Consider the following 72,089-nt stretch of genomic DNA (forward strand, 5'->3'; position numbering starts at 1 on the left):
AGCCGAAGTAAGACAATATATGTGCTTGAATGAGAGGGGTGGTGGGGGAAGAGTGATGCTACAGGGAGAAGAGATAGCAACGGTGGAGGACTTTAAATACTTGGGGTTGTCATATGTGTGTGTTCCGGGTTTTGTCTTCCCCCCCTGTTTCACACACACCTGCTCATGTGAGCATCTTCATCACCTGTGCCTCGTTCACCCTAATTACCCCTTGTATATAACCTCGTGTCTCATTTCTTCTCGTTGCCAGTTCGTTGTACCTTGTCGTCGCGTTCCAGCATTCCTTGTTTCCACGTCATAGATTCACAGTAAGACTTGACCCTGTTCCGATTATTGACCTTGTCTCTTTGCCTCATGTTTTTGGATACTGTTGCCTCTCTTGGATTGCCTGCCTGTGTACCGACCTATGCCCGTCTATTAAACCTCTCTTTTTGGAAACTGTCAATTTGTTTTGGAGTCGTGCATTTTTGGGTCCTATCCTCTGTTCCGTTCATGACAGAACGAACTGGCCAGAACATGGACCCAGCAGACTCAGACCCGGTGCGCAAAGCCCTTCAAGCGCAGGGTCAACGCCTCGCGAAGCAGGATGAGCAGATTGCCGCCCTCCACCTTCATCTAGAGGGACTGTCAAGGAATCAGGACAATATGATGAGGCAGGTGGCCTCGCAGTTTGAACTTCTTTTGAAATTATTTTTCAAGAGAAGGAACCAGTGGGCACCACACCCAGTACTGCCACGGAATTTCCGTGTGAAGTAGTCACCATGCAGCCACCTGCCACCTCCGCTGCTGCTGTCTGCCCACAGCTCTCTCGACCGGAGAGGTTCTCTGGAGAATCTGGGAACATTAAGCCGTTCATCACGCAGTGTGAACTCCACTTTGAACTGCAGGCAGCCGCCTTCCCCACCGAGCGGGCAAAGATCGCATTCGTCATTTCCCACCTGACTGGTCGTGCGGAGGCGTGGGCTACTGCTGAATGGAGCCGCAATTCCGCCGCGTGTCATTCATGGGCTTTTTTCGTCAAGACTATGGAGCAAATTTTTCAATTTTCCACTCCTGATCGTGAGCCAGCTCGCTCCCTTGTCACCTTACAACAAGGCAAGCGCAGGGTGTCAGATTACGCGATTGAGTTTCGCATTCTAGCAGCTCAGACTCATTGGAATAATCGGGCGCTACTCGATGCCTTTTTTCAAGGACTATCCCCCGCCGTCAAGGATCATTTAGTCCCGCTAGACCTGCCAACCGACTTGGACACTCTCATCGCTCTCGCCCTCAAGATCGACAGAAGGCTTTTGGATCGCGAGCTGGATGGAGATCGGCGGAGGGATGCATCACCGCGCACTTGGAGGACGAGCCTTGGTGACAAGCCAAACCAAGGCAGATTCCCTGCTGCCAGTCTCAATCCACTGGCTAGCGTCACCACGGATGAGCCCATGCAACTGGGCAGGTTCCGTCTCTCCCCTGAGGAACGTCAACGCCGGCTGAGGGAAGGGCGGTGCTTCTACTGCGGTCAGTTGGGTCATTCCGTGAGCAACTGTCACGTCAAAGTTGCCGGTGCCGGTAGCCAGGGCACGGGAGAGGTGAGTCTGAATTTCATTAAGGAAGACCCTACACGGGTTCTTCCTAAAGTGACACTATGCTCTCCTGATCAAGAAATTCATACACCTGTTTTAATTGACTCTGGTTCTGATGCAAACTTACGCAACTCCATCCTTGTTAGACGTATGCACCTTAGAACCTTTGGAATAAAACGCCACCGCAACACCTATGCTGCAGACGGCAGTTTTATGGGCAAGATCACTCACCGCACCCAAACACTCACATTGACATTCCCTGATTCTCACTCGGAACGTATTAGTTTTCATGTTTTTGACGCCATAAATCATGACGTTATCTTAGGGAACCCATGGTTGAAATTACATAACCCCCACATTGACTGGTCCTCTGGGCAGGTTATGTCATGGGGCAGCAATTGCGCCCGGAACTGTTTCAAGCCGCCACGTGATGTTCAGGGTCATGTTTCTAAGGACACTACACAGACCCCATCTGCGGATCCTGATTTATCTCAAGTGCCCACCTGTTATCAGGATATTAAAGATGTTTTTTCCAAGTCCAAGGCCAAATCCCTTCCACCCCACAGACCTTATGACTGTGCTATTGACTTGCTGCCTGGAACCTCACCCCCACGAGGGAGGTTGTTCTCTCTTTCAGGGCCGGAACACAAGGCCATGAAGGAATACGTAGAAGAATCACTGGCAGCCGGGATCATTCGCCCATCTTCATCCCCTGCGGGAGCAGGATTTTTCTTCGTGGACAAGAAAGACAAGACCCTGTGACCCTGTATCGATTACCGGGGTCTCAATGAGATCACGGTAAAAAACAGGTACCCTCTTCCTCTCATCTCCACCGCCTTTGAGTTCCTGGAGGGAGCCAAGATTTTCACAAAACTGGACTTAAGAAATGCATATCATCTAGTCAGGATAAGGGAGGGGGATGAATGGAAAACAGCATTCAACACACCAACGGGACATTATGAATATTTGGTAATGCCTTTTGGGCTTACTAACGCTCCAGATGTTTTCCAGAACCTTGTCAATGATGTCCTGCGCGACATGTTGAATGTTTATGTTTTTGTTTATTTAGATGATATTCTGATATTCTCCCCGGATGAGGAGACTCACATTATTCATGTCCGCTCTGTTTTGCAGCAGTTACTGCAGAATCAACTCTATGTCAAGGCTGAGAAATGTGAGTTCCACCAGGCGTCCGTTTCTTTTCTGGGTTTCGTCCTGGCTCAAGGTGAAGTCAAGATGGACCCTTGCAAAGTCAATGCCGTTATTAATTGGCCTACTCCCACGTCACGCAAAGATGTACAAAGGTTCTTAGGGTTCGCAAACTTCTACAGGAAATTCATCAGGAATTTCAGTTCTATAGCCTCTCCTTTGCATGATCTTACCTCGCCACACAAACCTTTTGTATGGAACCCGCTTTGTCATGCAGCTTTTCAAAAACTTAAGTCGAGCTTTACCTCCGCTCCTATCCTTACTTTGCCAGATCTTAAACAGCAGTTTGTGGTAGAAGTTGATGCGTCTGATGCCGGAATAGGAGCAGTGCTCTCCCAGAAGTCTCTCAAGGATGAGAAGTTACATCCTTGTGCGTTTCTCTCCAAAAAATTGACCCCAGCTGAAAAAAATTATGACATTGGCGACCGTGAACTGTTGGCAGTCAAGGTGGCTTTGATGGAGTGGAGGCACTGGGGGCACATACTACGTTTTTAGTATGGACAGATCACAAGAACCTTGAATATATTAAAACTGCCAAAAGATTAAATGCGAGGCAGGCTAGATGGGCTCTTTTCTTCTCTAGATTTAATTTTACGTTATCATACCGACCGGGTTCTAAAAATGGTAAGCCAGATGCTTTGTCACGCATTTTCTCCGAGGAGAGTTCTTTGTCAGACCCTAAGACTATTTTGCCTAAGTCATGCTTCATTTCCGCTTTTGTTTGGGACATTGAGACTGCGGTTGAAGGGGCTCTGAAAGACACTCCTAGCCCTGAAGATTGCCCCGAGAACAGGCTTTATGTGGTTCCGACCTTAAGGGGAAAAGTCATCCACTGGGCTCACACGAACCGAACGGTATGTCACCCAGGCATTGCCAAGACGCTATCGGTGGTCGAACAGCGCTTTTGGTGGCCTAATGTTAGGAGGGATGTTAGCGATTACGTCAATGCTTGCCAGGTATGTGCTGCTAACAAGGCCTCTCATCAACGTCCTTCTGGGGAGTTGCGACCCCTGCCAATACCACAACGTCCTTGGTCAGACATTTCCGTAGACTTTGTTACAGGATTACCGGCCTCTAAAGGCAATACCACCATTCTTACAGTTGTTGACAGGTTCTCTAAGATGGCGCACTTCATTGCACTTCCAAAACTCCCCTCAGCTAAAGACACTGCCGAGCTAATGATTAATCACGTTTTTAAGTTCCATGGTTTCCCCAAGAATGTGGTGTCTGATAGGGGTCCCCAATTCATTTCGCAATTTTGGAAGGAGTTTTGTAAACTCATAGGTGCTACCGTCAGTCTGTCATCCGGGTTTCATCCTGAAACCAACGGCCAAACAGAGAGGCTGAACCAGGACCTGGAGACGGGGCTCCGATGTCTCGCTTCACAGGAGCCGCGATCCTGGTCTCAGAAACTGGTTTGGGTCGAATTCTCCCACAATTCCCTCCCCTCTGCATCCACTGGTCTATCGCCTTTTCACGTTGTGCATGGTTACCAACCATCTCTGTTTCCTGCCATAGCCCCAGAATCCACAGTTCCAGCGGCATTAACCTTGGTGAGACGCTGCAGGAGGACCTGGGAGCGAGCCCACCAGATGCTGCTGCGCCAGGGACGGTCCTACAAAGCCGCTGCTGACCGTCGGAGGACACCGGCCCCGAACTACAAAGTGGGTCAGCGAGTTTGGCTTTCGACCAAACATATTCCACTCCGGGTGGAGTCCAAGAAGCTCGCTCCCAGGTTCGTTGGGCCCTTCCCCATCACAAAAATAATCAACCCTGTCACCGTGAAGCTGAGGCTCCCAAGGTCTATGCGGGTCCACCCTACTTTTCACGTCAGCCTACTCAAGCCAGCCCGGGAGTCCCCTCTGGTCCCGCCTTCCAGGCCCCCTCCTCCCCCCCGGTTTGTGGATGGGGGCCCTGTCTTCTCTGTGAAGCGGCTGTTGTCATCTCGTCGGAGGGGCAGGGGGTTTCAATATCTGGTGGACTGGGAGGGCTATGGGCCTGAGGAGCGTTCCTGGGTACCGTCTGCGTTTATCGTGGATGATTCGCTCATTCGGGACTTCCACGTTGCGCATCCAGGGGCCCCAGGGCCGTCTGGGGCCGGCCGTTAAGGGGGGGGTACTGTCATGTGTGTGTGTGTGTGTTCCGGGTTTTGTCTTCCCCCCTGTTTCACACACACCTGCTCCTGTGAGCATCTTCATCACCTGTGCCTCGTTCACCCTAATTACCCCTTGTATATAACCTCGTGTCTCATTTCCTCTCGTTGCCAGTTCGTTGTACCTTGTCGTCGCGTTCCAGCATTCCTTGTTTCCACGTCATAGATTCACAGTAAGACCCTGTTCCGATTATCGACCTTGTCTCTTTGCCTCATGTTTTTGGATACTGTTGCCTCTCTTGGATTGCCTGCCTGTGTACCGACCTATGCCCGTCTATTAAACCTCTCTTTTTGGAAACTGTCAATTTGTTTTGGAGTCGTGCATTTTTGGGTCCTATCCTCTGTTCCGTTCATGACATTTAAGTGAGCTAAACTCACTTAAGAAATGCTTGAGAAATGCTCACTAACACAGATTTAGACAGATTTGTGAACAATATTTGAGGGAAATTGCCTTTTGTGTATATAGAAGTTTTAGATCTTGGAGTCCAGCTCACAAAAAATGGGAGCAAAAACAAAAGTGTTCCGTTTATATTTTAGTTCCGTATACTTACAATATTCACTTGATTTATCCTCCTCACCCACAGTTTATTTTTGTTTTATTTTGTTTTTTTAAGGAAACTGAAAAATAGCACAATTTGGGGTACTGTATATGTGGCAGTGCAACCTCAAACACAACAAGTTCTTAACGTTTTCGGTTCTTGTCACCAGTAGTCAATCCCTTTCTGCCTTATAAAAAGGTATTTTACTGTACACTGTCCTGTATACAATGACTACCTTTTTACCTGTATTAGGCTAGACATGTCTACATAATCAATGGAAACGAAGCATATGATGCGTCCTCTCAACTGGACTGACTGTCTCCAGACTAGATGCCTGTATTTGTGTTGACATGCTCATATTTTTCAGCAGGAACCACTAAGTTGCTTGCTGTGTGTTTTTTGTTTTTTTTTTTGTTTGTTTTACTCCAAAGCATTCAGTGTTTAATTATTAAAACAATTCTATAATCAGATAAGGTAAGATAACCTTTATTCGTCCCCCAATGGGGAAAGTTGCATCCTTTCAGCAGCAGTAGTGGATACGGGAAACAAAAAATAGCACGCGAGGAGGAAAGAGTCCAGTGTTAGTGCTGTTGGCATATCAAAGAAACACTTTCCTTAGTATTTTCTGTCATGAAGTTTCAAGATATTTTTAAATGACATTTGAGTAATTAATTGATCCCAAATTTGTACGTCCCTCAAGGCCATGATGTCATGGTTTGTACCAAACGATATTGGACTGGACCCAAAAGCAGACTGAGACTAAGGAAGCAGTTGGATGCCGTTTATTTGGGAAAAGCGCGAGGTCAGGAATCCAAAGACGCGATGGTGGTCCATCGGAGTAGGGAGCGTGCGGGAGACTGGAGCGTGAGCAGGTGAGGGAACTTGGCAATGCGGCTGGAGCGAGCGTGGTGGCAGGAGACATGTGAAGGCACTGGAGGAGGAGGATCAACAGGGAGTATGTATGAGCACAGGTATCAGAGAATCTTTTCTTACTATCATGAGCAATGCGTAGGCCGGTGTACTGCGTAAACGCGAGAATACTCTGGCGCTGCAACACTGGAACTGGCAGGCTTACGTGCAAGCAGTGATGAGTGCTGATTGGAACCAGGTGAGCAGGCAAGGAGGTAAATAGTGGTGGAGAGAGATGGAAAAAGAGGCAAAAAGCGCCACCCGTTCCCGGCAGAGGAACTGCAGGGCACAGATCATGACACATGAAGGTAAGTCAGGATTTCAGAAAACTTGACCTTTGGCATTGAGAATAGTAAACCAAAGCTTGAGATTTGCATTGACCTTTACAAAGACACTTATTCAACATACATGAAACAGAGCATGTACACTTACCGCCATACTTCATGTATTTCATTTGATTGTTTTATATTGATGGCCTAGAGCTGGTTTTCACATGTACAAACATTTACTGTGTTAGCATAGGCGCTGACTCATTCTTATGCCTGAGTTCCTACAAATTTGTGTTACATTGCCACCATAGGAACGGAACTCATCGTAAACCGTTAACCCCTTATGTAAAATACCCGCTGTCCTCACTTCAGTTGCTAGATAAGCATTATACAAATCTTCTATCACAGTAATTGCAATTCCAAAGTGGTATCACTACAATTTTAAACTATTTGTGTAAGTATTTGCTATATATTGCGTGGGTCTGCACAAATCTTAAATTGAGTCTCTACAATCTGTTATCACTGTGCAATCAGGAGTCAAACATTTGTTCTGTATAAGTTTAAAGGACACACAGTAACATCACGAATCAGAACTCTATTTACTTTATACAAAATGTTTGATCACCTGTAGGATTTGTAATTTTAGTCATGTGTCTGCAAATGTATGCATTATCTTTATTCCCACATAAAATCAGACTGCTCTAAATCAGTAAGAACACTGCAGTCTGCAAGAGAAAAAAGGATGTGCAATCATGGGTTGATTATTAATTTTTAAATACGCTCTTTCAATGTTGTGTTGTATGTTATCCATTAATTCCCTTTATTCTTGTCCAATTTTCCTTAGCTCTTAAAGAAACAAATTTCACATCATTATGTTAACACACGCTTTGATTATTCCCAAGAGTATCAACAGTGACCATCTTGAATCCTTAAAACAATAAATATCGCTGGCTTGTGCCACTCACCAAGTTGCAGGTAAGAGTCAGATGTATTATTTTTTTATGACAATGTGCTATTATGTAAAGTAGCATATTTGGAATGTTTGGTACATCGGGCAATGTTTTACTAGAAATCCCAGAATCAGACAGTGTGAAATTTTGATGGTACTTGGTCAGCTTCGCTATTGGTTTATTAATCCTTATTGTGTGGTACAAATTAAAAGTTTTACTTTGAATAGTAGCACTATTTGTGAAATGTATTATTTATTTCATAAACAATAAATGTTATATTGTCAGAAACATACCAAGTATTTTAAAATTGTGACTTTGAGCAAAGATAAAGGTACAATTAACTGTTTTATTGTTAAAAGTCAGAAATTAAATATAAATTATTATTTCCATTTTTTTTAAACTTGATTTCCGTTTAAAATTCAATTTTCTCAGCTGCATGCATGGGTCACTATTGCTCTAATCCCAAATTTGTTCACTGGAGTTTATCAGTGCCGGCATGCAGTTCAGCTCCTTTTTACAAACCAGGTGTTACAGAAACAAATACACCTGCATCATTGTTTGCAACACTTTTCCAACTTACTCTGGCAGGTGATTTTGCAAGCACCTCTGCTCCAGCAACATTAGTAAAGGTCAATGAACGATAACAAACATTGACATTGTGTGCAGTGTCATATCTCAAGGCCCACAGCTGTGTTAAGAATCTGTTAATACTCTGACAAAGATGTGTGATTCATTGCTTTCTTTTTATCTGCATGTGTACTGTAACACCATATTCACCCATTCTGAAATATGTTATAGGCCACATTTTATATGGAACAATTGTTATTTGTTTTTAAACTACAAGATACCACAAAATCTCCATACATCTCTCAACATTAACAGGTCCATCACTGAAGAGCAAGTTGCCTAATGCAGTACATAATGATAAAGTTGTGGACATTTGCTGGTAATAATTAGACTTTACCACGATCTGATTTGATTTGTCGCCGTCGTATACAGTATATTTTAATCCAAAAGCTACTTTATTTTTAGCCTTGTGACTTGTCTTTTGATGTCATTTACGATCACTGGGCTTTGTCAAAACAAACGTGACCGGATACAATCGACCACGACAACAACAATGGATCGCGCGTGTATTGTGTTGGTCAAAAAACAACTAAATGGGGAAAAACGTGTGGTGGTGGTGGTCACCGGTGATCGGGAGAAGACGTTTGTTCAAGGATTGCTTGAGGTACGTTCATGTATTTTTAATATGATACAGCTCACAAGGAGGCAACAAAACGTTATGTAGCCTAGCAAGCTAGTGCTAACACTAACGGTTGTATGTAAAGATGCCGGCGTTCTGTTGAATCATGCTCTAAGGTTTTGGTGTGTGTGAAGTAATTTAATAAATTACAGTAAACCAAACCATTACCGGACAAGGCTTGCTTTTGGAGCAACACGACCATGGTCTAACCCTGCTGGTTGGGAAGGTACGTGATTTCTCACAAGCTCTCATGACTCTTCAAGATCAGTTTGCCTCGCTCCAAATCCGCAAACAGCCACCTGTCACGGCACTCGCCCCTCCTGTCACCCACCCCACCCAGGTTGTGCGGGAGCCGTTCGTGGCAGCCCCGACCCCTGATGTTGGTGATCTAGGGGCTTGTCACGCTTTTTTGATTCAGTGCTCACTCATTTTTGAGCAGCAACCTCATTCTTACTCCACTGACCATGCAAAGATAGCCTACCTCATAGGCTGCCGCCGGGGTACAGCACTTTCATGGGGGTCAGCAGAATGGAGGAGGTAGTCGGCCATTTGTGCGTCATACTCTTCTTTCACGGCGGAGATGAGAAAGATCTTTGACCACCCGGTCCGTGGGAGGGAGGCCGCTAGACGGCTGATGTCACTCCGACAGGGCACTCGCAGTGTGGCCGAATTCCCAATCACTTTCAGAACTCTCACTGCAGAAAGCAACTTCAATGACGAGGCACTCCAGGAAATTTTTCGGGGAGATCTTAATGACTCGATTAAGGACGACTTAGCTTCCAGAGATGACCCCAATGACCTCGATCAACTAATTAACCTTTCCATAAGATTAGATTTTCGTCTCCGTGAGCAACTCGAGACTCTCGACACCGCCAACCTCCCCGTCTTCACCATTGTACGCTTCTAAGCCGAGTTTCGAGCCACAGCCTTTGTCCTCAGCACCGCCCCTGGATGGCAGCGAGGCTATGCAGCTGGGACGAGCAAAACTCTCAGATGTGGAGAAGACATGCAGGAGGTCGGCCAATCTGTGTTTTTTGTGGAGATGCTAGCCATTACATTGCCAAATGTCCCACACGTCATCAAACTGGGGGTCTCACCAATGAGGAAGGAGGCATTGGTGTTTCACTCAAGTTCGTCCTCCGCCTGCTCTTGGGTCCCGTCTGAATCAACACGTGACACCCAGAATCCCGACATCGACCGGACAGTGCCAAAGATAACTTCCTGGAGCAATTTTTGTCATGAGAACTGCTTGTTGACAGCTGTGGGGCCTCTTAGTGGTCAGAGTCCAAGTGATGAGCCTAATTTTGTCTTGTGTTCCTGTAATTTACCACAATTTAGCTCAAGTATTCAGTAAACACCAGACCATACGATTGTGCTATAGAACTCCAACCCGGTGGACCACTTCCCAGCAGCCGGCTCATTAACATCTCATATATCAGTGAGTCGCTGGGGGCAGGTATAATTCAGCCTTTCTCATCCCAGTGGGAGCGGGTTTTTTCTTTGTGGACAAAAAGGACAAGACCCTCTGTCCATGTGTTGATTATCGTGGTCTTAACAAAATCACCATAAAGAACAGGTACCCCTTGCCCCTGATTGATTCTGCCTTTTCCCTCCTTCACGGTGCAACAATCTTTTCCAAACTCGACCTGCGCCAGGCATCCCATCTTGTCCGCATTCGGGAGGGGTATGAGTGGAAGATGGCATTCAACACTCATAGAGGGCACTACGATTACCTCGTCTTGCCATTCGGCTTGACCAACGCTCCTGCTGTCTTCCAAGCCTTGGTCAATGATGTCCTGCGTGACATGATTGGCAAATTTGTGTTTGTGTACATGGATGACATCCTGATCTTCTCCAGTTTCAGCGCAGATCACGAACAACATGTTCTCCAGAGGCTTCTCGAGAACAAGCTCTTTGTGAAGGTGGAAAAATGGGAGTTCCACGTTCCAATGACCACCTTCCTGGGCTAAGTTATCGCCAAGGGGCAGCTCCAGATGGACCAGCCAAGGTTGTCGCGGTCACTGAATGGCCAAAACCTTCGACACGAAAGGAGCTGCAACACTTCCTTGGCTTTGCCAATTTTTACAGACGGTTCATTCGAAACTACAGTCAAGTTGCAGCCCCCCTCACTGCTCTCACATCTACCTTGACACCTTTCCGTTGGTCGGACGGGGCTGACCTGGCTTTTTGTCAACTAAAGAGACTGTTTTCCTCTGCTCCTGTCCTGGTCCAATTTATTGTTGAGGTTGATGCATCGGAGGGAGGAGTTGGCGCGGTGCTGTCCCAGCGATCCCCGGAGGATGGTAAGGTACAACCCTGTGCCTTCTTTTCTCGCAGACTGTCTGAGGCGGAGAAGACAGGGAACTCTTAGCAGTGAAGATGGTATTGGAAGAACGGCTGCATTTTCTTGAAGGAGCAGAACACCCATTCATTGTGTGGACCGATCACAAGAATCACTGTTTTTTTATTGTTTCACTTTCATCTTGTCCTATCGCCTAGGTGCTCAAAATGCTAAGCCTGACGCCCTGTCCCGGCAGTTTGTTTCGGAGGGCTCCAAAACCGATCTTGGTCCCATCTTGCCTTCAAGTTGTTTGATTGCCTCGCTTACATTTGAGATTGAAACACTTGTAAAGGAGACCCAAGTTGAGCAATCTGATCCTGATGGGGATCGCCGGAACTCTTTGTCTCTGATTCTGTCCGCTCTCAGGTGCTGCAGTGGGCCCACTCCTCACATCTTACCTGTCACCCTGGAATCCGCAGAACGTTGGCCTTCATCCGTCAACAATTCTGGTGGCCTACCATGGAGGACGACACTCAGTCTTTTGTGTCGGCATGCACGGCATGCGCCCAGAATAAAACATCCTCTAAACCAAGCTCTGGTCTGTGTCGTCCACTCCCTATTCCCAAGTGTCCTTGGTCACACATCGCCCTAGACTTCAGTCGTTCTCACTGTGGTGGATAGGTTCTCAAGGGCTTTATCACTTTATCGCACTTCCCAAGCTCAAAGAGACCGCCAACCTATTGGTCCAGCACGTTTTTCGCTTGCACGGCATCCCTTCTGACATAATTTCCGACAGAGGCCCCCAGTGTGTGTCTATGTGTGTGTGTGTGTGTGTGTGTGTGTGAGTGTGTATGTGATTTCTTGCAGGTGTGGTGCATTGCAGTTACTCAGCAGTTTTTTTCCATCCCCAATTAGCTGCCCTATTTTGAAGACCTGCCCTGGACTCCACCACACTGCCATATTATCAACTACCTACCGTATTTTCCGGACTATAAGCCGCAACTTTTTTCTGCGCTCTGAACCCTGCGGCCCATGCAACGATGCACCTAAAATATAGGTATATAAATTCTTGACCGTTTCCCATAATGCACTAGGGTTTAGGCATGCGCAGAATGCCTCCAGTGTGAAGAAGAAGACAACGCTAGTTTTTGGCGCACACAATGCGAAACGCAACACGACACGCACAAACGCAAAATTTTGGTTTTTTTCATACCCTCATCATGGAAAGTACAAGAAGAAAAGCATATGATGCAGCTTTTATGTTGAAAGCCATCGATCTGTCTATCGTGTTTTTAAAGCGGCACTCCGAGGTGACTGAGAGGCTTGGATGATCAGCGGTGAGAAAGGTTTCACAAAAACTGTCCGCATGCGAAGATCATCCTTTTCTGAGGTCTACCAGTTGATCTTAAAAGCGTGGAGCAGTGTGAAAGAATCTACGATCACCAACGGATTTCGAAAGGCTGGACTGCTACGTGAGGAGAACAGCATAACTTCAGCGGTAACTCTGTCTCGAGATGAAAATGACATTGAGAGCGTCACCGACAGAGGGACTGAAATGGTGTGTGACGGAGATGTTTTGAGTCTCTTCAACTCCGACACTGAAGAAGACGACTTCTTCAGTTTCCCTTTCGACTTCAGTAAACAGGTGGAGGATGAATAAAAACAATGACTTTTCTGTTATGTTTGAGCTGTTTAACTGCCGTGTTACAGGCAGTGTTTGGAAACAATTAAGGTATGTAAATAAACATTTACAAAATCTTTCTGTGTAAATATCTAATTTCACAACGTATATATCCGCGGCGTATAGTCTGGTGCGGCTAATATATGTAAAAAAAAAATAATTTCTCCAAATGTAGTGGGCGTGTCTTATATTCCGATGCGCTCTATAGTCCATAAAATACGGTACTTCGAGTTTGTAATCTAGCAATCCTGAACCGCGAGACTTTAAAAAATTGTTCTAATCCGTTCTTGCTCTTGTCCCGGCTCTTGTTCGTGTATTCTGTGCTTTTTGCAGGTCTGGGTGAACAAGAATTGTTTTGATCTTGTTGTCTATACAGTATATGAAAAATGCTGAGAATTATTTTTCTTGAACTCAGTTGTGTTTTTCAAGTACTGTATCAAGACAATTTAGAGCTGAAATTTTTATTTTACTCACAGGTGTGGCATATCAAGATGCTGATTACACAGCATGATTATTGCACAGGTGTGCCTTATGCTGGCCACAATAAAAGGAAATGTGCAGTTTGCTTTATTGTGGGGATCAGAAAACCAGTCAGTATCTGGTGTGACCACCATTTGCCTCACGCAGTGCAACACATCTCCTTTGCATAGAGTTGATCAGATTGTCGATTGTGGCCTGTGGAATATTGGTCAACTCCTCTTCAATGGCTGTGGGAAGTTGCTGGATCCATATACGCCGATCCAGAGCATCCCAAACATGCTCAATGGGTGACATGTCTGTGGAATATGTTGGCCATGCAAAAACTGGAATATTTTCAGCTTCCAGGAATTGTGTACAGATCCTTGCAACATGGGGCCGTGCATTATCATGCTGCAACATGAGGTGATGTCTGTGGATGAATGGCACAACAATGGGCCTCAGGATCTTGTCACGGTATCTCTGTGCATTCAAAATGCCATCAATAAAATGCACCTGTGTTCGTTGCCCATAACATACGCCTGCCCGTACCATAACCCCACCGCCACCATGGGCCACTCGATCTACAATGTTGAAATAGGCAAACCGCTCACCAACACGACGCCACACACGCTGTCTGCCATCTGCCCTGAATAGTGAAAACTGTGGTTCATCCATGAAGAGAACACCTCTCCAAGGTGCCAGACGCCATCGAATGTGAGCATTTGCCCACTCAAGTCGGTTACGATGACGAATTGGAGTCTGGTCGAGACCCCGATGAGCATGACGAGCATGCAGATGAGCTTCCCTGAGACGGTTTCTGACAGTTTGTGCAGAAATTCTTTCTTTCTATCATGCAAACCGATTGTTGCAGCAGCTGTCTGGGTGGCTGGTCTCAGACGATCTTGGAGGTAAACATGCTGGATGTGGAGGTCCTGGGCTGTGTTGTTGATATTTAAAATGGTTTCTGGAATGTTTTAAAGCCAGAGGTGAAGTAGGGCTAGGCAATGAAATGATCGTGATACATTTCAGGTCGATCATGGTGATCTGCTAAGGGCATATTTACTCAATCAATCATGGCTGTAATGTGCATGACAACAGACAATCAGAGTCAACCTTTTCCTGCTCCACTTTTGTTTTCAAGTTGAAAAATTAAACTTAATGACGACCGTAGAGCTAAATGCGTTGCAGAGGGTAACAAAATAGATGTCAGCCGTGACTTGGAGTTATCTTATAATTCCATTACAACAAGCTGCACCCCACCTGCTCCCAACAAGGTTTACTGTTTTAAATATTGTTTTAAATATTGACCATGTGGAAAGTTGTTGTTCGCAAAAGGTATTTTTTCAGAGTATTCAGTCCTGCTAATTTTCATATTGTTACATTTTGTGTATCGTGTCAAATTTTAACTTGAAACTACGTAATCTGTATTGTTATTAAAGATGCACTTTTGCAAATAATAAAGTTAGCACTACACCATATGTAGTGTCATAACTTGAAAATTAGAGTGTTCACTTTATATTTTAAGGCATCTTCATCATCCATGAGGAGGGCAAATTGTTTATTTTGTGTGTTGCATCCCTGTAAAAACATTCAATCAAGACTGTAAGCTAGTTCACTGTGTTACTTTATATTTTCCTACATTTTGTACTGTTTTTTTTTTTCAAATTCACTTCAAATGTTAATAAAATTTTTACCCACACTTTTTTTTTTTTTGCCTTATCACCCAGCCCCACCCTGAAGTAGTGGTTCTAAAAAAAAAATTCAGGTTGTTCAGTAGCTCGTTCCCTTTGTCGTTCCAGCAATCAATTATCCATCCTGATGGTCAGGGCAATTAACTACGGGACTCCGAAATTGAGGTGTCGTCCCACCCAAACAACTCGTCTTTAACCCTTGAGCAAAGGCCCCAATAAAAAAATTCTGCACAAGGCTACTTTGTCGAAACCAATCTCTGCAGCTAAGATGTGGAAAGTAATAGTCTGCGACAAATAGAAAAATCGAGCTGTCTGCTTGCAGCTTCCTTGCCCTAAATAGGATGAAAAGTATTCAAAGTTCCAATTGGAATGTCAAAAAAGATGAATATGAATATGAAGATGAATAAGGGGGAGACCGGCTTAAGCAGAGACACGTGGAATGTTGGATGGCTCGTGAGGGACTGGGTGAGTTTTAATTGAACTGAGGTGGCATTGATGAGTTTGGTGATAGGAAATGGACCAATGTAGCGAGGGGCGAGCTTACGGGACTCCGTTTGGAGTGGGAGGTCACGGGAGGAGAGCCAAACCATCTGACTCACCTTGTATTCCGGAATGGGAGATTGATGAAGATCCTCCAGGCGCTTATTCTTCTCCGTAGACCGAGTCAGAGCAGCCTTGACATCCATCCATACAGATAGGATTCGCCGAAGGTGCTCCCTCACAGTGGGAACCGCCACTGCTGGTCTTTAAACAAAGGAGGTTGGAAACCGGAACATGCCATAAAGGGAGTCATACCTGTGGCGGACCTGGTGAGGGAGTTGTGGGTATATTCCACCCATGGGAGGAAGGTGCACTAGGAGGCAGGATGGCAAGCAGCGAAGAGCGGATTCCAGGCTTTGATTTGCACGCTCGATCTGTCCATTGGTTTGGGGGTGGTAGCCGGAAGACAAACTGGCTGCTGCGCCCATCGCCTTGCAGAACTCTTTCCAGACCCAGGATGAGAACTGAGGACCCCGGTCCGATACAATGTCAACAGGGATACCATGAAGTCTGAACACATGGAGGACAAGAAGGTTAGTATTTCTCAAAACCAGAGGGCAATTTGGGAAGAGGTACATAGTGAACACACTTGGAGAACCGGTCAATAATGGTGAGGATGACGGTGTTACCTTCAGTCGGTTAGGAGGTCCGGTCTTGGATCCGGGTGAGTCTTCTGAGCCTCTTTGATCACCCGTTCAATCGTCCAAGTGGCTGCTCCCACGGAGCATGAGGAAGGGAGGATGGATTCTGGTTCCGCTGGACTGGAGGGGGGTGCAAACATAGCGGAGAGGGCATCAGGCTGGCCATTGCGCGAACCAGGGCGGAAGGAGAGGCAGAAATTGAACCCGCTGAGAAATAAAGCCCAGCGAGCTTGCCGGGGATTAAGCCGCTTGGCAGAACGGAGATAAACTAGGTTCTTGTGGTCATTCCATATAATAAAGGGTGTAAGGGTCCCCTCCAACCAGTGCCTCCACTCCTCCAGGGCCCAAACGATGGCTAGCAGCTCACATTTTCCGTTGTCATAGTTCCGCTCGGATGTAGACAAAAGGCGAACGGAGGAGAGGTGGTATTCGCATTTTTCAGGTTTCACAAAGAGGCGGTTCTCAAGAAGGCGTTGGACGACTTGACGGACATGCTGGCGGTGTTCTTTGGGGGAGCGGGAGAAGATGAGTATGTTCCTTGCTGAACATGGGGGATAGATTGTGATAATCTTCAGTGAACCGGGAGAGATCGGTAGGTGTAACTGGTGGCTGAGGTGTGCTGGAGGACGGGATGGCTGAAAGGAGACATTGGGAATGACAGAAGTGACTCCAAGCAGTGATTGACAGGTGGGTACAATATATGACAGGGTTGTGTTGTTTGAGCCAAGGGACAAGTGGCGTCAAGTGGAGATGACAAATAATTTGAGTGTTTCGCGATGATTCCCAGAAATTAGCAGTTTGAATGGTACCGTTTGGTTGGTGACAGGGGAGATGAGTCGCCCGTGCTGGGCCGTAACCTTCTTACGGGACAGGAGGGGCTCGAGGGGAAACTAGAGCTGACACGCCAAGCCCTCAGGGATAAAATTGTCATCTTCGCCGGAGTCAATGAGGGCAGAGACTGGTGTATTGCGAACGGGACCAAGAATGCATGCGGGAACAGTTATATGGGAGGGAGAGCTTTGAGAGGTGTTGGTTTGTCTCACCACGACACTCTCAGGTCGTGGTGAGCCTGGTCTTGTGGCTTGAGAGTGCAGGTGACCAATAAAGTGACCAGGCTGTCCACAATAGATGCATAACCTCTGAGAGAAGCGGCGCTGCCGTTCCTGGGGGAGGTTGTCTTGTATTATGGCTAAAGAAATTACATTTTTGTGGGAGGTGGGTTTGTCCCTGGTCGCGAGTTCGTCTTTCAGTTGTACGGATAACCCCTTAAGAAAAATTCCCTTTGTGCTGCGTCGTCCCACCCGCATTCAATTGTGAGTATCCAGAAACCAATTGAGTAGGATGCTACGGAACTCGAACCTTGGGTGATAGCTAGGAGGCGCCGAGTGGCTTCCCTACCCTTAACGGGGTGATTGAAAACTTTCGTGAGTTTGGACATAACGTGAGCAGGTGGTGTGGCATGGCGGCGTGGCTGGAGCAAGCAGCGAGGCGGGGAAGGCACGGGAAGGAACACTTGAGACGGGAGCGAACAAAATCGGGTAAGTACAGATGCGGGTCATCAGATAATTACTTGCATACCACAGAAACCTGGAAGTACGAGTGTTGGCCAGTGAGTTACAGTGTCAATACTCAGGCGACGGCTTCCCGGAACTGATGGGCTGACATGCAGGCAGTGATGAGTGCTGATTGACGACAGGTGCACGGTCGACGTGATGCTGATTGCTGGGGAAGGAGAGAGGGAGAGAGAGAGGCAAGGCGCAAAGTGCCACCCAAGCTCCAAAGGAGGAACTGCAGGGCACAGATCATGACAGCTCTATTGGTAAACTGAAATTCTTATTAACTACTCCAAGTAGGCTTTAAATACTGCATCTTGTTTTTGATGTCCACAGACAGCTATTATTTGTAGTTTTCATTGTATTTCATATTTTCATAAAAAGTTTTTTTTCAATTTCTTGATCAAGTTTACACATGACAATGACCCATTGGTCCCTGCGCAATATGAAATGAAATGACATAATATTATAATGCATGTCTCAATGAATGAGTTGGGGCCAAGCATGGCAGTTTTGAATATTTGCAAAACGGTTGTCATCTCCTCACACGTGCCACTGAAGTCTATGTCCAGTGTACAGTGAAGTGATAAATTGTGACCGAGCAAAATAAAATGCAACTGAACACATCACTATGGGTGGAATTGGGTGTCGGCATTGAGGGTGGCCACATTTTGCATGCGAGAACCACAGGCTGTCCCCAGGTCGTCCACTCTCACGAGTGGTCGCAAACCATCTGATTCACTGCTACACGCTTCCTTTCGTGCGGTAGGACCGCTTCAGGTTTTGTTCTTCTGACTTTCGCCATCCGCGCTCAGGAGGACCATAGCCCTTGTCGCCCTCTGATAGCTCGCCACGGTCACGTTGCCATGGAATCCAAAATCCGAGCTATGTATCTCCCGTGATTTGGATTCGTGATAGGGGTGTGGGCCCGACTTGTTCTGTGGAGTCCAAACCGTGTCATTTTCTGGTCACGATTTTGCTACAGCAAAAAAAGCATATCAGCAGGGAGCTGCAGGGAGAGAGATAATGGAATGTGTTTGGGGGTGGGGGTGTGGGGGGAGTACCGGGGCCCTCCTTTGGTGGACCTGGCTGTCACACACAATATTTAGCATGAAAGCAACCCCCAGCCTCTCTCCCCACCCCTACATTGTGCGTGGGGATCAAACTGCCCTCTTCCTGCAGTCTACATGACAGCAGAGGGGAGACAAACTGCGAGCGAGCAAAGCGACGTTGTTCCTGCCTCCCCCGCTTTGCTTTTGTGACTTTTTGAGAAAACCGAGGAACTTTTCGTCCATGTCACCGTCACACCTGAAGCCAGGACACTCAGCGGGCCGCAGCAAAGATCTTTGCCTTCTCTACGGATTAATTTAACCACACCGGGATTGGATGTAAGTGCTCGCAACTGCACTTCTCCCCTTCCCTCTCCGTAACCCTTTTTCAAATCGGATCAAAACGGTTTTTTATTCCAAGCCGGCCGACATAAGAACGAGGACCGTCACGGAGCCCGAATGACACCCTTTACTGCACACATAATCTCAGTCGAATGTCGGGAGCCACGAAAAGAACATTCACACTAAAAGACAAATGGCTATTTTTAGCATGCAATTTGTCTAGATGCGACGCACATTGCCAAACTTGCAACGGACTATTATTATTATTTTACTTATTATTTATTTATTTGATTTTCTGACGCCTGAAAATGAAACTGCTCGCAATTTACAGCGCAAATGAACGATATTCATCGCTAACAAATATAGGATACTGACTTCGCAGAGGCAGACGAGCATGTGAAAAATATTTCGAGGTCCAAAATTGATAGGCGGCAGGTGGTTGAAGACCCCCCCCCCCCACCCCACCCCTGCACACACACACACACACACACAGCCGCGCGACTAATAAACAAGTAGAAGTTCACTGGCAATTTCCAAGAACTGTTCCGTTAGTGTCAATATATATATTTTTTAAATACTTCATTACTTTATCTTTATTTGGAGAAGTAGATTCGATTGAAAAATACACTAAAATTATATATATTTTATATATATATATATATATATCGGAATTAATCTTTGTGGTTGTAAATAAAAATCCGCGCGTTCCATTGAATACGTGGGGGGGGGGGGGGGGGGGGGGGGGCACGATCATTATAGCATTATTACGCGCATTCGGGAGGCCCCGAACCTCATTTGGAACGTTCAATTCGACGATCGCGATCGCTGCAAAGAAATAAAAAAAATCCACGCGCGCATTCCCCCCCCCCCCCCCCACAAGCAAATTAAAAAGGCAAATATCCGAAAGTATGAACGAATTTAACGTTCCTTTGCCTGCTGTTTTTGCCGTGCGAGGCCGCGGCCCGCTGAAGTGAGAACAATGCATATACAACAAAAAACATCGCAATCATTTACTGTACGTATTTTATTTTTATTTATTTTTTTGGGCGGGGGGTATCAGTAATCGTTATTTGACTCCCATATTTAAACGTTTGCGTTCAAATGCGTGCTTAATTTTTTTCCGTTGCACACGATTCAAAATGTGGTCAACGAATTTAATTGTTTTCCGAAAAATAAAACTCGATATGTTACTTCAACGCATTTTAATGTTCGACAGAAGTCCATTTTTTTCTTCTTTTTTTTTCCTCCCAGTTCATCAACGCAAATAAATGCGGCACATGAATATAACTTTCCAATTTACAAACCGGAGGTATGTATAGAAATATAGAAACATAGAGAAATAACAGACCTTCATATGTGTGACTAATAAAGTACGGTAGCGTAATGGCGCGCAGGTCTCGGCCTCCTCCCTCAACTCAATCGTATGCAAATGATCGCATGATACGAGGCCACAAATTAACATCTGCAAACATTGGAGCCAAATTCCATCTGCCGGCCTCCTCGAGGAGGCCCTTAATAAGTCCTCAGGCAGCAAAGTGACACACATCTTAATCAAGTCTTAATCCCCCCGAATTAATTCCCCGCGCGTTTATGAATAATTCCCCCCGGCTGCCCGTGCAAAATGCGGACAGTCTGCACAACGGACGCGCCAAGTCACATCCTTGATTATCTTTTGGGATTATGATTATTATCATCATATATATATATATATATATATATATATATATATATATATATATATATTAATGAGTTGATACTGCTTATGCCAACCGATGCAAATGGAATATTCAACCAGAAGACACCACGCAGACGTAAAAAAAAATAATCCACTCACATCCTTGTAATGTCATTTGCTTGAAATGAAGTGGATGCTCACCTCCAAAGAGAAGTGCACATTTGAGTTGACTGTGCGATCGCCCATCTTGTTAGCTTGTGTGGCAGCTTGTCGGTCATTAGCAGGGAGCGGGGGTGTGGATGGATCATGATTTCGGAAACATTGTCAAGTTGTACCCCCCCCCCCCCTGGTGTGTGCGGGGCGGGAAGGGCAGGAATCGGGAGGGGGGCGTCAGGGTGCTGACACCTTGTTCTAGGAGAAATGCATCACCCAAAGGACCTTACTGCCAAGCCACTGGGCCTCTCGGCACCACATTGACACCACTCCGTCTGGCCATCCATCACTCTCAGATATATATCACCCCTCTGGATTGTCTTACGATCATATTTCAGACAGGGAAAAACTAGACCTGGCTTGGATCGAGCGGGGTCACAAAGAGGGGGCTGCGTTTGTGTCTTGCAAATAGCTGACTGAATTCTACCCAAAGGGACTGAAGCTTTTGGTTTGAACACCGAGGACCGACTCAACCCAAGGTATCACAGTTGAGGACTCGATTTGAACTACATTCAAATTATTTTTTTGTGTGTGGGGGGGGGTTTGCATTCTACACAGCTCTGCGCCTTTCATTTCAGTTTATCTGCCTTTATATTGTAGAGTAATGCTTTGCAAACTGTTTACACCAAGTACTGCAGTTTGGACATTAACACTGCGCTTAAATATATATACTAAAAAGAAATGTACTTAAATAATATTGAAATACTTTAATTAAGTATTATGTATTGCGCATAAAAGTGAAATAAAAAAATTGTACCTCTATAAATGATGACCTGCAAATGTTTTGTATTTAATACAGTTCAATACAACCAACCTGTACTTAACAACTATCCTGGATTTAATAAACCAAACAAAACATTGCAGCCACTGTAACAGGCACAGTTTGAACATTTAATTCAGTAATACTTTCACGTAGCGCTAGAGGAAGCCCGCGTGCCACTAGTGGTATTCGTACCACACTTTGAGAATCACTGTTATAGAGCACTGCAGTGCAAATAAAAAGGAAATACGTTACGTTGAAAGGACAAGAGCAATGTCATTTTCCGTCATTGCGTTATGCCAACACACTATTTCCATGCATGTAAACGAGGAAAAGTGGATCTTTTTGAGCCCCAAATCAACTTCAACCCACAATTGTGTATCAGCGGCCCATTCATCCAAAACAACCACACTGAGGCAGTGTGATTAAAAAGATAATCTCTTTACTGGGAGTTTATGACCTTAAACAGATTCAAGTGGTCTTACCCAAGAAAGGACTTCTCGCCCCCCCCCCCCCCCCCCCCCCCCACCCCCCAGCTTTGAAAACCAAATTTTGGGTCGTCTAATCTTTTGTGAAAGGCGCTGATAATTCTCCCCACTCAACGGAAAATTCTCGCTTGTATCAAAATCTCCTCGAAATGTTTGTGGTGTTGCAGCTCCCATCTCAGATGCAGCATACTCTACAGTATTCTGTTTTAATTATTTGCTAAAGTGTTCATCAGCATATGCAGATGAGCTAAAAGTATACGTATTATGGTTGCTCCGAAATGGCAACGATATTGTTCACTTTGGAATTCAAGCGTTTTGGCCAATCCCTGTTATCATTTGCGTCTTCGGTGGCACTCCGACATTGGTTACATCAAAATGATTTAGCGGCAGGTGTTATAAAAGTCAATATCTGTAAACTTATTTTCACTTTGCTCGACAAATTGAAGCGGAATTGTAATACCTCATTAAATTTGGTTTACAGATTTAGTGTGGGATGATGTGAGCCTATATCCCAAATTCTATTATCTGTAGCACTTATCCTGTGCGGGATCCTAGAAGTCTGGAGCCTAGCCCAGCTGAGGTTGGATCACGCTGTAAGCTCGCCTTCAGGCCGTTAACACTCTGTCTCATCAAGACCAGCACATATAGTCAGCCACTATATGGACACATTGGGTAACTCTTCTTAGGCACCACTCACCAGAAGTTCAATTTGCCTGAAACTTCCAGTTGTGGTGTGGTGGTACACTCGCTTGACTTTGGCGTGGGCAGTGTGGGTTCAGTTCCCACTCGGTGACGGTGCGAATGCGAGTGCGAATGGTCGTCTGTTTCTATATGTGCGACCAGTTCAGGGTGTAGTCTGCCTTTTGCCCTAAGTCAGCTGGGATAGGCTCCAGTGCCCTGTGACCCTAAACAGGATAAGCGGTGTTGGAAATGGATGGACTTCCAATTGTGGGAACAGCTTTCTGTTCCGATGTGACGGTGCCGTAGTACACGAAAGATGAGTTTTGCGTGGAAAAACCTGACATCAACACAAGCAAACACCTGGCGCTCTGTTTTCGTGGACTGCGCATCTGCAACGGGGAGCAAATCCTGGTGGATCCTGGTTTTCGTACAAGCACAGTGTGGCACAGTGTGGGTGTGTACTTAGAAATGCACCTGGCAAAGTGACAATTAGGTGGCATAAAGTCGATTAAATAAATAAAAAGGTAAATCGCTGGTCCAACGTGATTTTAATTAATTTGATTGGGGCACAGGCAGACAGATACTGAGCTCTGCGGACATATTTTAGTTGGGAGCGGTTGTCACCAGCTTCTTCTATATTTAATAAGGGTACCCTCCGGAATTGACAATGCTCTACACATGCATGAATCGCCGCGATTACGCATCGTCCTCTTTTGCACAGAGATGTCTTTGTCTTTATCAGTTAATTAGGCCACATTTAAAGGGAATGAGAGGAGCCGCTTTGACTGGCAGTGAATGAATTGACTGGCCTGCCCTCGTCTATGAAATTATGGGCTCATATTTATTCCCTTTTTCAGTAACTGTCGGACAGTTCTGGCCAAAAGCTCACACGGAGATTTAAATGCTCTACGAAAGCCTGGAAATGCAACAGCGATAAGTCGGTATTCAAAATAGAGTCACTTTTCATGACGTCAGCACATTAAGGGAGGAGAATATTGAAGTGGAAAAGTAAACCACACAAATATATCATGTTTATTTGCAAACAACAATGCAATAATAGTCCGCCTTTCGCCCGAAGTCAGCGGTGTTGACAATGGATGGATGGATGGATGATGATGATGATGAAGGGTTGTTTGTCTACACCTGTGTGTGACCGTCGAGCGACTGGTGAGGTGTACCCTGCCTATTTCACCCAAAGAAAGTTATAAAAAAAACATTGTGTAGATAGTATGGATACAGATAGTGATCTCACCTGCTAAAGCATTTGTTAAACGTTTGCATTTAATGTGTATTCTGTGTGTCCGTGTGCAGAGCCTGGTTATGGATTTTAACCTCCTGACGGACAGTGACGCCCGCAGCCCGGCGCTGTCACTCTCCGACTCTGGAACCCCGCAGCACGACCAGGGATGCAAGGGCCAGGAGAGCAGCGGTGAGTGAGGCGAAACTCAATCAGTTTCCGCCCAAGGATGTCGCTAGTTATATTCCACAACAACAATAACAATTTTGTATTTATTTTTTTCTCCGCATCAATAATGATAATGAAAGTATGCATGTAATTGCATACATGATTATGTACCGTAAGTCAGACTGAATTGACATAATTGCAATTTTCGAGGTAAAGCGGTGAAAATGAAAATGAAAAGCGTGGAAAATGACGTCGGTTTGCCACATTTTAATCACGTGCAGCCGAAAGTAATAAAGTGTAATTAGGTACTTTTCCCTCGTGTGTTGTGGGTGAAAATTGGAAATTGAAATCCTTAAAACTTCTAATCACAAGTTATTTCAGATGCTGTGGTTGAGTGCGGTAATATCATATCATATTTGCTCAGATCATAGGCTCCACTTATCCGCGACTAGAATGAGACCAGGCGGTGTCCGAAACTGGACGGGTGGTATCCGTAATAGTAAAACAGCACAATAATAGCACTATTGTTCCTCACAATGAATTAAGAAATAATCCAATGGAAGTGTATGAAATAATACAGCATAGCCTACCTCTCTTCATGGATTGGCTGGGAGAAATCCCAATTCTAACACTAATGCCTGTATGGTCCATTGTCCTTTAAAATGCGAGATGCGAAAGTTTAAAGACTGATTTTCCTTATTCCCCGCAGTCGATTCAGGTCATTGTCGTAGACCATTGTCTGTCTTCACACTACCCCTTCGAATTAATTGCATAGCATTGAATTATTCAGGTGATGCTCGAATTCCGTGGGCCAGTTCAGACACTGATGGGGTACACCCTCAATTCCATTATTATGATTAACGATTATTATTCCACTGATGATTCCGATGCATCGCTGCGTATGGAGCGTAACGAAAGCCTATGGAGATAAATATGTGCCGTGTTGGCCTTGTAAAGGCATAGAAAGGAATTAAATGCACGATCCGAGCATGTATCCGCTAATCCTGAATAATTGGACACTGTCAGCTGTTTGTGTGGTCTCAGAAAGTAGAAGCTATTTCCAGCTATTCTGATTATTCAATTGGGTCTCCGAAGAGCCCGCGAGAGCGTCACATTGCACGCGGTGGCTTCCTTTTCCATTTGATCTAGTCTTCTTCTTCGAATTAAGATAATGACGTCGATGATAGAAGTCAGATAGTATAGGTATTCAAGTGTATTTCACCCATGCGGTTCACATGCAAATATATCCACATTATTTTGTCTTTTTGAAATCAAATTAAAGTGCCGAGGCCTATCGCGAGCGCGTCTGACAGGAGGAAAAGAATGATTCTTGTCCGCGCGACGCTTGACTGGTGGATTGCACTGAATAGTTTGGGTCAACGGTTGTGCGGAAATAGAGATGCATCGCTTTTTTTATCTGCAGTTTGTGTCACGCGCAGGCCACAATCTCTATACGACTATATTGTATAACAACTGTATATTTAATAAAGCCGTATAATTTAACCAACTAACGACCACAATAGTAAGCACATTTTGAAATGAACTTATTTCAATAAAACTCGGCTTTGTTAGTTTTTTGGGGGGGACCTCATTAACCTTTGTAAGAGCACCTATTGCCTGTTGTCGGCAGCAGTAGGGAGATTAACATAATGAGGTAGGGTACGCGCGGTTTGACGCCCTAACTAAGTGTCAAAGTCAAACTATTCTGAGCTGAGGTACAGTTGCGGCACATTTGACATTACTCGTGGAACAGCTATTTCCTCTAGCGTTCGTTCGTTGTCAAAAGTCACACAGAGGAGACAAGGAAAATAAATGGAAGCATGTTTTCAGTGCTGGTTTGCAAGGATGAGCGGAATGACTCCAAAATCGATTTAGGGATAGCTTGTCTGAAGAGTATAATTTTCGACAAGTACACATTCATTTATAGATTGTACACATAAAAAAAAAAAAAAACATGCATTCTCTTAACCACTAAATGCTGATATGTTGCCTTATATCTTAAAACCATATATCAAACATGAATGAAAAGTGAAAGCTGGAAATAAAATGTGGAACTTTTTCAACATCATGAAAAATTACAAGTGAATGTTTAACTGTTGGACTCATTATCCGCTGCCCTACATCTACTGTAATTTTAATGAATCTTCTTCTCACAATCCTTTAGAAATAATTATTACTTTTGGGCAGACACCAAAGGCTGTCTTTAGTTTTATTTTTATTTTTTTTTAAAGTGTCAAAATACTTAAATATATATATATATTTTTCTACATCCACAAATATTGTAAAGGTACATTTTCATCCAGAAGATTACATGAGCGAGGTTATTTGTTTAAAAGCCTTGCATAATAAGCTGCGCCGTGAAGCTGACCTGTAAAAAGTCTGGTTTGTCAGCACATTATCAGTCAGATTGCTCCCATTGTTAGGAAGCGCGTTGCTCTAAAAAGGGCTGCCCTTTCCTCTGTATTGTGTTTTAGACTTTGGCCTTAAGTGACAGCTTAGCCAGTGTCAGTTTACTGCCAGATAACAGCCTCAGCTTGGCTCTTATTGGTTTTGCTGGTGGCCCTGTGGAGTCTCTTTTTAAACCCTGCTGATGATTTCAAACCGCTCCCAGAGAGTTAAACCCTCACCAAACAGAGCCCAACCTGCACCACTCACAAAAGCCTGATCCACAGGATTAGCTGCCCAACTAATTTCACTTCTTTCTGTGAGGTCCTCACAGCAGCGGCAGCCAAATCTGGTGGAGTCCTGGCAGACATTACATGGATGTGTGGTCCTCTAAACTCATTGGGCGGGGGGAAAGATATAACCGCTCAGTATTTTGGCACATCTCTGAATGTAATCGAACCAATGGTTGCCATGAACTAGCCCAAATGATATATAGATTTCAGATATGATCTCACAATATTTTCCACATGCGCTTTGGTGTTGAAGTGATCAAGAGCACCACAATTACAATAGAGAATTAGGGTTCTATTTTTGGAGACGGCGCGAAAACTGTTCTTACCTGATTTTCACGCAAGCGCATGGCTCACTGTGTGCGTTGGCCAATTTGGCAGACCAGTCTACGCCCGGCAAGGTGACAATTTGGTGGCAGAAAGTAGGTCTAAAGTTACGCCTGCTCAGACCACGTCTAAATACTGCCGGAAGGTAGGCCACTTGTCTAACGTGATTCTTGTGAATTTGATCGGGGCACAGGCAGACAGATAAAGAGGTTTGTGGACATATTTAAGTCGCCAGCTTATTCCAGCTCATTCTGTATTTAATAGGGGTACCCGGTCACATTGTCTGTTGACACAACGGCCAGAGGTGACAATGCTCCGCTCACAGACGGATCGCTCCGATTACGCCACTGTCCTCTTCTGTACAGAGATGTCTCCGTCGAGACTGTCAGTTGCACCACATTTAAAGGGAATGGGAGGAGCCGCTTTGATTGGGAAAAAATGAAGTCAGCTGTAGACACTTCCACAATGGCGCCCATCCATTCTCACATCCGCCGGAGGCCACTAGTAGACGAAATTACCAACACCAGACTAACCCACCCTTGGCGCATAGTTGCCGGATTTATGCCGGACACGAAAATCGAGCCCTAAGACTGTGAAACTTAATTTCTTTTTATGTACCAAAGCAAAGAGAACTGCATTAGGTTGCTTGACTTGTATGGCCCGATAAAGAAATATGTGTTACACGTATCACCTTAAAGAAGTCAATATTTTGAAGTATAAGGATGCAAGTAAAACAATGTTCTGTACTGCTTGCCCTTATTGTGGTCGCTGGTCAACTGGGGCCTATCCCAATTGATTTCGGCAAGAGGTGGGGCACACCCTGGACTGGTTGCCATTCAATCGCAGCAGGGCACGCATAGACAATCAACCATTCACACCTATGGATATTTTAGAGTCATGTGGTGCTACATTTGAAATGCCATGAAAATGGATGTAGCCCACTCTTATCTAACCAGGCTCGATTCGTGATTGGAGTAGAGTAACAAGTTGACAAACTCAAAGAACATTCAGCAATTTTTTCTCTGCCTTTGTCTATCACCGTAACCGAAAGGCCCAAGGAAAAGATTAAAAATGCTCTACATATGGACATATGAGTTGGAGAAAGGTATATACAGTGGGTACGGAAAGTATTCAGACCCCCTTCAATTTTTCACTCTTTTTTTTTATATTGCAGCCATTTGCTAAAATCGTTTAAGTTCATTTTTTTCCTCATTAATGTACACACAGCATCCCACATTGACATAAAAATGGAATTGTTGAAATTTTTGCAGATTTATTAAAAAAGAAAAACTGAAATATCACACAGCCATAAGTAGTCAGACCCTTTGCTCAGTATTTCGTAGAAGCACCCTTTTGAGCTAAAGCCATGAGTGTTTTGGGGAATGATGCAACAAGTGTTTCACACCTGGGTTTGGGGATCCTCTGCCATTCCTCCTTGCAGATCCTCTCCAGTTCTGACAGGTTGGATGGTGAACGTTGGTGGACAGCCATTTTCAGGTCTCTCCAGAGATGCTCAATTGGGTTTAAGTCAGGGCTCTGGCTGAGCCATTCAAGAACAGTCATGGAGTTGTTCTGAAGCCACTCCTTCATTATTTTAGTTGTGTGCTTAGGGTCATTGTCTTGTTGGAAAGTGAACCCTCGGCCCAGTCTGAGGTCTTGAGCACTCTGGAGAAGGTTTTCGTCCAGGATATCCCGGAACTTGGCCGCATTCATCTTTTCTTCGATGGCAACCGGTCGTCCTGTCCCTTCAGCTGAAAAACACCCCCACAGCATGATGTTGCCACCACCATGCTTCACTGTTGGGACTGTATTGAACAGGTGATGAGCAGTGCCTGGTTTGTTCAACACATACCGCTTAGAATTAAGGCCAAAAATTTCTATCTTGGTCTCATCAGACCAAAGAATCTTATTTCTCACCATCTTGGAGTCCTTCAGGTGTTTTTTAGCAAACTCCATGCGGGCTTTCAAATGTCTTGCACTGAGGAGAGGCTTCCGTCGGGCCACTCTGCCATAAAGCCCCGACTGGTGGAGGGCTGCAGTGATGGTTGACTTTCTAGAACTTTCTCCCATCTCCCGACTGCATCTCTGGAGCACAGCCACAGTGATATTTGCGTTCGTCTTTACCTCTCTCACCAATGCTCTTCTCCCCCAATTGCTCTGATTGGCCCGACAGCCAGCTCTAGGAAGGGTTCTGGTCGTCCCAAACATCTTCCATATAAGGATTATGGAACCTTAAGTGCAGCAGAAAGTTGTTTGCAATCTTGGCCAGATCTTTGCCTTGCCACAATTCTGTCTCTGAGCTCTTCAGCCAGTTCCTTTGACCTCATGATTCTCATTTGCTCTGACATGCGCTGTGAGCTGTAACGTCTTATATAGACAGGTGTGTGGCTTTCCTAAATAAGTCCAATCAGTATAATCAAACACAGCTGGACTCCAATAAAGGTCTAGAACCATCTCAAGGATGATCGGAAGAAATGGACAGCACCCGAGTTCAATATATGAGTGTCACAGCAAAGGGTCTGAATACTTATGGCTGTGTGATATTTCAGTTTTTCTTTTTTAATAAATATGCAAACATTTCAGCAATTCTGTTTTTTTCTGTCAATATGGGGTGCTGTGTGTACATTAATGAGGAAAAGAATTAACTTAAATGATTTCAGCAAATGGCTGCACTACAACAAAGAGTGAAAATTGAAGGGGGTTTGAATACTTTCCGTACCCACTGTATATTTGTTTTTTTCTCCCTATCATTTCCAAATCATCATTGTCATTTCACATCCTTTATTTGCTTTGATTGTGTTACGTTTTGTGATAATCTCAGGTTTGACTACTCACTTTTGTTTTTTCCTCTTGCAAGACATTACACATTGTTAACAATCTGTAAGATCAGGTTATGCACAAAGTTATTTTTTGTGTGAAAGTATATACCACTATAGAGGTGAAATGGTATGAACATTTCTAATCATAAAATGATCAATTATCTGAAATTTGATGATATTTGGGGCAGCATGGCGCAAACGATAAGAGTACACTTCGCAGCTGAAGGGTCGTTGATTCGGATGCCCACCTGAGTGCATGTCGTCATTGCATCCCTGGGCAAGACACTTAACCCACATTGCCCTTGAATGAATGTGGTTGGATGTTTGGTGGTGCTAGCAGGGGCCGTGGGCGCAGAATGGGAGCCACGCTTCCATCACTGCCCCAGGGCAACAAGTAGTTTACCACCACCAGGTGTGACTGTGGAGTGAATGAAAATTGTGTGCAATTGTAAAGTGTCTGGAAAAGTGAGTGTAAAACAAGTGCAATGTATTGTTATTATTATATTACAAAAAGAAATGTTCACGAAAAAAAATCACATATACTGTACATGGCAATTTGCAACACATTTTATTTGGAATATCCATCCATCCATCCATTGTCTGAGCTGCTTCTCCTCACAAGGGTCGCGGGCGTGCTCGAGCCTATCCCAGCTATCTTTGGGCAGGAGGCGGGGTAAACCCTGAACTGGTTGCCAGCCAATCTCAGGGCACATCGAAACAAACAACCATTCGCACTCACATTCACACCTACGGGCAATTTTAGAGTTTTCAATCAAACTACCACGCCTCTTTTTGGGATGTGGGAGGAAACCGCCGTGCCTAGAGAAAACTCACGCAGGCACGGGGAGAACATGCAAACTCCACACAGGCGGGGCCGGGGATTGAACCCCGGTCCTCAGAACTGTGAGGCAGACGCTCTAACCAGTCGTCCACTGTGCCTTATTTGGAATACAAAAACATAAAATCAGCTGCCCTCTTCACCTCCATTAAAAAAATAAATAAAACAGCAACAACCAAAGTGGATTTGGCTTTAAATGACTGTGATGACATTGATACAGTATATTCATTCGTGGTGGGACTCGTAATGGTTATCAATTTGAAAAGCTATCGGTCAATGAATAGCCATCCATCTACCCATCCATCCATCCATCCATCCATCCATCTCTACCACTTGTCCTCAGTAGGGTCACAGCAGAGCTGGAGCTTACCCAGCTGGCTTTTCTTTGCGAGGGACGGACGACATTCTGCACTGTTTGCCAGTCAATTGTATCAAATCAAACCACATTTTATTTATAGAGCACTTTTCATACAATGATATGCGTCTCAAAGTGCTTTACACGGTTAAAATCGGTCCCCTCCCACCTATTCCTGGGCACAGAGAAACCAAGTAGGAGTTGTAGGCCACATATAGAAGACAACCAGTCACACCCACAGCCGGACCCCTGCACAATTTAGTATTCAATGACCCTTAGCATACGGTAGTAAGTCGACCTATTGTTTAGCGAAGTTGATTTTTATGTGGTTCTTGATCTGAAAAAGTTTGAGAAACATTGTAAAAGACATAAATGTTAACGAGTTTAGTCACTCTGCTGACGCAATGACTGATCGTCCACTAACGAGCACACGCTCCTGTATATGACTGCAGACACAGAGAAATCCCACCAGAACCAGCTGGATGAATCCAGTACTGACGATGGCTCACTGAAGAAAAAGCAGCGGCGGCAGAGAACTCATTTCACCAGCCAGCAGCTCCAGGAGCTGGAGGCCACGTTTCAGAGGAACCGCTACCCTGACATGAGCACCAGGGAGGAGATCGCAGTGTGGACCAATCTCACAGAGGCGCGGGTCAGGGTGGGTACACATTGATTTTAACAGGCAGCGTGGTTTTCCTTTTGTTGAAGCATTCAACAGGGATTTGCTTTCATGTGAATTATGCGCTTACAGAAATGTAATCGACAAAAACCTGAAACAGAATGTTCGTACTGTATTTCTCACAATTACGATCTGAACTAGCATGAAAGTATGTATAATTGTTTCAAGAGAAAAAAAAAACAACCTGCGACTTAGGCTGTCATACAAAAGTGGAATTAATAGCAGTTTGCAGGATTATGTACAAAATACGGAACCAATTTCAAAACAACTCAGCACTGCGACTGCACATGAGACACGGAAGAACCCAATTCCTTTTGATGAGGATCTGCATAAAGGGGTTTTGAAAAAAAAAGATATGAATCCATGAAATCTGACACAAATGCATCTTAGTGTCCTCGGAGCTCCATTTCTGTTTGTGCTAGGTCTGTCAAAGGTAAAGCATTAACTTATGATTCGATTCATCACAACAAAATGATCACATGAATCATGTATTAACTCAGATTAATCACGCAATTGATTTTGACCTCACATGCTCCTTTCCCTGAACCGCGGATGGCTATCTGAAATGCAGTGCAGGTCGCCGTAAGGTCAGCGATCAGATCAATGGTTACGGCAGTGCCAAATTTTGCTTCTTTTGAAAAAAAAAAAATAATAATAATAATTAGCATATTGTGCAGCGCTGCTCTCTTTTCAAATAAGTTTAAAATAGCATCTCAAAGCAAAATGAATATTTTCGAGAGATACTGTGGTTGCACAAGTGTGCACACCCTCTCATTACTGCCGATGTGGCTGTGTTCAGAATTAACCCACCGCAATTAAACTAATGTTGAATGGGAGTCAGCACACAACTACCACCATTTAAAATGTCACCGATTAACAAAAAAAACAGATTTCATATGTTTTAGTCGGCTTTTCCTGACATTTGTGCTTTCCTGCAGAAGACTGTGGGTTTTGTGTTAACTGTTCATAATTCCCTCCACCTTGACTAAGCCCCAGTTACCCGAACTGTCCAAACATCCATTAATAGCCTGTCTACGTGTATTTCATCTGCAAGCATAATTTATGTGTTTTGGCAAAAAGATGTTGATAAACAGGTGTGTTATTCAACAGTGGACATTTTTTTTAAATGAATCAGTCATTTTATATTGTGCACTTTCTAAAAAAAAAACCATTGGAGCAGTGTTTTTTTTTTTTTTTTGATGGGGCAGCTGTTGCTGTATAACAAAGAAGTTGGCCTGTGACTGAAGGGCCCCAAGTTTGATTCCAGCTGCTATACAGCATAGACAAAAGCAGCCCAATGGAATATTTGAGGAGGCAGAGATCCATTGCGATTGAATGAAATCATTTTACAGTCCATTTACCTCTGTACTGTACTTAATCTGATTAAAGTTGATCTTTCATGTTAGGGTAAATGATGGGCATCATAATTGATTGACTGTTTGTTAAGAATTCTGTCGATTGGGTGGAGTTGAATATTGATTAATTCCATTTTGAAGCAGCTGAGGCAGATTGTGGTGTACTACTTGGCTGTGACCAGTACTGACGATTCCATCTCAACTACTTTGCTGTCTAAATATGATTTGTGGGAAGTTATGTACTAATACACATGAACTCCTCTGAGCAGCATTATTCTGCTGAAAACAACTCCGACATTAAAGTCAGGAGTTCTGAAAATTCAGAGACCAACCCTTTTGTAAATTGCACAAATAATCAATGAATTGTTCCCTAATTGTCATATAATTCATACGGGAAATTCTGTGAAAAGCCCATCCCTAGTTTGTATTGGCATCACTTAAACCAAATGTGCAATGACCTTTACTGTTTAAAACTAAGATGAGTTAGAACTTTCTAGTATAGTATCCCTATGTATTCGTAATGTATTGTTGCCTTGCAATAAATGATCTGTGATGAGCAGGACAAACATATCTGCAGAGAAGCAACCACATAACCTTGACATTTAGCCCTCTCCATAAACCTTTACACAGCATAGCCTTGAAGTCACTGTAAGGATTGAGTAGCTTCTGTCCTCCAGTGGGGTTTTCCCCCACTGTCACTGAGTGGGATGGAAAAGTCCAAAGCTTTATGCTCATATTGATGATCAACAGGATTATGTTACTACAGATGGTTGGATGATACATAGAACTGGATTGCAAAAAAAAGGAGCTGAGATGACAAATGTGTCAATGGTAAAGAATTGAAAGAAAAAATATCAATTTGTTCCCCATAACCTATCATAGAAAAAGGAATACATTTGTTCCAGTAACAACAGGTTGCCATCATTAAGCCTTTATTAACTCGACATGCTGTGTTTGATGAAAATTTTGAAGAAAAAAAGCCCGTCATACCTTCTGAAATAATCCGCAATATGATAAAAAAAAAACTTGAACCTCAAATTGTATTGGAATTTAGAGGCATATTTTCCCAAAACATTTTGGTTAAACTCCAAACTGTAGCACTTGGGAGGGTCCACAGTAGTTAAGAGATAACCAATGGGGTTCATGCATTCATTTATTTTCGATACCGCTAATCCTCACTAGGGACATGCTGGAGTCTATCCCAGCTGACTCTGGGTGAGAGGTCAGGGTAGACCCTGAACTGATCGCCAGCCAATCGCAGGGCACACATTAACAAACAACCAGTCACACTCACATTCACACCTAGGGGCAATTTAGAGACTTCAATTAACCTACCCTGTTGGAGGAACGGGGAGAACATGCAAACTCCACACAGGCGAGACCGGATTTGAACCTGGGTCCTCAGAACTGTGAGGCAGATGTGCTAACCAGTCGTCCACCGTGCCCCAATGGGGTTCAACTTTATAAAATAATTTGTCATAGCAAAAGTTGGTCTGATTCTATCTCTTAAAATAACTTTCCACTGTTCAACTCTGTTAAATTTCAACGGAGATGTTAATCCAATTCATATCCTCTAACTATATGACCATAAAATGACAACTCTGACAGTTGCCCATCCATCCATCCATCCATCCATCCATCTTCTTCCACTTATCCGACGTCAGGTCACAGGGCAGTAGTTTTAGCAGGGAAGCCCAGACTTCCCTCTCCCCAGCCACTTCCTCCAGCTCTTTCGGGGGGATACCGAGGCATTCCCAGGCCAGCCGAGAGACGTAGTCTCTCCAGCGTGTCCTGGGTCGTCTCCGGGGTCTCCTCCCGGTGGGACATGCGACCAGGAGGCATCCTAATCAGATGCCTGAGCCAATCCATCTTGCTTCTCTCAATGTGAAGGAGCAGCGGCTTTACTCTGAGCTCCTCCCGGATGACCGAGCTTCTCACCCTATCTCTAAGGGAGAGACACTCTGTGGAGGAAATTCATTTCGGCCGCTTGTCACCGGGATCTTGTTCTTTCGGTCACGACCCACAGCTAGTGACGATAGGTGAGGGTAGGAACGTAGACCGAGCGGTAAATTAAGAGCTTTGCCTTTTGGCTTAGCTCCTTCTTCACCAAAACGGACCGATACAAACTCCGCATCACTGCAGACGCTGCACCGATCCTGTTGATCTACTGTTCCATTCTTCCCTCACTCGTGAACAAGACTCCAAGATACTTGAATGCCTCCACTTGGGGCAGGATCTCACCCCCGACCTGGAGAGAGCACTCCACCCTTTTCCGACTGAGGACCATGGTCTCGGAGTTGGAAGTGCTGATTCTCATCCCAGCCGCTTCACACTCTGCTGCGAACCGCTCCAGTGAGAGTTGGAGATCATGGCTACATGAAGCCAACAGAACCACATCATCTGCAAAAAGCAGAGATGCAATACTCAGGCCCCCAAACCGAACCTCCTCTACGCCTGTGCTGTGCCTAGAAATTCTCTCCATAAAAGTTATGAACAGAATTAGTGACAAAGGGCAGCCTTTGGAGCCCCTCCTCCAGCCCAGAGTCCAACCCTCACAGGGAACGAGTCCGACTTACTGCCAGCAATGCGGACCAAACTCTGACACTGGTCATATAGGAACCGAACAGCCCGTATCGTGGGGTTCGGTACCCCATACTCTCGAAGCAACCCCCACAGGACTCCCCGAGGGACATGGCCGAACGCCTTCTCCAATTCCACAAAACACGTGTAGACTGGTTGGGCAAACTCCCATGCACCCTCGAGGACCGTGCCGAGGTTGTAGAGCTGGTCCACTGTTGCACGGCCAGGACGAAAACCACACTGCTCCTCCTGAATCTGAGATTCGACTTGCCGACGGACCCTCCTCTCCAGCACCCCTGAATAGACCTTAGCAGGGAGGCTGAGGAGTGTGATCCCCCGTAGTTGGAACACACCCTGCGGTCCCCCTTCTTAAAAAGGGGGACCGCAGTCTGCCAATCCAGAGGCACTGTCCCCGATGTCCACGCAATGTTGCAGAGGCGTGTCAACCAGGACAGCCCCACAACATCCAGAGCCTTTCAGAACTCCAGGCGAATCTCATCCACCCCCGGTGCCTTGCCACTAAAGAGCTTTTTAGCAAAGAGCACAGAAGTCCAATAACAGAAAACCACTTGGGTGGAGGCCGTTCCTCCCAATCACGGCCTTCGAGGTCTCACTGTCATTGCCCACATGTGTATTAAAGCCCCCCAGCAGAACGATGGCATCCCCAGTGAGAGGGCTCTCACCGTGAGCAACTCCAGAGTGGAAGAGAGTCCAACCCCTCTCAAGAGGACTGCTCCCAGAGCTCAAGCCATGTGTAGAGGCGAGCCCGGCTATATCTAGTCGGTACTTCTCGACCTCACACACCAGCTTGGGCTCCTTCCCTGCCAGAGAGGTGACATTCCAGCTTCTGTAGCCGGGGATTGGATCACCAAGGTCCCTGCCTTAGGTCAGCGCCCAGCTCACACTGCACCCGATCCCTATTGCCCCTCCCAGAGCCCATGGGAAGGGGGACCCATGTTATCCTTTCGGGCTGTGCTCGGCCGGGCCCCATGAGTACAGGCCCGGCCACCATGCGCTGGCCTTTGAGCCCCGCCTCCAGGCCTGACTCCGGAGGGGGGCCCCTGGGACCCGCGTCTGGCAAGGTAAAACGTCTTCCTAAATATTTTAACATCATAGGGTTTTTTGGAGCCGTGCTTTGTCTGGTCCCTCAACTAGGGTCTGTTTGCCATGGGTGACCCTGCCAGGGGTATAAAGCCCCAGCCAACTTAGCTTCGAGCATCATTGGGACACACAAACCCCTCCACCGTGATAAGGTGACGGCTCAAGGACCTTTAGCATTTGATGACCCACTCCAGCCTACTGTACTTGATGATCTTGATGATCATAATTTGAGCGTTGCCATGATTCCCATGTACTGTATGTGCTTTAGAATTATACTTTCTTTTTACCTGATATTTTTTGAGAAGCACAAAGTCAAGTGAAAACTTTAGGGGTGACTGGTGTTTGGAAAAAGGAGTACCAATCCAATTTTGTTACTGAATCAGACAGAAATGTATTTTAATTATCAACAGACTTCAACATTGTGCTAAATGCCATTCTGGTTACATTATCTGATGTTATTCAGCCATCTGGGATTTCTTTAGCTGCAGAATAGATTTGATATATACTGTACACCTATTGATATACAACCCCAATTCCAATGAGGTTGGGACGTTGTGTTAAACAAATAAAAACAGAATACAATGATTTGCAAATCATGTTCAACCTATATTTAATTGAATACACTACAAAGACAAGATATTTAATGTTCAAACTGATAAACCTGATTGTTTTTTAGCAAATAATCATTAACTTGGAAATTTATGGCTGCAACACATTCCAAAAATGGGACAGGTGGCAAAAAAGACGGATGCTCATCAAACACTTGTTTGCAACATCCCACAGGTGAACAGACTAATTGGGAACAGGTTGCATGTTCTCTCCATGCCTGTGTGGGTTTTCCCCGAGTTCTCTGGTTTCCTCCCACATCGCAAAAACATGCGTGCTAGGTTGATTGAAGACTCTAAATTGCCCGTAGGTGTGACTGTGAGTGCGAATGGTTGTTTGTTTGTATGTGCCCTGCGATTGGCTGGCAACCAGTTCAGGGTGTACCCCGCCTCCTGCCCGATGACAGCTAGGATAGGCTCCAGCACGCCCGCGACCCTAGTGAGGAGAAGAGGCTCAGAAAATGGATGGATGGATGGATTTAGTTGCAGGCTAAACAAAAATAAATTGCAAGATGTTTTAAATTACAATTTCTTTGACTTTGAGTCATTAAACTTCTTGTATTCTTAACATGTATTATTCAAAATTTGCGCTATTTTGAAAACGTATATCTATGTTTGTACATTTAACAGAGAGGGTATGAAAAAAAAATCCTTCACATTATAATCCATTCATTGATTTTTCATCAACATTGAACCATCGACCAGTAGACTTGCGGTGAGGACAGGTTTGGCAGTTTAGTTACCATGTCATACAATGTCTCTCCATTCAAATAGACACAGAGTGCTCAATTTTGTGAGCGCCATAAATCCATAAATCTGTGTGGAGGCGGGTTAGGCTGGGTTTTCGGAATTTTGCAGATACGCTCACGCCGATGTTTTTAAAAAAGGGAAGTCTGAGGTGTCGCGGGAGTGGACACAGCTGACGTTCATTTGCCGGCACTCAAAGCAGCTCCTCTCCTTCCCTTTCACTGTGGTGCAATGACAGTCGTAGACATCTCTGTACGGAAGAGGACGATGCGTAATCGCAGTGATTCGTGCATGAGTCGATCATTGTCACTGCTCTTGGCCAGTGTGGCAAAAGACAGGATGAGCGGGTACCCTTATTAAATACAGAATGTGATAATCACTGGTGACTTAAATATGTCCATGGACCTCAGTATCTGTCTGCTTGTATGCCGATCAAATTCACCAAATTCGCCTTAGACCAGCTGTCTACCTTGTGCCAGTATTTAGACATGGTCTGAGCAGGCATAAGTTCAGACGGGCTTCCTGCCACTAAATTCTCACTTCACCGGGCGCATCTCCAAGGACACACCCTCGCTGCGTTGGAACTGCCCAACTGGGAAACATGCACCACGAGCCTTGCGCTTGCACGAAAATCAGAATCCGTCGGCAATTTTGTCCCGCCCCAGATTTTGTGTCTACAAAAATAGACCTTCCTATCTCGTAAGGTTGTGGGTGAAGGAATTTATACCAGTAACATCAATGTATATTGGGCATTTTCTATGATGTAGTTATTTAAATATAATACTCCAACAACATAACTCTATTTTTCAGAGGCTCGAAGAGATATTTGGCTTCAGAAACATGGCTCTTAACATTTTTCTTATTTTGACTTCTACAGGTATGGTTCAAGAACCGACGTGCCAAGTGGAGAAAGCGGGAGAGGAACCAACAGGCCGAATTGTGCAAGAATGGCTTTGGTGCCCAGTTTAACGGACTCATGCAACCCTATGATGATATGTACACGGGTTACTCATACAACAACTGGGCCACCAAGAGTTTAGCAAGCAGCCAACTCTCCGCCAAGAGCTTCCCATTCTTTAACTCGATGAATGTAAGCCCCCTGTCATCCCAGCCCATGTTCTCTCCCCCTAGCTCCATCCCCTCTATGAACATGGCCTCAACCATGGTGCCCTCGGCGGTGGCTGGAGTTCCTGGCACAGGCCTCAACAACTTGGGAAACCTTAACAATCTCAACAGCCCCACAGCACTCAACTCAGCCGCAGCCACTTGCCCATATGCCAGCACAGCCAGCCCATATATGTACAGAGACACCTGTAACTCCAGTCTGGCCAGTCTGCGACTTAAGGCCAAGCAGCACACCAACTTCGCTTATCCCACTGTGCAGAATCCCGTGTCTAACCTGAGCCCCTGCCAGTATGCTGTCGACCGGCCAGTATGAAAAGGTATCGCCACTCTGAGTTCTCTATTGGCCCACTTCATATCTCTTCAGTTTCATCTCAAAACTGCCAGATGCATTGAGACTGACAGACTAAATCCAATGGAGCGTACGATTTCTCCAAACTGATACAAGAAAGGGACATGCCCGTAATGGACCACCCTGGTGCAAAGCAAAACTCACTTTGTAAGACTTTGCCGACTGACCAACTGCAAGCATTTCTAAAAAAAAAAAAAACAACAAAAAAAACCTCTCAAAAAGTGTCATTTTCTAAATTGCATGATTAGAGTAAATTTAGTAGCCAAGGGGGAATGAGACAGGAAGGTTTCAACTGGACTCATGATCAACATCTTGTAAATGCTACTATTGCAGGAAAAGGAAACTGTGGTTTTAATGTTGGAAAAATCTCGGCTGTATATAACAGACTCTTTTCAGTTTTGTATGTGACAAAATAGTATATGAAAAAAAATAGGGCTTGAAGAATGAGAAAAGCAATCCCAGGGATTTTGGACAAAGAGACATCCTTTGGGGAAATTAATACTTCTGTTGTGAATTCCGTTTCCCCTGGGAAGGTCACAGGTCAAAGGCCAATTTAGACAAGCAAGAGGAGGGCAGTACTGGATTACAAAAATATTCAGTTTGATGCAACAAATAAGAATATCATCAACCTTTTTACCATGAAAAAGCCATTGATTATATTGATTTGTGTGGTGTTATACAAAGGGAGTCTGTGACAGTAAACTATATGTAAGAGTGCAGTTGTTATAAGAAAAACATGTTTTTTTCTTTTCCTGATGTAGCCTGCTTTGTCTCATTAAAGAACAAATTAAAGAAACATTTTTTTTTATAGAAAATACAATTCACTCAAATATCGCATGTATAAATGCTCTCATCAAATTCAATGGTAAGGAAGTAAAATCATTTGAGGATTCATGGTGAATGCGCCGCGGCAATCCCAAACTCAATTTACTCAATTTGCAAGTGCGACAACCTACAATTTAGTTAATGCGCTTTATCCATTTCCATCCTTTCCATGTACTACAGCGATATAAATCCTGTCCATTGCTTCTTCACCCAATCAAAACCGAATAGAACTTGCCTCTTTCTTTTTGTTTTCATCAAGTATGCACAGCTGGGCAAACACGTTCTTCAAGGTGAGTAAGTACAGGTTTAAGATGTACGTAAAAGCCAGAGAAAGAACTTATTGCAGCACTATAGTATAGTATAGTATCTCAAATACTGATGCTGGTTGACCTCCAAGTTGTTTGGATTATAACATTCATTCGAAAATTCATTATTATATATTATATTATAACAATCGAAAATTTAAAGAATTTGTTCTAAGGTCAAATTGTGCCATAAAAATACTGTTATTTAATATACAATCCATTTTTAATTCCGTTTTTTTTTTTTAGCATACTCAAGTGTCATACAAGCATAAAAATTGGTCAGTAAAACAATATATTCTGTAGAAAACACGAGGACTGAGCTACACCGATGACTGAAACAAATGAAGAAGGCTGAATGCAAAGGTGAGTCTGTCGTAGCGACAGCGTTCGTGCGTCAAAAAAATAAAATAAAAATCCAACTATCCATAGTTTATACTGTTTAGGATCATTGCATAAAAGACACAAATTGAGGACTATAATAATAGTATATATACATCACATCATACCATGGCAATCCTGAGACATCATCCAAATAAGCTGTAGGGGCTGTGATCAGGACTGGAATGACAGGGATCGGTTTGGATGCTTAGGAGATTTCTGGCATCTGTTGAGAACCCATTTAATGAGCATAAAAACAATAGACAAAAAGTTGCATTGACCGTCATGCTCAACATTCCCACATTTAAGCTAATTATGAATATTGACTTTGAACACAACACGTTTCGATCTACAGTAAATCCCTCATTAGCGTTGACTGCAAGTGACAATATTACCGAAATTCTGACAACATCGTGGAAACCCGGACTGATGTCCACGGCCATGGTGATAGATAGTCATTAGCTGGAGAAAGAAAGACGTGGGGAGATATTGATGTTCCTGAATCTGGTTCTCTGATATGGTTGACCTACACTCTAGGAGGGAACCACAGGCTATCCACTGACAAAGCAGGAATACACAGAGGCCCTGGCTGTGATAGTGCCAGTGTTACATAAGGGTCTCAAGGAGTAAGTGAGGTGTTTCAGTAGAGCGACAAATGAGGGGTTAGCAGCCCATCAATCCCCATCAGCTCCTGCAGCTGTTTATTGCTCTGACATTTCGCCGGTTCGAAGTCAATTCCGTGTAAACTCCACAATGTCACGTTTACAATTGCACATCACAAATCTCCGACAAGAAAGGAGAATTTTTATCTATCTATCTATCCATCTACTATGAGAAATATTAAAAAATAAAATAAAATCTAAAAACATTCGACAAACTTTTCAAGACTCAAGGCCAAGATGTAAATCGGGTGAATTTATGTTGTACTCTGGCTACTTTGTCAGGATCCATAATAGACGACAGCAGCTCTCTTGTTCCATCAATACATATTTGTTCTTCAAAGGCAACGTTTTTCACGAGTGGTAGCATTTGTCTGGTAAAACTGTACACTCATGTAAAATGAAAAGATACAATTCCGTTGCTGTGGAGGGGCAAATATTGGGAGATAATGACAGCATGAGAGCGCAAATCAGCCCCCGAAAATAAATAATAATAAAAAAAATGGTAACAAATATATTGATGACATATGACTACATATGCTGCATCAGACAAATTCAAGGCATCACCAATGTATTATAAATAATAATGACGAAATAATAAATCAGAAATAGTAAAATGGTCATTGTAACGAAATACAGCATATAACAAACATTCAGGTCTTGAAGTAATGAATACAGGATCCTAAATGATTCCAAGATCTAATTTAGTTTATTTGGTCCTGTGATATTGAACAAATGAGTTTTCCATGCAAAATCCTAACATACACAATAAATCAAAGAAAGACCAAAAGGTGTGGACTGAATCCAAGGCTTATATTGTCTCCACTTTTAACATAATGTCAGTGCCACGCTCGTGCAGACAAAAAAAAAAGACAAAAAGAAAAAGAGCTCAAATTGGCCTGATTTGGATTTTAGGAACAGCGGAATTTATACATACATTTTTAGACACAACACCAAACCAATGCATGGACGTCGCCATATAAATTATGGAGCCAAATTATTATATACTGTACATACATATGCACATTTACAGAATGTTTAGATATATACATATAAGCGCACACATCCATAGACGTAAAAAGCATTGATTTTTCAATGATTATATACTGTATAATGAGGCTGTTCCCCTGTTTTATAAATATTTATAATTTTGCATTTGTACATATTGAATTTTTTTAGTGTCACGCAGCTCTTTTTTTTATTTTTTGCTTGTTTAATTTTAGTAAAACAAAATAAACATATTTGCTAATAACATCCATTTATCTATTGTCAATATCTGGGCTGAAATGTAAAATAAGTGATTCTGGTAAAAGGGATTATTACAGTATGTCAAATTTCCATTTAAAATTTCAAAAGAAATATTTGATATGACACATAGCCTATTGATGGAAAAACCACCTCAAACGCATTTGTTTTGATTCAAAGTGTTCTAAAACATAACAAAACAATAATAGCTAACTACATCAGCCAGAATGACTCTACAGAGCCACAATTCTATTTTCCCAAAAAGTTGTTGAGGATTTCAAATTTTAGGCATTCATAGTAAAGGCAATCCTTTGAATCCATTGAAATACACGCGTTTTTATACCGGTTAAGGCAAACGTACAAACGTTTGTTTTGTAAAATAAAAATGGTGACCCTAAAAATGTACATGACATACTAGGTTGACACCATTTTGAATACGAGCCAGACGACATCATGTCAGCACCAAGGTGACGACTTCTAACTGAGATGTTTTACGGCAACTGGATCTGATGCAAGCCTCTCGGGGCATATCCAAGGACAAGATCGTTTTTCACAAGTCGCACCGGGCCGCCGTAACAGTTGCTTCTGTAACTAGTCTACAGTACGGTACAGCACAGCTGACTTTCAAATGTTTGGGACTGGGAGTTTGCAACCGTTTTTTTGTTTTTTTCCCTCCCTTCTGATGTACTGTATACCAATCAATTGGTTTATTATCATTTGGGGAAGTACAATCTTTTTGCATTTCATCATCCCTCAGCAATATGGCAGATTATTGTCTCAGAGGAGCTGGACTGTTACAATTAGGATTCAAGCTAAAAACACCTTCACAGTAATTACTGTTGAAAATAATGTGCGACGAAGTAATTTCTCTTCTTACGGTTTGACCCTGCTATGGGATTGGGGAAAAAAATTTCAAAGTTATTAACTAAACAAAGTGACTTTTGGTGATACTTTTTATGAGCTGTTTGCTCATCCTATTTAGCCTTGACAAATTTCAGGAGCTCGTTCAGGAAAGGAAATCCCAAAGATGTGGAGATAAGTCGATGAAAAGGCCATTTCGTATTTCAGTTTAATTGCTTTGAACAAGACCAACATTGTTGCAACGTCCTATCATTTATTACGCTTAGCACTTAAACTTATTGGCGGTGGCAATATTGGTAGTATTCTATTCAATATTAGCAATAAATATGGCCAGAAAAGATAAGTTCATTTTTAATGTGAACCTTTGAGTTTTGTTTATATCTGCATGTTCCACCACTATTTTGCCAAGACTTCGCAACTGTTAAGTTAAAATAACAACCTATTAATTTAACAAAAGCTATTAAAGTGACAAACTCTTGGCATACTGCCAAACTGCTTTGATGAATATATACATTACTTTTTTGTCAGCAAAGCACTGAAAAGTGCAAACGGTCATGCAATGTGTTTAATTCAAATTAGTATGTTTCATTTTCTCAAGATTTTGATCGCAATCAAAGATACACAAACTAAATTATGTCAGAATCAGAACTTCTGTGTTCTGTCTGGGATTGTCGATGGCGATCGAGCAACAGCGTCAACCACTGTCGCACCAGTTCAGACAAAGTTATAAATATAATTGAAAACAACAACAACAGAATGACTTACTTCACATTTATTTTTAGAATTAAATTCAAAACTTGAACACACCCATGGAAGTGTTTTGTCTTGATACATTCCTGTATATATTATTGCAAAAATGTATTAATTTCTCCCTACAATAAAATAATTCACTTTTCATTGAACCCTTCAAATTGGCCGTAAGACTGGGTCCACCATAGGTGCGAGTGCTATACAAATACTTCTAGTGAGCTCAAGTTTTCAAAGGTGTGCACTCATTCACTCAACGACTAAGGTTACTCACGAAGTTCTTGGGGATTTGTGCAATGTATTGTCAGGTCTTGGGAAGCACACGTAAACAAACTTCCAACTCGTAGTGCTTTTCTCCTTTCAACATCTCAGCTTTGTCTTGCATTTCTTTCCTCCCACCCGTGCCCAGCACAATTCAGGCCCAATGCAGCCTGTGGTTCCACTCATCCTCTATTGTAACACATTTGGAGGATTAAAATTCCCACAGTAAGCCTCGGCAGCACAGACCTAAAGCTGTCAAGATTTTCTGTGCTGACTCCTGGGACGCTTCAACTAGTGATGTCGTGCATGCAGTTTCCCGTTTGCTTTAAAACTCCTCCATCTTCCCAGTAATGGATCAAAACACGGTGTGTGGCCTCTCTGGCAGGGAAGGAGCCCGAGCTGGTGTGTGAGGTTGAGAAGTTCCGACTTGATATAGTCGGACTCGCCTCCACACACAGCTTGGGGTCTGGTCTTCTGGAGAGGGGTTGGACTCTCTTCCACTCTGGAGTTGCCCACGGTGAGAGGCGGCGAGCAGGTGTGGGTATACTTATTGCTCCCTGGCTCGGCGCCTGTACGTTGGGGTTCACCCCGGTGGATGAGAGGGTAGCCTCCCTCCGCCTTCGGGTGGGGGGATGGGTCCTGACTGTTGTTTGTGCCTATGCACCAAACAGCAGTTCAGAGTACCCACCCTTGTTGGAGTCCTTGGAGGGGGTGCTGGAGAGCGCTGGGGGACTTCATTGCTCACGTGGTCAAAGACAGTGAGACCTGGAAGGGCGTGATTGGGAGGAACGCCACGCCCCCCCCCCCCCCCCGATCAGAACCAGTTACCAGTTATTGGACTTCTGTGCTCATCACAGATTGTCCATAACGAATGTTCAAGTATAAGGGTGTCCACACGTGCACTTAGCACCAGGACACCCTAGGTCGCAGTTCGACGATCGACTTTGTGAACGTGTCATCGGACTTGCGTCCGCATGTCTTGGACACTCGGGTGAAGAGAGGGGCGGAGCTGTCAACTGATCACCACCTGGTGGTGAGTTGGCTCCTATGGTAGGGTAAGATGTGGCAGGCCCAAACGTATTGTGAGGGTCTGCTGGGAACATCTGGCAGAATCCCCTGTAAGAAGGAGTTTCAACTCCCACCTCCGACAGAACTTTGCTCATGTTCTGGGGGAGGTGGGGAACATCGAGTCCGAGTGGACCATGTTCCGGGCCTCCATTGCTGAGGCGGCCGACTGGAGCTGTGGCCGTAAGGTGGTCTGTGCCTGTCGTGGCAGCAATCCCCGAATCAGTTGGTGGACACCAAAGGTGAGGGATGCCGGCAAGATGAAGAAGGACTCCTATCAGGCCTTTTTGGCCTGTGGGAGTCCTGAGGCAGCTGATGGGTACTGGCTGGCCAAGCGGAATGCAGTTTTGGTGGTCGTTGAAGCAAAAACCCGGGTATGGGAGGAGTTCGGTGAGGCCACGGAGAAAGACTTCCGGACAGCTTAGAGGAAATTCTCGTCCACCACCTGGCGTCTCAGGAGGGGGAAGCAGTGCACTACCAACACTGTATAGTGGGGATGGGGCGCTGCTTACCTCAACTCACGACGTTGTGAGCTGGTGGGGAAAATACTTCGAAGACCTCCTCAATTCCACCGACACGCCTTCCCATGAGGAAGCAGAGTCTGGGTTATCTGAGGCGGGCTCTCCTATCTCTGGGGTTGAGGTGGCCGAGATGGTTAAAAAGCTCCTCGGTGACAAGGCCACGGGGGTGGATGAGATTCGCCCAGAGTTCCTTAAGGCTCTGGATGTTGTGGGGCAGTCCTGGTTGACACGCCTCTACAACATCGTGTGGACATCAGGGACAGTGCCTCTGGATTAGCAGGCTGGGGTGGTGGTCCCCCTTTTTAAAAAGGGGGACCGGAGGGTGTGTTCCAACTACAGGGGGATCACACTCCTCAGCCTCCCTGGTAAGGTCTATTCAGGGGTGCTGGAGAGGAGGGTCCATCGGGAAGTTGAATCTCAGATTCAGGAGAGTGGCAGAGTGGTTTTCGTCCTGGCCGTGGAACAGTCGACCAGCTCTACACCCTTGGCAGGGTCCTCGAGGGTGCATGGTAGTTTGCCCAACCAGTCTACACGTGTTTTGTGGAATTGGAGAAGGCGTTCGGCCATGTCCCTCGGGGAGCCCTGTGGGGGTTGCTTCGGGAGTATTGGGTACCGAACCCCTTGATACGGGCTGTTCGGTTCCTGTATGACCAGTGTCAGAGTTTGGTCCGCATTGCTGGCAGTAAGTCGGACTCGTTCCCGGTGAGGGTTCGACTCTGGGCTGGAGGAGCGGAGAGGGAAGTCTGGGCGTCCCTGCTAAAGTTAATGCCCCCGCGACCCGACCTGGGATAAGCGGTCGAAAAGGGATGGCTGGATGGTGTGTGGGTTTAAATACGGTACAGGTAGTAATGGTTCCACACTGTAATGAATGCTACCATGCTTTTAGTGATCTTCTGTTAAACTCTTGGGAAGATTCATTATTTTACATGCATAAAGTATTCCATTCAAATTGATATCATTCTTTTATTCCTTAATATGGCCTGATGTTTATTTGTGTGGCAGGAGCAGCCCATTCACAGGAGATTATTATTATTATTTTTTTTAAACTTCATTTTAATAATTAGATTGTTTTGAGAGTTTTGACAAGTATGTTTGTTACAAGCTATTGCAAGGAGGCAATCATGCACACACGCATGCGCTCGGACACAGCTCGTCTCCATCCAAACCCTGACACTTGTAATTGGCAGATATTTATCCAGGAGCCCAGAGACGCAGGGATGTTTTCACATGGGATTAACCCTGGCCCAAATCTGAGCTCACTCGCTTGAGAACACCGCAACACTCCGACGGCATCATTTGGCAAAGATTGGCCCCTGCTGGCCTGTTTACCCAACATGATTCCCACGCTGATCCATCCTTCAGACATAGCGTTCATTGTTTGAAAGACACATAAAATGATCTGATCTCAATGTTGAATCATATAAAGCAATTTAATAGTTCTCCAGCGGGTTCTCTTATCTGAGCCTTGATTGTGGAACATCTGCAGCTACCGTATATCTTATTTGCGAGGCAGCAAATCATTCAAAAGTCTGCCAATTTTGTTAGGGCTCTTTTCAGAAAATAAAGGTTTGGCTTCAAACTCTATGCACTGAAGCTACAGGAAATCATTCAGTAGCCCAATTAGAAGTACGGATGTAAACTCCCAATTGCAGTAGATATTTGGTCTAAACATCTTTTTCAGTAGGCAAAAATTATAAGCAAAATACCTTGCGTTACAAAGATGTAAGAGTCAAATGTGTACTGTATATGTAAAATCGACTCTACACAGAAAACAGATTTTTTTTGTTTATTTTATGCACAAATGTACACGCAAACCATCTAACTTCCATCTAATTCAAATGTGCATCACTAATGTGGGCAAATTATCACTATTATTGAGAAAGGACAGAAAATATCATCACACTTTTACACCCCCCTCCAAAAATATTTTGTTAGTGAGACCAATTTCTTTTTTTTTTATTTTTGATGAGTGAAAACATTTGGGTTTGCCATTAAAAGATGAATATAAGGCAAAAGATAGATAGTTCAGCTTCGTATTTACATCTGGATCACATGCATGAATTAGAAAACTATTATTTGTGTCATCACATTAGTTACACCTCTAATTAGTATAAATGTAGTCTTCACAGGCAATAAAACAAAGCTAAAAAAGCGCACAGACAAACAGTGCTATTTATCACAATAATCAATGTAATTCCTATGAAACATACCTGTCAGTCAAATGTTCCAATATTTTTGCTCACATATGCCAAAATGCGTCTTTTCCAACAAAAGTTGTGAATCAAAATCCTGATTAAAACACCTGGAAATGAAAGCTAAAATATTCATCTGATATTTATCTTATCAAACCCAATTTTTTTGGAATTGGCCTCATTGTTGCAACACTTTTGGAGGAGAGTATGTATACGAACCACTTCTTGGCCACCTCAATAAAAGGCAGTTACACAGATCAAATATGAATTGTATCAAAAATACTGCCTTTACCAAGGTAATAATAATCATATAGTCTGAATCGGTCAAAAGCATGCTGACTTAATTGTTATTTTGGTTGCATGCATGTGTTTTGTAAAATGCTTGTTACATTATTGGCTACATGAAAACACCAATTTATTAGCGTCACGTCTCAGTATGATGCAGTGCAGTTCTTCATAACTTCAAATCACACTCATCACCCGGTTCATTATTTCAGTAAAAACTGAAAATAATCATCTTTGTAAAGGCAGACTATTTGATAAAGCTCTGGTTGAGGAGTGTACAAATGTTTAATATACATGCTTTATTGTTGGCATGATTTTAGCTTAATCAGTCAGATACAATTGAGTTTTACTATAGAACATAAAAGGAAAAATGAAGCCTTTAATAATGATCTACAGTACTTTTCTCCATGTATAATGTGATGTTCCCACCTATGGTGGCACCGGAATGCCATCTACTGGACATATTTGGAATACACAACAAGTCTGACATTCCAAGGTATTGAGGCGTAAATATATTTATCATTCACCAACCTTATTCTGTATTAGATGAGCAGGACAAAAACACAGCATTTTCACAAATTTCCAATAAACACTATTACTGCCAGTGTGAAAGAACGAGCTGTAAAGAGCTCAAGCAAATGTTTATGACTTTTAAATGTGGGAAATCATGTGCAATATGTAATGCTTTATTGTGGTGAACGGGTTTGTGTGTCCTAATTATTCTAGGCGCTAAGTTGCCAGGGGCTTTATGCCCCTGTTAAGTGTCACCCAGGGCTAACAGGTACTTGGTGAGGGACCAGACAAAGCACAGCTCAGAACACCTATATTGGACCTTTTTTCTCTCACCCATATAATAATAATAATAATGATGATGCATTACAATTATATAACGCTTTTCTAGGCACTCAAAGACGCTTTACAATTTCACGCATTATTCCTTCACTCCTCAGTCACACCCTTGTGGTGGTAAGCTACTTGTGTAGCCACAGCTGCCCCGGGGGACCAGTCTGGAACTGTTCTGGAGGTGGGGCTCGGTGGCAAGCTTCTGGTGGCTGCTGGGGCACCTCAATGCTAACGTGGGCAGAAACACTTAGGGCTCTGTTTCCATGACTGGCGTAAATCTGGTGCAGCGAGCAGCGCAACTGTGCATCAGTCGCGAGTTAGACCGGTGTTGTTAATTTCGTGGATCAGTGCAGCCCGTGAGACTCTGGAAACAGCTGATGGGTATCGGCAGGGTAAGTGGAAAGCAACTTTGGCGGTTGCCAAGGCAAAACTGTAGGAGCGGGGGGAGTTCAGTGAGGCGATAGAGAGCACATTCCAGACAACCTCAAGGAAATTCTGGTCCATCTGGTGGCTCAGGAAGAGGAAACACTGTGTATAGTGGGGATGGAGCACTGCTACTTTCAACTTGGGACGTTGTGGGTCCTTGGGGAGGATACTTTGACCTCCTCAATTCCACTAACACACCTTCCATTAAGGAAGCAGGGTCTGAGATTTCTGAGGTAAGCTCTGCTATCAAGGAGGTGGAGGTCACCAAGGTGGTTTAAAAGCTCCTCGATGGCGGGCCTGGGGGTGGATGAGAACTGCCCGGAGTTCTTTGAGCCTCTGGATGTGTTTGGGCTCTCTTGGTTCGACATCTTTTTGACAATTGCGACAGTGTCTCTGGATTGACAGGCCGGGATGGTGGTCATTCTTTTTAAGTGGGGAGACTTAGATTCACGTGTTTTTTTTCCTGACATTCGAATGACCTGAATAATACAAAAAGTAAAAAAAAATAATTCATACTCCTTGACCTTTTTCACATTGTGTGACTTTACAATTACAATTTAGAATTTATGATAGACCAACATAAAGTAGCACATAATTGTGAAGTGGAACATAAGTAATATACAGTTTTGAAAATTTAAAGCCAATATGAATCTGAAAAGTGCGGTGTGCATATTTATTCATCCCCCTGTACTCTGATACCACTGAATACAATGCAATCAATTGCCTTCAGAAGTCACCTAATTAGTGAATAGAGTCCACCTGTATCTAATGTACTCTCAGTATAAATACACTTATTCTGTGAAGGCCTCACTGGTTTGTTAGAGAACACGAGTGAACAGCAGCATCAACAGGTCAGGGATAAAGTGGTGGAGAAGTTTAAAGCAGGATTAGGTTCCCCAAAAAATTCCCAAACTGTGAACATCTCATGGAGCACCGTTCAAGCCAACTTCCGAAAATGTAAAAAGTATGGCACAACTAAAAACCTACAAACACATAGCCATCCACCTAATCTGGCAGAGCGAGCACAAAGAACACCGCACGGTCACTCTGGACGAGCTGCAGAAAACCTGTCCACGGGCCAACTATGCACTCAGCATATCTGGACTTCCTGGAAACGTGGCAAGAAGAAAGCCATTGTTGAAAGAAAGGCGTAAGAAGTTCCGTCTGCAGTTTGCCACAAACCATGTACTGTAGCTGACATTGCACACGTAGAAGAAAGTGTTTTGGTCAGATGAGACCAAGGTTGTATTTTTTTGGCCTAAATGCAAAGTGGTAACACTACTCATCACCCTGTACACACCATTCCCTCTGTGAAACATGGTGGTGGCAACATCTTGCTGGGGTGATGCTTATCTTCAGCAGGGACAGGGAAGCTGGTCAGAGTTTATTGGAAGATGGATGGAGCTTTAAATGCAGTTTGGCAATCTTGGAAGAAAACCAGTTGGAGGCAAAAGACTTGAGACTGAAGGAAATTTATCTTCCAGCAAGACAATGACCCGAAACATAATGCCGTTTTTTAGATCGAAGAACGTTCAAATGTTAGAATGGCCTAGTCAAAGTCCAGGCCTAAATCCCATTGAGCATCTGTGGCAAGATTTCCATCCAATCTGGCTCGGGTTGTGCTATTTTGCGAAGAATGGGCAAAACTTTCAGTGTCTAAAATGTGCAAACCTGGTGGGGACATACCCGCAAAGACTTGCTACTGTAATTGCAGCCTAAGGTGGCTCTACAAAGTATTGACACACACAGCGGGGCTGAATACAAATGCACACCACATTTTATGACTACTTTATGTTGGTAAAAAAAAAAAACTAAATTTAAGAATGTTTTAAGGTGGCAAAATATGAAAAACGTTTAAGAGATACGAATACTTTTCAAGGCACTGTATGTTTCAAAATGCATAAACTCAACAACTATTCAAATCTAAGAAAAGGTAGGCACAAAGATAAGAATATGCATGCAGACAATCCCACATAAGAGGTAGAACAATGGCGGATGTCATAGGATAGTGGAGTCTATCAGCTTTTCTTTCTCGAAACTTATGCCAGTGTCAACCCCCAAGTGGGAGAATTAAAAAGCTGTATCAGCACAAACAGACACATCCAAAATTGACCGCCTCAACGAAAAAAAAAGTTTTGTTCGCTTCAGGGATGAGAACGAGTGATGCTGTAACCAGGACAAAAATGATGATGGACACATGACGGACAAGGGTCCTGCAAAATAATCATTTCAATTTGTGGCACAGGTGGGTGCTGGTGTTTTTTCTGTACTGTTGAGCTCATCGTCCATCAATGTGCTGATGCTCTGCTTGTGTCTAGACCCTGGGGAGTGTTGGCTAGATTTTGATGCCTCAATAGCGTCCCATCACACAAGTGCTATTAATCAATCACATTAATCAAAGAAGGAGTGCAATTGGCAGCATGCGTTCTGCTCCAACATAAAATCTTGCTGTTAACATACCTACACAAACGTGTCTAAGTCAATAGCACAAAATTTTTTTTCTTCTTGGGCGGAAGGTACGGCTATATCATGACTCAAATGACAAAATGAACAAGTTTGAAATGATTGTGTTGTGCTGTATTTTTGTTTGTTTGTCCATGGCAAGCTACTTTTTAGCTTGTGTCATTAAGACTTGGAGGGATTCTAGCATTTGCGTTATGGGGCACTTCCACTGTGACTCAATAAAGCAATAATAAAAGAATTCATTGGATTCATATTTTTGGGACCAAAATTAAACGCCAACTTGTTCTACACATGAACCGCCTCTAAATTGTGTTCTTTTGGCATAATTCAGCCAAACAACAATCAAAAACAGCAAACACACAATCAAAACAATAGCCTTGGTCCTTGTGCACGTTTGGTGGCGGTAATAAAGACCAACAATGGAGGATGTTCTGCCTCTGGTGTCGTTTCTTCTTGACTTGTTGATTATTTTAGAAAAAGACTCTTTAAGAAAAGGTTTATTTTTCCAAGTAAACTTTTTCTCCAAGACTGTCCGTTCCGTGAACTTTCCATGTGCCTGTAATCCCGAGTCGTAAGTAGAGATAACTGCAGTGTGCAAGCTGTGTTGCAATTAACATATCATCTGCATTACATGCAAACTAATGTGATGCCATGTTATTACATAAGGTTGTTTTTTTAATTTTTTTTTTCAGGGGGGCGGGGTGCTGCTGACTATAGGTTTCTCCACTACATACTGATTGCTGTGACCCAAGGGTGAAGGCTGAAACATGCACACACGAAGCCGGTGACCCAGTATGTGCTATGAGTTTACCTTTTTTTCTGCCATCTGCATGTTTCCCACAAGCTCAGGAACTAATGCATCTGGCTGCACTATTTAAAGCGCCCCAGAGTCCAGACAGCGTTGTTTTGAAGTCTTCCTGCCTGACCCTAAGGTAAATGAAGTACATCGTGCATGTATTGTTTTTTTTTTTTTTTTTTTTAAATAAATAAAGTAATTTCCTGTCAATTTACTCTCAACAGATGTCACCAATGTGGAGTTTTTTAGGTCTGCTCTGCTTGCTTGCTGGTGCATCTCATGGTAAATTATTGTTGGATTTTAAGCACAGAGACCGATGATTTTTTATTATTTTTTTAATTATACATGTGCATCTGTACCATACCGAGTACCGTAGAGAATGTGTTTTAAGTAGTTGGATTTAAAAATTGAAACTAGCATTTTATTTGTTTTGTTTTCACATTGTTGTACTGGGTTTGGTGTAATGCGTTATGTTCATTTTCGCATCGGAGGGTAACGGTTCAATTTCATGCAGATGGGGTGGAGCCAAATTGCTGGTCATGAATAATTGGTGTTCGCCACCTCTCGCACTGCTGGGCTTGGCTCCGGCCTCCCTCGGACTTTAATCAGTTATCTCGACTTGGAGTCCCTTATGTAGCTCCATTGAGAAAAACTAGTTCAAGGTGTAGTCTTGCCCAGAAGTCCGCTGAGACAGGATCCAGCTCCCTGCAACCCTGAACAGAATGAGGGGCATTGAAAATGGATGGATGGAAGCTCTACTGAGAGCCAGAAACAGACGCCCCCTGTGGTCATATTTCGGGTGTAACTGCATGTCCTCCATGTCTGCAGCTGCTGAGGTCTGTTTAGCTGAGCTTGGTTGCTTTAATGACCTGCCTCCATGGGGGGGAACCACCCAGCGACCGGTGCCGGTCCTACCGTGGGCCCCTGAGAAATTAGCCACCCGCTTCCTTCTCTTCACACAGAGAAACCGTTACTACCAGGCAAGAAGGAGGCTCCCTTTTTAATTATTTATTCCTTTCACTTTTGAAAATCCAAATACAGTATGTAATTCCTCTCCTAAGTTACCATCATTAAGCAGTTTTCTTAGCTGTTGTTGAATCCTACAGGAGATCAAGACTGACTCAACCATCCAGGCATCAAACTACGGTGCCATGAGAAACACTCGATTCATTATTCCTGGTTACCTGAAAAAAGGGGATGAAGACTGGCCACAAAAGATGTGCAAGGTCAGAAAAGTGTTTGAATCTCCCAATTGGGCCGATGTAAAAACCGTGCCAAAGAAATAATGCAAGTGATTTGCTGTGGTGACCCTTGATGGGACAAAAGTCACAACAACAATATTATTATTATTTTGGCACTATACAAAATTATTTGTTCCTCCAGACAGATATTGCCTTCATCAGATCTAATTTTCTTTGTTTAACAGTGGAAAATTCAAGTTTTAGAAAAATGTTAACACTGATAGACAATTATTTAAGGCAGTGGTCCCCAACCACCGTACCGGGCCGCACTGATAGATTGAATTTATTGTTTTCTTCAGAGTGGGAGATGGTGCACCCCCACAACCCAACCCGTCAACGAATAGCTTCCAATGGGAAATAGTTGCCGGACCGAGAATAATATGCACTTACCTCGAAAAAAGGTTGGGGCCTGATTTGGGGGTACATTCATTGCAAAAAGTGTTTTTGGTCATTTCAGCGAACCAACCCTTCATTTCTAAAAGTAAATAATATTGGTTGAAGAAATTGACAATAGCGTTCCTATATCCAGGTTATGCTGAAATGGGAGAATGTGAACTGCATCGCTGTTGAGTGGAAAAATGGTGTGAGGACTCAATATGCCCAGGCAGCCAATAATGGTAGAGTGCTGGCTGCACAGGTGGCATCCATGATGACATTTCTCATGGTAAGTTCCCCAGCCCTTCACACTCTATGCACAAACCAGCATTCTGAGAGACTGTCTGTCAAAATGAAAATGGAGTTAGGAATATGAACTCAATTAATGAAAACTTGGTAAGAGCACATAGTACTTTAGCTTTTAAGGCAGATTTATAGACTTGCAGTCCCAGTCTCTTATGTCAAGAGAAACAAAGTATTATGTATGTATGTAAAAAAAAATCTACTGCAATTAGAGGCTTTGTAATTAGTTAATATCTATTAATCACATTTTAATTATATAACAATATTTGTCCTGAAAAGCAACATGGTTTAATTGAAATGGATTTTAGTGGACACCTGAATCAAATAATAGACACAGGCAGCAATATTGTTAACCCTGGAAAAAAATCATTTAATTGCATTTCAAAACAAAATGGAAAAAGTAACAGTAAATATCCCTGGTCAAAATTAAACAGGGCGGCATGGTTATGACTAGTTATCACATCTGCCTCACAGTTCTGAGGACCCGGGTTCATATCTGGCCTCGCCTGTGTGGACTTTGCATGTTCTCCCCGTGCCTGGGTGGGTTTTCTCCGGGTACTCCGGTTTCCTCCCACATCCCAAAAACATGCATGGTAGGTTAATTGAAGACTCTAAATTGCCCGTAGGTGTGAATGTGAGTTCTTTGTCTTCATGTGTGGCCTTTAAACGGTTTCTCCATGACAGTCAAAAAGTTGAACCACATTTAGCAGAGTCTTGACTTGTGCGTCAGTGTCATCGGTGTACCAGGAAATCATGCACTGACAAAGGTTCTGAGTTCTTTGGAACACAAAATGTGTTTAAAATGCTTTTTTTAAACTAATAAATTGTTTTCTAATTAATTAATTAATTCAATAATTGATTGGGAGGAATGGCCTCTCCGACCAGAACGGTGTTCTGTTATTGGACTTCTGTGCTCGTCACGGACTGTCCCTAACGAACACCATGTTTAGACATAAGGATGTCCACATGTGCATTTGGCACCAGGACACCCTAAGGGGCAGTTCGATGATCGACTTTGTGGTCGTGTCATCGTACTTGCGGCCATGTTTTGGACACTAGAGTGAAGAGAGGGGCGGAACTGTTAAACAATCACCACCTGGTGGTGAGTTGGCTCCGATGGTGGGGCAAGATGCCGGTCCTATCTGGCAGACCCAAACGTTCTGAGGGTCTGTTGGGAATGTCCGGCAGAGTCTGTCAGAAAAAACTTCAACTTCCTCCTCCGAAAGAACTTTGCCCACGTCCTGGGGGAAGCGGGGAACATTTGAACAATTGAATCCTAGTGGACCATGTTCCGCGCCTCCATTGTTGAGGCGGCCGACTGGAGCTGTGGCTGTCAGGTTGTTGGTGCCTGTCGTGGCGGCAATCCCCGAACCCGTTGGTGGACACCAGCAGTAAGGGAAGCTGTCAAGCTGAGAGAGGAGTCCTATCGGGTCTTTTTGGCCTGTGGGACTCCGGATACAGTTGATGGGTACCGGCTGGCCAAGCAGAACGCAGGTGGTCACTGAGGCAACAACTCAGGCGTGGGAGGACTTCGGTAAGGCCATGGAGAACAACTTCCGGACGGCTTTAAGGAAATTCTAGTCCACCATCCGGCGTCTCAGGAGGGGGAAGCAGTGCACCGTCAACATAGTGGGGATCGTGAGCTGCTGACCTCAACTCGGGACAGTGTGAGTCGGTGGGCCATATACTTTGAAGAACTCCTCAATTCCACCGACACGCCTTCCCATGAGGAAGCAGAGTCTGTGGTCTTTGAGGCGGGCTCTCCTATCTCTGGGGTTGAGGTCAACGAGGTGGTTACAAAGCTCCTCAGTCTCAGGGCCCTGGGGGTGGATGAGATCCACCCTAAAGATTCTAGATGTTGTGGGGCTGTCCTGATGACACAGCAGTGTGGTTTTGGCCCTGGCTGTGGAACAGTGTACCAGCTCTACACCCTCAGCAGGATCCTTGAGGCTGAATGGGAGTTCGCCCAACCAGTCTACATGTGTTTTGTGGACTTGGAGAAGGCATTCAACCGTGTCCCTCAGGGAGACTTCTGGGCAGTGCTGTGGGTGTATGGGGCACCGGACTCCCTGATACAGCCTGTTCGGCTGTTTGGCCCGCATTTCCGCCAAGGCAGTCCTTTGTCACCAATTCTCTTCATTACCTTCAAGGACAGAATTTCTAGACACAGCCAAGGAGTTGAGGGGGTCCGGTAGGGGGCGTTAGTATTATGGCTCTGGTTTTTGCAGATGATGTGGTTCTGATGGCTGCATCAAGCCGTGATCTTCAGCTCTCACTAGAACGGATTGCAGCCAAGTGTGAAGTGGCTGGGATGAAGAACAACACCTCCAAATCTGAGACCCTGTTTCTCAGTCAGAAAAGGGTGGAATGCCCTCTCCGGGTCTGGGAGGAGATCCTACCCCAAGTCGAGGGGTTCAAGTATCTTGAGGTATTGTTTAGAGTGAGGGCAGAATTTAGCGGGTGTTTGACAGGCGGATCAATGCAGCATGTGCAGTGATACGGACTATGGATCGGTCTGTCGAGGTGAAGGAGCAGCAGATCCGAAAGGCAAAGCTCTCGATTTACCGGTCGATATATGTTCCTTCCCTCACCTATGGTCATGAGCTGTGGGTCGTGACCAAAAGAACAAGATCGTGGATACAGGCGACTGAAATGAGTTTCCTCCGCAGGGTGTCCGGGGTCTCCCTTCGAGATAGGGTGAGAAGCTTGGTTATCCAGGGGCTCAGCGTCTGCATCGAGAGGAGCAGGATGAGGTGGCTCGGACAAGTGATTAGGATCCCCCGGATGCCTCCCTGGTGTGGTATTCTGGGCACGTCCCACGAAGGGGAGGCCCCGGGGATGATCCAGCACACGCTGTAGAGACTACGTCTTTCGGCTGGCCTGGGAAAGCCTCGGGATACCCCCAGTAGAGTTGGACGGAATGGCTGGGGAGGGGCAAGTCTGGGCTTCCCTGCTTAAACTGCTGCTCTCGCAACCTGACCTCAGATAAGCGGAAGATAATGGATGGATGGATGGATGGATATTGAACTTTGACCTGTGGATTTACCCATTCATCACCGATGCTTATGTTTTTCACTAATCAAAATTAGTTCTGCCAGCTTATATGTTTATTTTGGATTGCTTTGTATGTACATACAGCATTAGGGCTGTCAATTGATTAATTTTTTTAAATCAGATTAATCACACTTTTGAATTTTGTATTAAGTGCGATTAATTACAGGCACCAAATGTCCATCCATTCATCCATTTTCTGAGCCGCTTCTCCTCACTAGGGTCGCGGGCATGCTGGAGCCTATCCCAGCTGTCATCGGGCAGGAGGCGGGGTACACCCTGAACTGGTTGCCAGCCAATCGCAGGGCACATAGGAACAAACAACCATTCACACTCACAGTCATGCCTACGGGCAATTTAGAGTCTCCAATTCATGCATGTTTTTGGGATGTGGGAGGAAACCGGAGTACCCGGAGAAAACCCACGCAGGCAGGGGGGAGAACATGCAAACTCAACACAGGCGGGGCTGGGGATTGAACCCGGGTCCTCAGAACTGTGAGGCTGACGCTCTAACCTGTCGCCCACCGTGCCGCCGGCACCAAATGTACCACACATTATATCAAATATAATATATATATATATATATATATATATATATATATATATATATATATATATATATATATATATATATATATATATATATATATATATATATATATATATATATATATATATATATATATATATATATATATATATATATATATTTTGCTATTTTGAACTGCTTTGATGAGAAGAGAGTTCAGCCCTGCACAACTATATGCAAATTACCTTTGTTTTAGTGAAAGTCGCATTGGGATGACTTTTGAAGCAAACATTTTCCCTAGTACATATGTGTGTATGTGTGTATGCATGTATGTAATTTGTGAATTGATTAGTATTACTGCTGCTGTCATAATGATTGGTTGAGGTTGAATATCACAGTGATGTTAATAGCTTGAGGTTCAGTATGATTAACTTGAATGAACATATTTCCCGGCCCAGGGCAACTACAAGCAAACGGCAAATAAGTTTCATATTATCGGTCATAGCCTTGGCGCTCACGTTGCTGGAGAAATCGGTAGCAAGATCAGCGGCCTTGCACGCATCACAGGTAAACCTGACACACACACAAAAACAAACAAAAAAAACATCCATCTACAATATGTACATGGATGTAAACAAAATGTGTGGTATATTTGGCACGTGATTAATCGCGATTAAGCAAAATTCAAAAGTGTGATTAATCTGAAATGAATGAAATGAATCGATCGACAGCCATAGAATTATTTAATAATGCTAACGGTGAGTAAAAGAACGTGAACACTGCCAGCTCACACTATATGATCCTTCTCGTCTGTCACTCTGCAGGACTGGACCCAACTGAGCCATATTTCCATGACACAAACGTAGCAGTGCGCTTGGACACAACTGATGCCACTTTTGTGGATGTCATTCACACTGACGGACATCCTTTCTACTCAAAACTTGGTACCCATTATTTTTGGCGAAAATAATTGAAGTGGACATTGAATTGATGGATTGAATTGCAGCTATTCAATCGCAAAATGTGGACTTATTTTATTCAAGTCAGTCCAGTTTTATATTGCACAAGTTCAATGGGACTTCATATAGCGCAGATTCGCGACCACACATCTGCTATATGCCGAACATCACGTGAGCAACCCTGGGGAATAGGTTCGCTGACTTCCTGTGTTTATATATATATATATAAAGATACAATGTTGCATTTAGGAGGAGAGGGCATATACATCCTATTTTCGATTTTACAGGGAGCCAGTGCAGTATTAGAGAAATAGGATCTCCTCTCATAGTTCTCGTCAGCATTTGAGTAGCAGCATCTGAAGTAACTGGAGGCTCTTTAGAGACTTGTTGTAGTCAAAGCTCAACAATTGAAAAAAAAAAAAAATCAGTCATTTCATTTGACATGTTTCTCCTTGTCATTTGCTGTAATGTGGGAACTAAAGCATAAATCTTGATCAAAAGAAATGTAAGGTTTCTGATGATGCTGAGCTGAATTGTTTTTATGTCGTCATTAGCAACTCATCCAATTGCATTATCCTAAAAAAAAAAAAAAAAAGCTTTAATAATATACCTTCAAGAAAGATTTTTTTGTAATTTTACAGCACTTCCATTTAAATGATGTTGTTTTGCAGGTCTTGGGATGTCCCAGCCCATTGGCCACATTGACTTCTACCCCAATGGAGGAGAACTAATGCCTGGTTGCAATGCAAACAAAGGCAGTTCATCAAACCTGGATGCTATCTGGGAGGGTAAGATTAACTGACATGCAAACTATACCTTAATTTTCAAATGAGGGGAACGTTTTGACCAAGGAGAAATGCTTAATATTGTCATGGCCATCATTCAAAAATTTTAGGTTCAGAGGTAAGAAGAAGAAGAAGAAGTAAGAAGTTGCGACTGAAGTGTAGACGTTAATTTGAGGTTTCACGTGACGTATTCGTCACTCAACTCAATTTATTAAGCACGTTAAATACAACCACAGAATGGGGTGCCATTTGTAAAGCTGCTCAAGCAAAAAATAATAGCAACCTTTTGTCACATGTAGCTTCAAATCGTGTTTACAATACTGGTGTGAATTTGAGAGTCATTTTCCTGTCAACGTAATAGTTCAATCCAAACACACCTAAATCTCAAAACTAAATGTTAAATACACTGTAAATCATATATGTAAATTCAATATAAATCTTAATATTTAAATGTTAAATACATAAATGTTAGAGCCATACATATCTAAATATAAATCTTAAATTTAAATATGAATATTAAAACTAAATGTAAATGTTAAATATAAATGTAAATATAAAAATTAAATGTTAAATGCGAAATCTAAATGTTTTGCGTTGAACTAAATATTTAGTCAATATGCAAATCCACACTGCCATGAAATGGAAGCACCAAAAAAGCTGTGTGTTTGGAGTGTCAAACAACAACCTAAAAAGAAATAAAAAACATATTAGATAGGGAAATTGAGCCTCGAAAATATATTATCACTTCCTGATATAACAAACCAGTTATGGAAACTTTATTTGACGACGACTTTGAGTGTTTTGTGTCACTTTTCTGAAGAAGTGTCGCGTGGAAGTCGCAGGTTGGGAGCATGGGATTAAACTCGGGTCCTCAGAACTGTGAGGCTGACGCTCTAACCAGTCGGTCACCGTGCCGCGATCACAATGTCATCTGTGAAAATGACAAATTAGGAAAATTATCAACACAATTACAATTAAGTAGGTCATATACAACCCCAATTCCAATAAAGTTGGGATGTTGTGTTAAACATAAATAAAAACAGATTCAAAGGATTTGCAAATCATGTTTAACCTATATTTAATTGAATACACTACAAAGACAAGATATTTAATGTCAAAACTGATAAACTTTGTTTTTAACAAATCATTAAATTAGAATTTTAATGCAGCCCTATGGGGGGCACAAGCCAGTGTAAACTGTAGGCCGTTCCCAAGCCCGGATAAATGCACAGGGTTGTGTCAGGAAGGGCATCCGGCTTAAAACTTTGCCAAACAAATATGAGCGTTCATCCAAAGAATTCCATGCCGGATCGGTCGTGGCCCTGGTTAACAACGTCTGCCACCGGCGCCATCAACCTGCAGAGCGCCATTGGAAATTCAGCTACTGTGGGTCGAAGTCGAAGAGGTGGACAGCGGGAAGAGGAAGAAGAGAAAGCACAGAGCCTATAACTGAATGTGGGGACTTTGAATTTTGGGACTATGACAGGAAAATCTCAGGAGTTGGTTGACATGACGATTAGGAGAAAGGTTGATATATTGTGTGTCCAGGCGACCAGGTGGAAAGGCAGTAAGGCTAAAAGTTTAGGGGCAGGGTTTAAATTATTTTACCATGGTGTAGATGGGAAGAGAAATGGAGTCGGGGTTATTTTAAAAGAAGAGTTGGCTAAGAATGTCTTGGAGGTGAAAAGAGTATCAGATCGAGTGATGAGGCTGAAACTTGAAATTGAGGGTGTTATGTGTAATGTGATTAGTGGCTAAGCCCCACAGGTAGGATGTGACCTAGAGGTGAAAGACAAATTCTGGAAAGAGTTCGACGAAGTAGTTCTGAGCATCCCAGACAGAGAGAGAGTCGTGATTGGTGCAGATTGTAATGGACATGTTGGTGAAGAAATAGGGGTGATGAAGAAGTGATAGGTAAGTACGGCATCCAGGAAAGGAACTTGGAGGGACAGATGGTGGTAGACTTTTCAAAAAGAATACAAATGGCTGTAGTGAACACTTTTTTCCAGAAGAGGTACGAACATAGGGTGACCTACAAGAGCGGAGGTAGAAGCACGCAGGTGGATTACATCTTGTGCAGACAATGTAATCTGAAGGACGTTACTGACTGCAAGGTAGTGGTAGGGGAGAGTGTGGCTAGACAGCATAGGATGGTGGTGTGTAAGATGACTGGTGGTGGGGAGGAAGATTAGGAAGACAAAGGCAGGGCAGAGAACCATGTGGCGAAAGCTGAGACAGGACGAGTGTTGTGCAGCTTTTCGGGAAAAGGTGAGACAGGCTCTCGGTGGACATGAGGAGCTTCCAGAAGACTGGACCACTGCAGCCAAGGTGATCAGAGATGCAGGCAGGAGAGTACTTGGTGTATCTTCTGGCAGGAAAGGAGAGAAGGAGACTTGGTGGTGGAACCTCACAGTACAGGAAATCTTACAAGGAAAAAGGTTAGCTAGGAAGAAGTGGGACACAGTGAGATGCGACACAGGTAGAGGTGGCAATGGCCAAACAAGAGGCATATGATGACATGTATCCCAGGTTGGACACTAAAGAAGGAGAAGATGATCTATACAGGTTGGCTAGACAGATGGATAGAGATGTAAAGGATGTGCAGCAGGTTAAGGTAATTAGGATAGAGATGAAAATATGTCGAACTGGTGCCAAGAGTGTGCTAGCTGGATGGAAAGAATACTTTGAGGAGTTGATGAATGAGGAAAATGAGAGAGAAGGGAAAGTAGAAGAGGCAAGTGTGGTGGACCAGGAAGTGGCAATGATCAGTAAGGGGGAAGTTAGAAAGGCATTAAAGAGGGTGAAAAATGGAAAGGCAGTTGGTTCTGATGACATTCCTGTGGAGGTATGGAACCATCTAGGAGAGGTGGCTGTGGAGTTTTTTACCAGCTTGTTCTAGCGCATAAGAAGATGCCTGAGGAATGGAGGAAAAGTGTGCTGGTGCCCATTTTTAAGAACAAGGGGGATGTGCAGAGCTGTGGGAACTATAGAGGAATAAAGTTGATGAGCCACACAATGAAGTTGGTGGTGGGGGAAGAGTGAGGTACCAGGGAGAAGAGATAGCAAGGGTGGAGGACTTTAAATACTTGGGGTCAACCATCCAGAGCAATGGTGAGTGTGGTCAGGAAGTGAAGAAACGGGTCCAAGTCAGTTGGAACGGGTGGAAGAAGGTGTCAGGTGTGTTATGTGACAGAAGAGTCTCTGCGAGGATGAAGGGCAAAGTTTATAAGACAGTGGTGTGGCCAGCCATGATGTACGGATTCGAGACAGTGGCACTGAAGAGACAACAGGAAGCAGAGCTGGAGGTGGCGGAAATGAAGATGTTGAGGTGACCAGGTTGGATAAAATTAGAAATGAGCACATCAGAGGGATAGCCATGGTTCGATGTTTCGGAGACAAACTTAGAGAGAGCAAACTTCGATGGTTTGGACACGTCCAGAGGAGAAATAGTGAGTAAATTGGTTGAAGGATGATGAGGATGGAGCTGCCAGGCAAGAGAGCTAGAGGAAGACCAAAGTGAATGTTGATGGATGTCGTGAGGGAAGACATGAGGGCAGTTGGTGTTCGAGAGAAGGATGCAGGAGATAGGCTTACATGGAAAAGGATGACGTGCTGTGGCGACCCCTAAAGGGACAAGCCCAAAGGAAAAGAAGATTAACTTAGAATTTTATGGCTGCAACACGTTCCAAAAAAAGATGGGACAGGTGGCAAAAAAGACTGTGAAAGTTGAAGAATGCTCATCAAACACCTGTTTGGAACATCCCACAGGTGAACAGGCTCATTGGGAACAGGTGGGTGTCATGATTGGGTATAAAAGGAGCTTCCCTGAATTGCTCAGTCATTCACAAGCAAAGATGAGGCGAGGTTCACCACTTGGTGAACAAGTGTGTGAGAAAATAGTCGACCACTTCAAATACAATGTTCTTCAATGTACAATTGCAAGGAATTTAAGGATTTCATTATCTACGGTCCATCATATCATCAAAAGGTTCAGAGAATCTGGAGAAATCACTGCATGTAAGCGGCAAGGCCAAAAACCGACATTGAATGCCCGTGACCTTCGATCCCTCAGGCGGTGCTGCATCAAAAACCGACATCAATGTGTAAAGGATATCACCACGTGGGCTCAGGAACACTTCAGAAAACCAGTGTCAGTAAATACAGTTGGGTGCTACATCTGTAAGTGCAACTTGAAACTCTACTATGCAAAGCAAACGCCGCCGGCTTCTCTGGGCCCGAGCTCATCTAAGATGGACTGATGAAAAGTGAAAAAGTGTTCTGTGGTCCGACGAGTCCACATTTCAAATTGTTTTGGGAAATTGTGGACGTCGTGTCTTCCGGGCCAAAGAGGAAAAGAACCATCCGGACGGTTATGGATGCAAAGTTCAAAAGCCAGCATCTGTGATGGTATGGGGCTGTGTTAGTCCCAATGGCATGGGTAACTTACACATCTATGAAGGCACCATTAATGCTGAAAGGTACATACAGGTTTTGGAGAAACATATGCTGCCATCCAAGCAACGTCTTTTCATGGACGCCCCTGCTTATTTCAGCAAGACAATGCCAAACCACATTCTGCACGTGTTACAACAGTGTGGCTTCTTAGTAGAAGAGTGCGGGTACTAGACTGGCCTGCTTGCATTCCAGACCTGTCTCCCATTGAAAATGTGTGGCACATTATGAAGAGTAAAATACGACAACGGAGACCCTGGACTGTTGAACAGCTGAAGCTGTACATCGAGCAAGAATGGGAAAGAATCCCAAGGTGATGTAACACAGTGGTAAACATTTCCCTGTCCCAGCTTTTTTGGAATGTGTTGCAGCCATAAAATTCTAAGTTAATGATTATTTGCTAAAAACAATAAAGTTTATCAGTGTGAATATTAAATATCTTGTTTTTGTAGTGTATTCAATTAAATATAGGTTGAACATGATTTGCAAATCATTGTATTCTGTTTTTATTTGTTTAACACAACGTCCCAACTTCATATGAATTGGGGTTGTACATTTTTGTTAGGACTTTTGTTTCCTTGCTTTATGTCCTTAAGTTCCTGTCGTCAAAATTTCAGAGATACCTGAAATATGTCCTCTTCCTTGTCAGGTACGAAAAGATTTGATGCCTGCAATCATGTCCGAGCTTACCAGTACTACCAGGAGAGTATGGTTAAACCTCAAGGCTTTGTAGGATTCCCTTGCTCCAATGCGACCAGTTTCTCAGCTGTAAGTACAGTATTTCTGCTAAAACTGACACATTGACACGTAATAATTACATACTGAGACATATAGTGGAGCAAAAAAGTATTGGTAGCCACCAATTGTGCAAGTTCTCCCACTTAAAAAGAAGAGAGAAACCTGTAATTTTCATCATAGGTATACCTCACCTATGTGAGACAAAATGAGAAAAAGAATTCCAGAAAATCACATCTGATTTTTAAAGAATTTATAAGCAAATTATGGTGGAAAATAAGTATTTGGTCACCTACAAACAAGATTTTTGACTAGAGGCTCCTCTGTCTTCCACTTGTTACCTGTATTAATGGCACCTGTTTGAACTCATCAGTATAAAAGACACCTGTCCACAACCTCAAACAGTCACACTCCAAACTCCCCTATGGCCAAGACCAAAGAGCTGTCAAAGGACATCAGAAACCAAATTGTAGACCTACCCCAGGCTGGGAAGACTGAATCTGCAATAGGTAATCAGCTTGGTGTGAAGAAATCAACTGTGGGAACATTTATTAGAAAATGGAAGACATACAAGACCACTGATAATCTCCCTCGATCTGAGGCTCCACGCAAAATCTCACCCCGTGGGGTCAAAATGATCACAAGAACGGTGAGCAAAAATCCCAGAACCACACGGGGGGACCTAGGGAATGACCTGCAGAGAGCTGGGACCGAAGTAACAAAGGCTACGATCAGTAACACACTACGCCGCCAGGGACTCAAATCCTGCAGTGCCAGACATGTCCCCCTGCTTAAGCTAGTACATGTCCAGGCCCGTCTGAAGTTTGCTAGAGAGCATTTGGATGATCCAGAATAGGATTGGGAGAATGTCATATGGTCAGATGAAACCAAAATAGAACGTTTTGGTAAAAACTCAGCTTGTTGTGTTTGGAGGAGAAAGGATGCAGAGTTGCATCCAAAGAACACCATACCCTCTGTGAAGCATGAGGGTGGAAACATCATGCTTGGGGTCTGTTTTTCTGTAAAGGGACCAGGACGACTGATCCGCGTAAAGGAAAGAATGAATGGGCCATGTATCGTGAGATTTTGAGTGAAAACCTCCTTCCATCAGCAAGGGCATTGAAGATGAAACGTGGCTGGGTCGCAAACACACCGCCCAGGCAACGAAGGAGTGGGTTCATAAGAAGTATTTCAAGGTCCTGGAGTGGCCAAGTCAGTCTCCAGATCTCAACCCCATAGAAAATCTTTGGAGGGAGTTGAAAGTCTGTGTTGGCCAGCGACAGCTCCAAAACATGACTCCTCTAGGAGATCTGCATGGAGGAATGGCCAAAATACCAGAAAGTGTGTGAAACCTTTGTGAAGACTTACAGAAAAGGTTTGACCTCTGTCATTGCCAACATAGGGTATATAAAAAAGTATTGAGATGAACTTTTGTTATTGAACAAATACTTATTTTCCATCATAATTTGCTAATAAATTCTTTAAAAATCAGACTGTGATTCTCTAGATTTTTTCCATTTTGTCTCTCATAGGTGAGGTATACCCATGATGAAATTTACAGGCCTCTCTCATCTTTTTAAATGGGAGAACGTGCACAATTGGTGGCTGACTAAATACTCCCCCCACTGTACATTACATAGAAAGGGTACTTAGTTTCTGACTGTTAAGTTTGTACGGCAGTGACCTCACCCACATGTGCCTAAGTTGGTAGGCCCCATATTCTTATCCCTAATGCAGTATTGGAGTCATAATTACAGTAAATAGTTGCATGTAAAACACTTCTATGTCATAAATATAAAACCAGTGGTCAAACTGTGGTAACTGACTATCTTCTTGTGCCATGTGTTGACGTGCTTATGCCGCACTCTGTTCATATCCTCAGACTGCCCTATATCAGAGAACCGAGGACCCCCTTTATATTGTATATATTGTCATTTCAAATAGCCAACATAATACTATATTTACTGCTTGTTCAAGAATGACTGCAAACTATTGCACAGACTATTTATCCATATACCCTAGTAGCACATGAAATACTCATGTATAAATGATCACTGATTACTTTTTTCACCTTTGAATTGCTTTCATTATTGGTAACTTTAACAGTAAATGTACATAAACTACTACTACAACATTTTGTAATATGGGATGATATAGGCTGCAGATGATGGATTTCTGTCACAAGCCGAACAAAGTCACTAAATCATTGCAGTTGAAGAAACTGAAAGAGGAAAAGTGAATTGGTCTCTACTATGCAATTATAATAGCTTCTGCTCTTCGAGGAAGGCTGACCCTGGGGCAGAGTCTTGCTGGAACAGAAAAAGGCCATTCACACAGAAGCATAAAATTTCCATAAATATCATGGTATACTTTTGGAGGAAGGAAGTACTATCCAAACTTTAATTAAATAAATGTGTCTATACTTTTTATTCATTTAATGCAATTTGGGACAGCCATGTAAAAAGTGTCGCCGAGCTACGAGAAAGAATTGGACGAGTGGAAGGGTGGTATATCCATGGCAGCGTGTTTATGGAGCCACCACCTGTTGCGGCTATGTGACACCGATACGGCTGTGAACAATTTATTTGCTTTTAGAAGTTGATTCAGCGAGATTGGATTTTTGCTGCAGCAGAGGGGAGATATAAACAGGCTTCCATCTTGTCTTCTATTGGGACAAGTTGTATCTGCAGCTGTTGGTGATAATGGCAGTTTATCCCGGCTTTAGACGCGTCTTGATCAAAGCCAGCATTGTGTATGGTCCGTGTTATTCCTGCAGCCGGATATGCTGGGCACAAATCCAGTTGGTTCCCACAGATTTACCGTACATACACTTTATGGACAAATTAATTTATCAGTAAGGGTTTGATAGACCACTCTTATGCAGCATACGAAGACATTTTGGCCAGGTCTTTTGTGTCCCACTTTGTGGGAAAGGCCCTTCTCTGCTCTCACATGTCTGTACCATGTCATTATGGCACTATTGGATGAGTTTGGTGTCAAAGAGCTTTACCGCTCAACCCCATTGGACATCTTGGAGATGAACTACAACAGAGATTGAGAGACCACAGGGCTTCTCATCCATGTAAAAGCGTGCTCTGACTTCACTTACATCAATGTTCTTCTTCTCGATGAATAGACAAAAATTCCACAGATGCACACAAAATTCTTGCAGAAGCTCTTGCACCCTCTTATCTTGCCTTACCATGCCCTTTTCTTTACAGGGAAAATGTTTCCCGTGCGCTACTGACAAATGTCCTCTGATGGGCCGCTATGCCGACAGGTTCTCTTTGACCAATATTACTTCACAGACAAAGTACTTCCTTGGCACAGGCAGTTCTGAACCCTTTGGACGTAGGTACCATCTTTATCCTACAATATATTACCATTATAAAAACATTGTGATCTTAAATCCTACAGATACACCTACACACTTGAATGAGATCCATTAAGCAAAAGATATTTCGTCAACATTAAAAGCTGCTCATAGAATTATGCAGTTTATTTGGAACCACTTCAACTGATAGCCACAATAACTTTTTTAATACCACTGATACAGTGTCTTCTACATACTGACTATTATTGTCATGGTAAAGGCTGAATTGTTCTAAGGTGTAGTGCAGGCATCACCCTGACTTTATTTTCATATACAAATGCAGTGCACCAGACCACAGGAATAGTTAGTAAAGACTTTGTCCGCATCAACAGGTCCAGAGGCAGGTGAGTAGCTAATCAATTAATTTCAAAGTTCAAATAAAAGAGTCTCTCTAAGTTTGGAGAGGGTTTGGGGTCTCGAACAGGTATGAGTCCAAATGATCAGGAATTCACAGGTAGCTAGACAGGTATACTCACGCTGCAATTTCATTACAGCAGAACACTAAACGGCTCTGGTGACAGGCGGACAAAACCAGGAAGCGTTAAGGCAAAACTTTGTGATCGGGGACAGAAGGCTTAGGTGGTTAACAGGAGAACGAGGCAGGAAGGTCAGAGGCAGGCAGGGTCGGCAACAGGTGATCAATTCAAGTGCAAGTATAAACACCAATCTGGCAATGAGTGAGTAGGAGCTTAAATAGTGGCTGTGCCTGTGTGGCCAGGTGAGCAGGGACTAGTGAGGTGGGAGTGGTTGAATGGCAGATCAGAGCAGTGGTGGGGTTAAGTCTATGCTGCCCTGTGCCACAATGTACCTCAAGAAGGAGTTGGAGTGAGAATGGAGCTCACCCGTCTCAGCTTTGACAAAGAGGGAGTTGAGGAGACGCTGCAGTATGGTTTGTACGTGGTGAAGATGAGGATGTTGTCCGAAAGACAAACACGTAACAGTTCACCTTGTCCCTCAGCACGTCGTTGACCAAGTCTTGGAACACCACAGGGGCACTGGTAAGTCCCAAGGGCTTCACCAAGTACTCGTAATGTCCAGAAGTGGTGTTGAACCAGTCACCAGCTTGATCACACCATGCAGTGTGGATGGAAGAACATGCAACACTAGAATGACTGGAATGCGGCGTAGGTGCGAGTTCATCTCTCCCACTTGGCGGTTCCTCAGAGTTCCTTCCTTTCAGATGGTTGATGGTAACGACTACCTTGGCTTCTTTAGAGGCAAATGTGTGCAGTGTCAAGTAGAACAACAAGGACCTGTTCGTCAGAAAAGGACCACAAGGCTCGGAATAACCCGCATAACTTTTCTGGGGTCCCCACCCTGTTAACCAGTACATGCGGTACCAGTGATCCTAGACAGAGAGGGTGCAGGGGAAGTAGCCGGAACAACTGGCCGGGTTAAAGCGGCCGCTAGCTACTGCATCTGGATTGCTAACGCCTCTCCCCTGGGCATTAGCTGACTTGTCTTGCTACGGCGATTGCAGCGGCGGCCATCACCGCTTCGTGCTGCTGGAGGATAGCCTCAATCCTCTTGAAGCGGGTTGTCTGTGGTGATGAGGTGTGCGCTCGGTCCATTGATTGGCCAGATTGTACTGTAACAGGTGTTTGTAGAATCCAAATGCAGCACACCAGACCACAGGATTAGTTGTTAATGACTTTTGATGTCAGGTTTGACAGGTCCAGTGGCCAACTGGTGAGTTGCTAAGCAGTTCAATTCAAAGTTCAGATGAAGAGTCTGTGCAGTTTTTGGAGGGGGTCGTCCCAGGTGAGCAGAGTGACTATTGAGGTGGGAGTGGCTGACTGGCAGTGAAGCTGTGTTGGGACTAGTAGAAAAACACTGGGAGAGCACACAGGTGAACCATGGAGCAGAACTGTGGCATAGACGTGTGCCTTTCCAATTGATGGGCAATCAATTGAATTTTAACACAGCCTCCAACCAAAGATCATCAAGAGACTACCGGTTACCAACTGGAGATTGATTTGTAAAACTGATAATTGAAATGTATTTTGGCAACATTACAGAAAGGTGTGAATGCGCTTTTATTTCAACCTATCTGGCTCTTGAAGGTACCTTGACAGAAGAGGTATTCTCAGCCACTGGTGTGTGATAGATGTGTGTGTACATTTAAATCCAAGGCAGAATTATGTTACTTAATTGATCAATGATACACAATAGCTATCATGTGGAATTACTATACAGTACTGTCATTTTTTGTTTGTGTGAATGTTTTGTTCATCACAAATATTTTATAATGAGTCATTAGAAAGGTGCCAAATAGCTTTGAGATAAAGTAGAAGTTTCGCAGCAAATGAACAACACTAAAATAATGTAAACTCTTTTTTTATTATTAGGTTACAGCTGCAGTGTAAAGGTAACCTTGGATGGTCCAAGGTGGTCTAACCTAGGCTTCATGTATGTGGCTCTTGCTGGAGAAAAGGACTCAACAAAAGAATACCAACTTCACGTGTAAGGCATTTCAGATGCTCTCAGAAGTTTCTTTTCTGGTGACCATAGGTCAGAGTTCCTTGGATTACTTTTCTTTCACTTCAAAATGTAGG

The 72,089-nt window shown here is 43.8% G+C and overlaps 2 protein-coding genes and 1 long non-coding RNA gene across 10 annotated transcripts in view; 2 read left to right on the top strand and 1 right to left on the bottom strand.

The window, feature by feature from the left end:
* Positions 1-6,170: 6,170 nt before the first annotated feature.
* LOC133486004 (uncharacterized) lies at positions 6,171-21,139 on the bottom strand. Of its 5 annotated transcripts, XR_009790878.1 has the most exons (7): positions 20,959-21,139; positions 17,717-17,860; positions 16,127-16,773; positions 15,764-16,007; positions 15,557-15,701; positions 6,547-6,659; positions 6,171-6,402 (listed from the first exon to the last, which is right to left on the bottom strand). It is a non-coding gene; the product is annotated as an uncharacterized LOC133486004 (long non-coding RNA). The 5 variants fall into 5 exon arrangements; XR_009790879.1 differs by lacking the exon at positions 17,717-17,860 and having other exon boundaries at positions 16,127-16,258; positions 20,959-21,128; XR_009790880.1 differs by lacking the exon at positions 20,959-21,139 and having other exon boundaries at positions 16,127-16,258; positions 17,757-17,961.
* Positions 16,692-40,665, top strand: pitx3 (paired-like homeodomain 3). 4 transcript variants are annotated; one of them, XM_061790536.1, is made up of 5 exons: positions 16,692-17,676; positions 17,772-17,957; positions 24,211-24,328; positions 31,771-31,976; positions 39,263-40,665. In XM_061790536.1, the coding sequence occupies exons 2-5, from the start codon at positions 17,943-17,945 to the stop codon at positions 39,821-39,823; spliced, it is 900 nt and encodes a 299-aa protein (XP_061646520.1). In that variant the 5' UTR covers positions 16,692-17,676; positions 17,772-17,942; the 3' UTR covers positions 39,824-40,665. The 4 variants fall into 4 exon arrangements, with proteins under 4 accessions (XP_061646520.1, XP_061646523.1, XP_061646521.1 ...); XM_061790539.1 differs by lacking the exons at positions 16,692-17,676; positions 17,772-17,957 and adding exons at positions 18,796-19,079; positions 21,309-21,449; XM_061790537.1 differs by lacking the exons at positions 16,692-17,676; positions 17,772-17,957 and adding an exon at positions 18,797-19,079.
* Positions 40,666-53,833: 13,168 nt separating this feature from the next.
* Positions 53,834-72,089, top strand: part of LOC133486177 (inactive pancreatic lipase-related protein 1-like) — a 22,851-nt gene continuing 4,595 nt past the window's right edge. The window contains exons 1-11 of the mRNA XM_061790955.1: positions 53,834-53,867; positions 53,956-54,013; positions 54,560-54,711; positions 54,838-54,957; positions 55,502-55,636; positions 59,689-59,797; positions 60,055-60,174; positions 60,861-60,977; positions 66,076-66,194; positions 69,383-69,512; positions 71,883-71,997. Coding sequence (XP_061646939.1) covers positions 53,956-54,013; positions 54,560-54,711; positions 54,838-54,957; positions 55,502-55,636; positions 59,689-59,797; positions 60,055-60,174; positions 60,861-60,977; positions 66,076-66,194; positions 69,383-69,512; positions 71,883-71,997 — 1,175 coding nt within the window. The 5' untranslated portion in view covers positions 53,834-53,867. The remainder of the gene's footprint in view (positions 53,868-53,955; positions 54,014-54,559; positions 54,712-54,837; positions 54,958-55,501; positions 55,637-59,688; positions 59,798-60,054; positions 60,175-60,860; positions 60,978-66,075; positions 66,195-69,382; positions 69,513-71,882; positions 71,998-72,089) is intronic.

The sequence above is a fragment of the Phyllopteryx taeniolatus genome, chromosome 11 (genome assembly GCF_024500385.1).
Source record: "Phyllopteryx taeniolatus isolate TA_2022b chromosome 11, UOR_Ptae_1.2, whole genome shotgun sequence".
In the NCBI taxonomy this organism is placed as follows: Eukaryota; Metazoa; Chordata; class Actinopteri; order Syngnathiformes; family Syngnathidae; genus Phyllopteryx; species Phyllopteryx taeniolatus.

What these genes read in the sequence shown, in the direction of transcription:
- pitx3 (XM_061790536.1), top strand. An exon ending in CAAGGGCCAGGAGAGCAGCG is followed by an intron (nt 24,329 to 31,770) that starts GTGAGTGAGGCG and finishes ATATGACTGCAG; the next exon opens with ACACAGAGAAATCCCACCAG. An exon ending in TCACAGAGGCGCGGGTCAGG is followed by an intron (nt 31,977 to 39,262) that starts GTGGGTACACAT and finishes TGACTTCTACAG; the next exon opens with GTATGGTTCAAGAACCGACG.